The sequence below is a fragment of the Patiria miniata genome, unplaced genomic scaffold, assembly GCF_015706575.1.
Source record: "Patiria miniata isolate m_02_andy unplaced genomic scaffold, ASM1570657v1 HiC_scaffold_20, whole genome shotgun sequence".
Taxonomy (NCBI): domain Eukaryota; kingdom Metazoa; phylum Echinodermata; class Asteroidea; order Valvatida; family Asterinidae; genus Patiria; species Patiria miniata.
The window spans coordinates 39879284-39930191 of NW_024037059.1; the positions used below are offsets into that span (position 1 = coordinate 39879284).

A 50908-nucleotide genomic window follows, 5' to 3' on the forward strand; every position below is an offset into this window, starting at 1 on the left:
ATATGTTTTGCCCCCCTCTAGAAAAAATCCTGGCGACGCCCATGAACCAAAGCAGTGGTTACACAATAATTATCATGTTTCCGTCAGCTACTACTATATTACACACGTATAACCACAATTTCATCAGAATGAAAATAAATTTTGTTCGTAATTTCAGTTCAGAAGTATGGATGATGTCATGCACACGTACGTACGCAAAGAAGCTCACTGAAACCGCGGGTAACTCACGTAGTAAACTGTCAAAGTCTAGTCATGTGCCAACACATGCAGTCACCGCGTGCTTCCCCTACATCCTTCAGACATGCAGCGCATGCATGACAGCAGCCACCTGATTGGTCAAGCCCCCAATTTGCCGCGCTGCCATTGGTCCATCCCATGACCCGCCTCTGCCCGAACTCCACATGGCTGCCTGTTGTTGTTTTCATTATGACTGCACGCACACACACCCTTCGTGATCAGGGAGCTGGCCGAGAAATAAATTACACGACTCGGGAAGACTGCGATGTTTTGTAATTCTCAAAGCTTTTTATGCCGAGAAAAGTCACAGAACAACCGACGAATTGACTCCAGTGGAAGACCTACGATCAGGAATGTCAGCCCTCCCTCCTTCGCCACCCTCTACCCCTCCCGCGAAATTCCCCATGGTAAGATTTCGGACTTTCTGTCAAGAAATTGTCAAGCAATGAAGCATATTGTATTCTAATTTTATGTGAATCATAGTTTGTTTTTCTTGTTTACAATATGTAATGTTTTCATGGTTTTGCACAACATTGTATGCTATACTAGCATGACTGATTGAAAGAACTTGGATCATTTTGAGTCGTGGATATTATTATCTGACTGAGTTTTTTTTATGTCGATGTATCCTTGTTTAATATTGGCTAGGCCTAACATAGGCCTACATTCTTGTGAGGGTTACCCTTGTGAGCAGGTGAGTATATAATAATTTTAGTTTCAAATGACAATGTTTTCAGTGGTTTTTTTCTTTAGTCTTTGGTAAATCTGTTTCTTAACTTTAGCAAACTTCCCAGCCCTGACTAAGCTCTTCTTTTTGCTGACATATGCCTATGAAGTATGATCTATGAAAGTATGATTTGGAAAAAATGTTGCAACCTGCCACTTTTTTTTCATACATCATCTCTATGAAAGTCAGTCATTGCAAAAGTTATGATAAGACATGAATCTGGGACTGAGAAACATTTTTCATTTTGTTAGAAATTACTTACAAAATTTTCTTGACTCTCCATTGAATTTGTACACAACCGCTGAAGTGGCATCAGGTTGCAACATTTTTTCCCAGTTGGGCAAAAAACTGCCAGAAATGGCAATAAAAATGACTTTTTATTAGTTGCAGTAGGATAGTAAAAAGTAGTATTTTATAAAATTGTTTGAGAATATTTGGCAAACACAACTTATATCATGTATATTAGCACTTTATATTCCTATTACTAAAAAAACTCAGTGTTTCCAAACAATAGGCCTACCAAAACATCCCTCTCCCCCAAATAAAAAAAAACACGAAATGCAAAAACAAGAGTTTGTGACAAATTTGTTGAGTTCATCTCTTTCACATTACTTATCAGTTTGACCAGCAAGATGACCTTTTTATTCATTTGTAAATTTATGACGTACGTACCTGGCTGTCGAGTGTATTTATGAATATGAGTGCCATCTAAATGTTTGTAAAGGGGCGTCAACAAAAACCACATGACTTTTCTACACAAAGGTACCTTGATCTGACTGATGCTAGAACCAAAAGTCAACTCCTAACAACATGTTGACAACATGTTGACACTTGTCGTGAATTCAGAAACGACATCAAAAGTATTAGTGAGCACTTAAAAAGTTGTCTCTGCCAGCTGTAATAATTATAGTTGTGGGCAAGATGTTACTGAGAAAAAAAAAATCTTTTTAATTAAAAAAAATATAGGGATGAAAAAAACATGCTGAATGGCACAAGTTTAGCACAACCAGTTTTTGCCATTGTCTCTGGTCACTGAACCTGCTCAGTTTTTCAGTTGCCATCAGCCCAACTAGTTTTTGGAAGCTGCACTGACCTAAATTCCACTCCCAAAGGATAACCACTTCCTACATTATGGATGCTTCGACTTGCACATACTGCAATGGGAGACTTGTGGGGGGGGGGGGGGGGGGGACAAATTTGTGATTCATGATGTATTTTTAGTTAGGAAGTGAAGTGATCTGTTTAGTGTCTGCAACATGTTGATAATGATATGAGCCTTCATACTTGACAAAATGACGTCAATGTTCAAACAGGAAATATGTAAATTTGACCTTTTTCGGGGAACCACACTAATGTTAATCCGCAGCCATTAACCTTTTCCCGTGTCTCTGCACTCCACCCAAAGCATTAGTCAGTTATTAAAGAGAGATTATAATGCCGATTTGCACAGAAATTGAAAATAAAATAATCTTCAAAACAAATGTTTCCACTGCCTCTTTGAAACAGCTGTCTCACTTTTATTCAATTGAGGTATTTTGAAATATTTAATCCCATAATTTGCATATACAACATAGAAATACCAATTAAACTGATATAATAATGAGACAGGAAACGAACTTTCATGCTCGACCAATTACACTCTTTTAAAATGTATATCTTATGCAACGTCATGTCATTGTCAGGTTGTTCCATAGTTAAATCATGGAGCTATGGTTAAATCATGCTTATGAATGATTTCCTCAGTGGAAATTATAAAAGTGCACCCCTGCCCTGAAGCTGTGATGATGATGGAATTTTGTTAATAAACAGATAAATTTTCCATGTGGCAAAGGGCCCCACAGGAAATGCAGGAAAAGGCCTTGACGTCTATACATGGAGAAATAATGGTCTATACATGCGTGCCTAGTACAAAGAATCTAAAAACTTCCCCATGTCAGTAGTAGTACAGTCACGAACCTCATTTAAATATTCAGCAAGCTATGATTCATGCTATGAATGGAATGAGTAATGTCATCCTCAGTCACCCAATGGGCAGACAACAGAGTGCCGGACAGCAGGTCTTCTCATGAATATTCAGTGTTGTGCTGGCCAATGGCGGGAGGCCAGCATTGTGCAATTGATCACTCGCCCGGGGAGTGATCAGGGTGCAATGTGCAAATTGTATTGGCAAGTAATTTACTATCACTCTGGTTTGTTTATTTTTGTGTGTGATGGAAGGATAACAAAGTTTGCTTAACTCTTCAAAGAGTTCATGCTGCAAGATTGTGTAAGATAATTGTGTTCAATATTTCAGGATTTTTTTCTAATGGAAAATTTAATACATGTACAGTATGTCCCACTCCCAGGATTGTTAAAAATCAAGAGGTTCTGTGTATTTCTTTTAGTAGAGATGTTATGCAGTTTGTGATCACAACATTTTGGTTCTCATTATTTTAAAAATCAAGATCGCACTAAGTTAAAAATCAGGATCGAAGCTGTATCATGAAGATGTATCTGTTGGACCATGGATGAATTTTTATTCCTCCATGATTGGACCTTCTACTCAAAACTGTTTTTCAGCCAGTTTTGTTTTTAAAAGAAATTCATCTTTAAATTCTGTCACAGGAAACTCATCACCGCAAGAGGCAACGAACCCAGAGCTCCACCATGGAGCGGTCGGACTACGACGCAGTGCAGACCCTTCTCCTGATGAGACACTGCCCGCCTGCTGCCAAGACGGACACTGCCTCCCTGCCTCCTTCTACTAACAGCGTCCCCCCGGATCATGCTCCCCTCTCCCCAGCTTCTTCTCTTGATGAACCTGCGGAGGTCACCGAGATGGAGTACACATTACCACACAGAAAAACAATTGTAAGTTAAGTAATTAATACTAGTCAAATTAACATTAGAAGAGTGTAGCTAATATTTACTGTTCTATGTTAGAATGACCATTTTCTTTTGTTGAAATTTTATGAAAAACACTCCTAGAAAACAACTTTTGATATTGATAAACTTTTGATATTGATAAACGCTTCAACAGAATTGAATGAGCTAATAAAATGTAATTCTTAAAAGAAAAACAAATCCCTAAGAGAATAAACACTTTTGTGATCCTGTGCAAAGATCACACTGGAGTAGTTAGTTTTGAGGTAAAGTTTGCCTAATTTTGCTTTGCCTAATTTCTGCAGGGCCATATCGAAACGCCTCCTCTGACACCACCACCAGGGCAGGCCCTCACCAGATTCCACATCCCAGTCATGACGGGATTGGCCACCAGAGTGACCCCAGTGTTCCCGACCAGTCACACGGCCCCTTCCTCCATCCCCAACAGCCCGTTTCTGATGACGCACCGCCTGGACAGCTGCAGTGTGGTCAACGCAACGCCCAGCGTCATGTCCAGCCAGGAGAGGCCTAGCATGTGGGTAAAAGATGTCACCCTGGCCCAAACCCCAAACCCTGTCGCCCAATCCCAAACCCCTGTCGCCCAAATCCCAACCTCCGTCACCGGAACCAGTGCGGCGAACAATCGGGTGACTCTGACCCTGCCACCGCCTTGCACACAGAGTGTCGCCCAGCCGGTCAGTCAGTCGGCGAGAATTCTCCCCACGAACACTGTCAGCGCAGTGCCTGGTAACATCTTTAAAATCCCTGTGATGAACCCGGGAAGCGTGTGCCGATTTGTACCTGCTGTTGCCTCAGTTTCAAGTGCAATCTCTTCCATAGCTCCCTCTGTGGTCGCGCCGACACCTGCAGTGTTGAACAGTAACGTCTCGACAGTCGCAGTGTCTACGGTCCCAGCACCTTCAAAAGTGGACAGTCCCAAGCCCGTGCCAAGCTCTACCCAGTACAAACTCATTGTGATGGCCGTGCCAGCAGACATGATGCAGGCCGTCGGTACCGTGTCCAGGGGTGACCAGATTGTGACTGCCGGGACCAAGTACTGCCCTCTTGCCCCCGCACCGGTGTCAAACACAAACTCTGTTAATGCCAACAAGGCCAGCATGCAGCCTGCAGTAATGGAATTCTTGAGGCGGCGGAACCATGTGTGTACGCACGAGAACTGTGGGAAGACATACTTCAAGAGCTCACACTTGAAAGCACACCTCAGGACGCATACAGGTGAGATCCAGTTTCACTATTTCTTCATTTCAGTTTGATATTTGCATCTGTTACCTTTGGTCTACTTCAATTTCCACACCAGCTCAGGTTCACAAAATTTAAAAGATCAGCATGAAAACTCGTAGTATTAAGTTTATTGCATGATCCTTTCCCACTTGTTGGATGAGATTCAAAATTTTGTTAGCATTACGACAGGCGTTTGAATTTTTTTTTAAAATCAGTTAAAAACCTAAGCTTTAATTTTGTGCTTATCTGAATATTGTATTCTTTGTTGTTGCCCACAGGTGAGAAACCATTCGTCTGCTCGTGGGAAAACTGCGACAAGCGCTTTGCGCGCTCGGACGAGCTCTCCCGCCACAAGCGCACCCACACCGGGGAGAAGAAGTTCACCTGCCCGATGTGCGATCGCCGCTTCATGCGCAGCGATCACCTGACCAAGCACGCCCGGCGACACATGTCGGCCAAGAAGATCCCCAACTGGCAGCTTGAGGTGACCAAGTTGACGGACATGGCGTCGAATGAGAAACAGACTGGTGTGGTACAGGGCGTCATCCTGAACGCTGTGCAGTAAAGCCAGCTGAACATCAGCGGTTTTGAGACCTGGCAAGCAGAATGTTTGAAAAGCTTCTTTTTCTTGATATTTATTAAAACACATGTATAACTTTTCAATGCTGTTTTGTATACTTACTGTTTATGTAATATATATGACGTGGTATATCAAAATCCAAGCAGAATTTGGCAGAGCTAAGTATGGAGAAACAGTTGCAAAATGAAAAGGGGGGGGGGATTTTCAGCAAACTAAAGGCTAGTTTCTATGCTTCTGTATGCCCATTTCTTAACTTAGTTAATATTGTCGTCTTATGATGACGCCTTTTCTGGATAACTTTTTATCACTCAAGTCAAACTTTAAAGGCCTATTTCTCATTTTGGTCATTTCAGACAGTCTTTTTTCAAAATTTAATAACTTCGCTTTGGAATATCCAATAAAAAAAAATTGGGTTTTTAAAGAACATGGTCTATGTTTTACTATTATTGCAATAACTCAAAAATGTAATTCTTGCCCGAATGTGCCTGATTTTGTCATACCATGTCACACAAGTTATATGCTGCAAGTTCATTTTTTTTCAAGACTCTACATTACCTTTGTTTTAATATTGTCGTTACAAGTGCAAAACCTGCAGGTTATATAAGTAACATTTACAAGAAGTTGAACTGATTTAGAAGACCACCTGTCAGCATCCTGGACTCGTACATCAAAGAGTTTCTTGAAAGTTTCTCTTTAAATTGTAAGACTGATATTGGGGTCAGTTTCAGGGCACTCCTTCAGATTTTGATGTGTGTAGTACAAATACCTGTACTTTGTGATATGATTCTCGTATATGACGAAAATTCGTCCCACACATTTACTGGCATGTGCATTGATAGAGCAAACTTGTTTACGTCAAATGGGGACAAATTTGTACAAATTGTGTTGATCAGCTCATATCTGCTGAATCATAAAAAGAAAAAAAACATTGAATAGTTGCGAAACACATTTACCGTACAATGTATGCATTACTCAGAAATGTTTTTGTTATCACATTTTTCTTACATATTGACATACATCGAATTTACATTTTTTTTATGGACTTTTTGTACATTCAACAGCTCCTTGTGAGATTTACAACTTGGATGTCAGTAATTTCCTCTTAATTAAATGGGAATTGGAACTTTAATACAAGTCGTTAAATACTTTGTGTATGGGCTCTGGAATAAGAAATGCATGGGCTCTGGAATAAGAAATGCATGTACATTGCTCTTATGTGAAATGCTACAGATACCATTTGGTATATTTGATACTTGTATATCACATCTTTATAACTGGGCATTTTCCAAATGCGAAAATTGATTCTGGTTTTAAGAACAATCTACTGTTTGGTATAAATGGTATTTTCACCATGGATTCACTTCAAGTCAGAGCTGAAATGTGATCAGATCTCACGTACAAAATATGTCTGTGATACGATAGTCAACGCTGGTAGAGTTTTCGGACCTAACGTTGTTAAATATAAAGTGAAATGAATTATTTGGTGGAAGTTTTATCCTTGCAATTTACAACCAGTTGCATTGTGGACCTATTCCAAAGAATTTCAAATAATTACAAGTGTTCTTGATGTACATGTACTTAAAAAATCGAAGGGAAAAAGAGATGAATGAAATAGTTTTGAGACTTAATTTTTTTGAGATCTGGTCACATGTCAAGCACACTAAATTTAAGTAACTTTTTGCAGAAACTCACTCAAGTTGAGAATGGTTTGAAAAAGTGGGCGAAGGACTTCGTCAAGACAAGATTTAGAAATCGTCAATTCTTGTGGCCTTTACTTTGATATAAAATTATTTTGTGTAATGTTTATAATACATGTACAAAAGAAATAAATATCTCAGGGACAAAAATGCGAAAGGCGAGGAAAGTTTAAAAAAGTATATGTTGTGAAGATGAAATATCTTTCATCAGTCGGCAACGTTGCAAAAGGAATCACTTTTGTCAACTTTCAGAACATGGTCCTTCTGTAACTGTGTAATGCCGCAACTTACAAAATTTGTGCATATTATCAAACCGTTTGATAAAGGTAGACAAAACGTTCATTAAGCTATAAGAATGATAAGAAATTAACATCGATAATTGGGGAAAATGAATATTAATAAGATAAAGTTTATGGTAGCACCATGTAACAAATCTTTGTTGTGAGTTAATGAGGTTGTGAAAAGAAAAAAAGAGTTGTTCCGTAAAAGGACCGTGCCAAAGATTGTTATAATTAAAAATAATTGGTTGTTTGAAAGGGAGCCTTTTAAAATCTCCAAAGAGGAATTTTTGAATGAGTATTTAAGTATGCCTTTAAGATGCTGCAGCATATCGAAGCGGACGTGTTTTTCTTCATGAAGAGGAAAAGTGAAAGTGCAATGCATTGTATAGTTTGAAAAGTGTCACATTAAGTTAAAGGATGGTTATTCAACATTTGTGTAAAATGTATATATCCATGTAAAGGGTTTTTGTATAATTTGTAGGTTGATGAGAATGTAGTCATGTTATTTACTATTTTAATCATTTGTACAACTTACAGAGTAAGAAAATTAATTGAAATTGTGGGGAAACAATTGTCAAGTATATATACATGTGCTTGTCAACTTCATGTCACTGTGGATACGATTAAAAAAAATTACATCCACGTTATAACCCGTCTCATTCCTTTTAATTTGTCTCTGCCGTAAAATAATATTTTTTATTTACCTTTTTGGCTGGTCCTTAGTGTCCCCGTTGCACCTATCTGTCACTTTTGAGTCGGGCAGTACTATCGTATAGCACTACTCTGTGATGCTAATGAATTGGCTTATTTCGGACAATTGTGCAGACCAGATGCATGAAAAGACTTCCAAGTTCCAGTGAATTGCCTTTATCAATTGGATAATATAATTTACGCACTCTTGGGGCCAGCTTTACTATGATCGCCAAGTTTTGTATTCCCAATTTTGAAATTTAATTTACATGGCACTATATTGGTTGCTGCTACTGCTACACAATCCGAATTATGTTTCAACTTTTTATGTGCAGTGATTAATTTTTTGTTCTGTTTTTGGATTAATTGTAAGGGGATAGCGCGAACGCAGTCCCCACTATCAGAAATTGTACTCCCGAGTTCCAAACATTAGATGGAATCGCATCAGTCAGCCCATCGTAGTGCAATGATAAGGCCTCGCAATGGGAGAACCGCCTGCTTGATCACGGTATCTCCTGAGCCAGGTAAGTATGAAATTTGATATGTTTAACATATGAAGTATATCAAGGAGTGCAACATGCTATCACAGCTTGCGCTCGCAGGCTTGGAAAGCTCAGTTTATCTGGTATATTGCGCATGTGTAGTAGTATTTCATATGCAAATACAATGCATAATAATGTGTGCACGCCTACCGGTACGGTACGGTACCGCCCGCCGTAAGAGTGCACAGATTTGCATCTACGTGCTATAGCATGCATGAGAGACTGTAAATCAAATCGAATTAAAATAAAATGACATAAAACTAAGTGGATTTACGTGTACATCGAAAAAGAGAAAAAAGCGCAAGATTTTAAGATCACTTAGCACACAAGAGGAAAGATGATAATTTACATTCTGATAAAAATATCGGGGATTTTCAGCGTCCCGCGCCGCCAAAATGTACTCGGCGGCCCGAACACGGAACACATGTTTTATTCCTCCATGGTAAAACTACTGATGTTTTTTTCTCTACCGACTGATATCCATCAATAACTTTTCAAAATTGATGTATAATCAAATCAAAGCAAATACGTGAAATGGTCTGATGAGGCCAACCCCCCGCCCCCCCCCCCCCCCCAAAAAAAACCAAGAGGTCAAAAAATAAATTAACACCCAACGAAATAAATTTAAAAAGAAGTGCTATGCTGACACTTATTTTAATAATTTTGCCTGTAAACCAAATTAACTAATACTGAAAATTCTTTTTTATGTGATTGTGTTAGCTTTAAAAGTCATAAAAGAAATATCCAATCAGATGAAGAGATTTATTTCCATCGTGCCTTATCCTGATATAAACCCATCTCTGATTGGTTTGAATTCTCGCGCCGCATATGCCGCCATTTTGGAAACGAATTCAACGTGGTGAACAGTGAAGATGTCGGACACCGAAAACAACGAAGTTGAGCAGGACGTTGGGGTAATTTTGCTGAATTGATAACAAGGATTTCTCACTAAAGCACAGTGGCTTTATTATTACCGAATCTGTGATTGGTTGTAATTTAAGGTTGTAAGTAAACATGGTAAAGGCAAACTCCACAAACTTTTGCGTTGAAAACTTGAACAATCCAACTCGCCCCAATTAATACTGCGTTAATTTCGCCAAGTTCGCCCCCAAATTTACCCACACCCACAAGTTTGCAATGGTGTTTTTGGAAAAAATGTTGCAACCTGACGCGGAAAAAAATAATGCAACCTGACGCCACTTTTTTCTTCATCATCATCTCATTGGTCATTCAATGATTCATCATGTTCATTGTGTTCATTGAAAAAAATGATAGACATACTAGGTCTAAATCTGGGACTGACGAGTGACATGGCCATGATGGCTGAGAAATATTTCCACCTTTTCGACATTCGCAATGCATCATTAGCTTGAGTAACTCCAGCTGACATGCTCCATTTTCATTCACATGTAATGCTGGAGGCATAACCTGTTCGTTAGAATGTGGTAGCAAGAGACCCTAAAAATGGCTCTCAAAAATTGTTCATTTTCACCTCTAAATATCCCACCCCAGAGTTCATTTACATACCTCATACATTCAGCAGTCATTTACAAAGCCTAATGATCGACATGAAACAGTCAAACAGACCACAAAAAAATGTGAAAAATCTTGACGATTTCCGTGGCTTGTCCGTAAAAAAACGCTAGTTCCAACGGCTGTCGTCCATTTTGTTTCGCTAATTATGTAAATGTATGCATCACGTGATGAAATCGAAAAAAATCTGCGCGGGCGATGTACGTGTGGGTACCACACTGGTACCACACCGCTTTTAGGCGCCGCAAGTGAGTTCAATTTTCGTCTGGTGCCTTGTCGCGGAAAGCAAGACAACGAGAATGCCGAAAAAAAAATTGCCGTAAAAAAATATCTACCTAAAAATAACCTACCCTATTTCCAAATGCCATGTAATCACAAGCAGAACTGTTTTTTGTTGGCTTAGTTGCATGTTATTATATGAATGTTTGTTTTTTGTTTCATGTACCAATTCTGATTTGTTATAAATACCTAAAACAGTTTACCAACATCGTGCAGCATGCACCACGCATGGGCCAATCTCTATTATGAAGAGTTGGTTACGACAACTCGGGAGCGGCACATACCATAACAAAGCTTGAGGGGTATTTAAAAAAAAACATGAAGTGAAATGGGTAAACAAAGTCGTAGGAAATTTATATAATGTTTGACTTGTTTGGAATTTTTGACCGAAAAGGTATTCATGATTGGGAATAAATATGTGCTGGGCGGGTATTACACAAGTCTGTTTAAGACTGGCTGTAGCCTGGTCGGCAATACCAGTAGTGTTCCTGTCTTCGGCTCGGACTATTATCAGCTTCCATTCCCTTAGGTCTTAAACGGACTTGTTTAAAACCAGCCAAGCACAAATTTATGCCCTAAATTAACCTAACCCCCTAGTACTTCCTCAGGACTACCCTGTCCAACCGGACTTTCCTGCTCAATCCACTGTGCCTCATTTTCATTTGTCTGCTGAATCCAACGGAGTCCAACATGGCGTTATAATGCAGTTCAGTTGCCTGCTGAATCCAACATTTTGCATGAGGATTGTACACAAGGGGTTTACTGCTCAATCCAACAGGCTCCATCGGATATATGACATTGGATCCTGTTGGATTCAGCAGGGTTAAAGCAAACTCATACCTACCTGTCGACCGTTGTAGGTTGGTTGACTCGTGTTTTAGCGGACCCTTTTTGAAATGCAGCATTCATCATTGCAATATTTTTAGGGAGACATGGAAGAAGAGAATCCAGTGGAGGAAGACAAACCACAGGACGAAGACCGGACAGACGCCGACCAGTCGATAGAATCAACAAGCTCCCCAGCATCATCGTCGACCAAGTCCCCGGCCAAGAGCACCTCCAGTCCCAAGAAAACACCCCAGAAGCGGAAAGCTGACCAGAACGGGGAGGGGGAGACGAAAGATGAGGAAGAGAGCGATGATGAAGACGAGTCTAGCGATGAAGAACTCGGTAGGTCAAGTCTGGTGTGTCACAAACATGAAGCTGTCTTTCCATATGCATATTTTCTTCAGGCATGCAACTTTTCCTCGGATCAGCTGATTTCCTCCTTTTTTAACTTCCCATGTGTGCCATTGAAAATAAAAACAACACTGTACAAAGTCTGGGAAAAATTTGAATTTCCTCTTTTTTGTGTGATTTCCCAGTTGTATGCCTGTTTCTTTCATAGTTAAGCCTACAGATTAAAATAAATACTTTGAACATTTTACACTCCAAGCTTGAGGTCTCAACCTGCATTACTTTTATTCACTGTTTACATAAATGAGTCCAGTAGATTTGGGATTTGAAGTAAAAGACTTGACAAGAATATTTTATACTTTTAATACCCTTCCAAAAAGACGAAGCATTCAACATTTAGCACTCCTATGCAAACACACATTCTGTGCCAAGTAGTCCTTTCAGTCAAAATCAATCGAGAGACTGTTTTCAACAGTTAAGAATTCCCAGCCTACATAAAGCACGATTGACTGGCTGTGACTGTTTATGTAACTCGATTACTCGATACAGCTTTGCCGTGAGTGTGGGTAATTGCTAAGCCAGCTGTGCCCACAACTTGCCTGCTTTGTCTGTTCATGGTCTGTTGACTGAGTTTGACTAGTCACAGTGCTTGCTTGACATTATGAGCTGACTGCTGGTGACTAGCGTGTGTTTTAGTATGGCAGGGGAAGTGGATGGAAATTTTGACTGTCTGTGACTTTTTAAATAGCAGGAGGGTTAAAGAGAATTGCATAGAAATGGATGTGTCTTGGGCTTTTTAGTGAGAGTTCTTGCTGTTGAAAAATCTGGGATTTTTGTGTCTGGAATCCACTATGCACTCTTCCCAATGCTTCTTGTCTTTTCCGTTCAGTGGGTTTGTTGGATGGTCCCGTCCAGCTGATGACTGGCAAGAGAGAGAGGAAGAAGACGGAACGGTTGACCTTTGACACCAAGAAGGAGGCCGTGGACACCAAGTTTGAAGTGGAGGAAGGCAGGGGGACGAGGCTTGGGGATATTCCAAACGGTGAGTAGAGGCAAAGATGCTTATGGTAAAGAATTCCGTATTAATTGATTTTTTGTTTCTAATGGTCCAACATTGTATTGTCATCTTAATTCGGCATGTACCGCCACGATGATTTTTAATAAACCTGTTTATCTATATATTACTAAACTCTACTCCGATATGGTGAACGTAAAAAAAAAAAATTCAAAATAAATTGTTTCCAAAAAGCTCGCCCTAGTGGTACTGCCAGTGAAATTTCTAGGGAAATGCAAGTATAAAAACAACGTACCCTGTATCCTCACGAAGGGATCTTCGGATGAATTAAATGACTCTTTCATTCACTTTTGTCCTTGTTTTTCGTTGTCAGTTGAGTACTACATATCCAGGACCAACTCTGAAAACTTCCGGGCAATCTACCGGTTCCTCTTAGGCAGAACGGGAAAGGTAGGTCACAAACACTTTGGCGATATCGTAAAAATCTAACCCCTTCATTTCAGATTTTCGGCAATAGCAAACATAAACAGTGTTTGACTTTAGCGGTAGCCCGCTAGCCAAATGCTAGTCAAAACATCGGCGGGCTAGTTAACCTATTCCATAGTCCTGAATCCTCCAATTTTAATATCATTTTGCACACCCCCTAGGGAGTTAGGGTTAGGTGGCCTGGCTGGCGAGTAAAACATTATTGGGCTACAGCAAAGATGAAAGGACAGGAAGAAATATATTATTAAATTCAGAAAGCAAACCTGTATCAATTTGAGTTTAATTTTATGAACTGTTAAGGGTTAAACTTTTAGATCTGTTTTTTAAACACACCAGATTGCCTCAGGATACACGTTTTACATGTATGCACATTGTTGCTTATGAGACATTCTATGAAAGAGAAACATGCGGGCTAGTGAAAATGCCTGGGGCGAGTTAAGAGTCTGTTACAGTAGCCCGGCTGGCTAGTGAAAATATAAGTTAAGGTCGAACCCTGAACATAAATCCCACTTATGATTTTTTTTTCTTTTGTTACAGGCTCACGAAATCAAGAAAAATATTCGTAAATTCTCTGGGTTCAACTTTGACAAAGACTCGCCGGAGTATACGAAGAAGGAAGCCACATTAGTCAGGTAATTTTTTTTTAAATTAAATGTTGAAATTTAAATTTCGTGAAATCGCTGCGTCACTGCAACAAGGTTTTATCTCCTAAAATTGCATGAATGCAAAGCGCGAGTTTTAGAATGTCAAACTGTCATATCTTGCTTAAAGTATTCCCGATGTACACGCAAAGTCAACGGACGTCGAGATACGACCTTGTTGCACTGACGCAACGAAATACAAGTTCAATAGTCTTGTTCCTTAACCAGTTCGCATCAGAGTTCGCGTCCCATATAGTGTTTATGAAATTGCATTGAGCGATTTACTCTCTTTGTATCAATCAGGTAGGGCGGGGCTAAGGTCTTCAACAGACACTTCCCGATTACATGTTCCTATTAACACTAAAACCACAGGTGACAAAGCATTCTCGATTGCTGGCCCCAGGGAGTGGAACAAGATCCCTCAACACATCCGACTTGCATCATCAGTCATCACATTCAAGAAATTCCTCAAAACACATCTGTTTCTTTAACTCGATTCGCCTCTTCTTTTACCTCATATTATCCGCTGTTTTTCTTGAGTTATTCTGAAGTTAGTTGTATTTTTGTACAGCGCTTTGATCATTGTTAAAAGCGCTTTATAAATGCTCTATTTATTATTATTATTTATTCATAAATACCTCAGACAGTTTAGCTATTCCTATTGGTCGAGAGCCCGTCACGTGGCCGGTCTTAAACGGATGATAAAGACATGGCTAGCTGGTCTTAAACACTTTTTCAGTGTCAAATAAAATGTGGACTCCTAAAAATCCAGTGCCTCTTACCGTTTTATTGGTTGAACGTTCACAATCCGTAGGCATGCGCAACACTACCAGCGAGTCAGAATCTTATAGTTCTAAATTCAAAATGCAACGCCCCAGGTGCGTTCTGCGCAACATCGCGCAGAACATGCTACGCGCGCGTCAATCTCCATAAAAGGGTTGTTTACATCTTACTCACCAGCTGAACACTCCATTATTTTGCTAGAGGGATGTTTAAAAAAGCATGAAGTGAACTTGTTGAACAAAATCGGGATATTTTGAACAAATTATTTGATATTTTTTTACCGAAAAGGTATTTATGAATGGAATAAATATGTGCTCGGTCGGTATTTATCACTCTGTTTAAGACCGCTTAGAGTCTGGGTGCTGATAATTACCCTCGCCTCCGGCTCGGGTAATTATCAGCACCCAGACTCTAAGCGGTCTTAAACAGAGTGATAAAAACCTCTCGAGCACACATTTTTTCCCTTAATATAAGGTCTATTGAAAAAAATATATTAATTTCTTGTTTCCTTTTTTTTTCTTTTTTTTTTGGCAGATACACGATGGAGGGACTGAAGGAGGTCTGCATGTGGCTAGACCTGGACAAGTCGGGAAACAAGGAAAAGATCCTGGAGAGAATCATGGATTTCTGCTTAAAACCCGAGCCCTCGGGAAGACCACATCCTCAGAAAAGTAAGTTAGAATTCCCTCCATTGAAACACCATTGTTTCAATGGTAAACCAGAAGGAAACAAGCTACCACCAATTCCTTTCAACGACTACGGTCAGTTGCAAGGTTGACAAGTTGCCTTGGTTGGAGCAGGTTGTCCTCGTCCCCTAGGAGGCCTAGAGATGTTGCAGATGAAAAGCCTGTGAAAAAAATATGCTCTTTATGTTTCACCGCATGGCAGAAAAAGTGCAGGATGACCGACCACAAAATATGAAGAACTTATTTGCAAAATTTACATCCATTTTTTTTTCAAAAATAAGTTTCAACCTGCAATAGTTAGTGTTTGACAAGGGCTTTTAGGTTAACCACTCAAATTTGTTCCAAAAGGGTTTTCATTCCACAGTAAAATCCGACTGGAAATTGCATTTGCCATGCAAAAGGATATAAATCCTAGGTACATTTTCCATTTTTCTCTGAATTCTTTGAATGGCTCATAAGCCCTTTTGCAAATAAGCTCTTCATATGTTGTTGTTGTTGTTGGTCGCCCTGCACTTTTCTGCCGCGTGATGAAACATAACGAGTGTATCTCTTCACAGGCTTTTCATCTGCAACAATTTAAAACCTTTAATACTGCAAATTGTAAAGGAGATTGCTCTACCAATTTGTCTGGATTTTATTAGTGCTGTAGTCAAGGCACTTATGATTACTCACAAGTTCATTTTTGCGTTTTTCTTAAGAAAGGTTGTTTTTTTTTTCACAGAGAGGAAGCCCAAAGTCGTGAAGAAGAAAGGAAAGAAGAGGAAAAGAAAGGAGGATGGCTCCGGCGACGCCAAGAAAGCCAAGAAGGCCAAGAAGTCGAAGAAATCATCGGAAGATGTTGACGCAGACGAAGAAAATGAAGAAGATGTTGAAGAGGAGGAAGAAGAGGAGGAGGAGGAGGGGGCGGAGTCAGCTGAGGGGGAGGATGGAGACGACGAAGATGAGACACAGGTGGGTTGGGGTGTTCACGTTCCACGGAGGTTTGCAAAACCAGCAACATCTCTAGCTTTGGCACCTGCAATCTGATTTTTTTCTGAAGCCAAAGCTGATGACGTAGCCATGGTTTGGGAACACCCCCTAACTTACTAAACATTTTAACCTTCTGTTCCAAATTGTCACAGGGTCAGATGTTGGAAGGTTGTATCAACAATCACTGTATCAAACAGTGCCCATTGACCAATTGGATCAAGCGTTTTTGGTCAGGTGACCCTGATAGTGGGCGGGGCCTAAGGGAAAATCGGGAGCAGTTCATTGTGAAGGTGGAAGTTGAGGAGCGGCTTGTGGAGAAAAAAAAGTAATCCACTTATAAATAACTGATTTCTCATGGATTTTTTCTCCATTCATTGTTTTATGTAGGAACCCAAGAAGAAGAAGGCCAAATTAGACAAGCCGTCACCTCAGAAGAAAGTGGAAAAGAAGAAACAGGAGAAGAAAAAACAGGCTCCCAAATCACCCAAGAAGTCTCCGAAAAAGACCCCAGCTAAAAAGACCACCCCCAAGAAGACAACACCCAAGAAAGCCTCGCCCAAAAAGAAGGCATCAATACAGATCACACCCAAGTCAAAGAGCAAGGCAAAACCGCTGAGTAAGGTTTTAAAATTCAGGAGATTTTTACAACATCCCGTTATTCATTAAAATCTGCAGCGATAGTCTGCCCAACAGTACAAAGTCAAAACCAAACTCCAATTGGCTTCACAACTCTTGCCGATAAAGTTTGAAACTTTTTCCTTTTTGTACCAGGGGTCCAGCACAGGAAATTGACTGACATATGATTTGTCCAAGAAACAAATATGCCATTAGGTTCCTGCAAAGAATTTACACAACTTTGTTCTTTTCTCTTTTTAGCGATAGAAGACTCCGACGATAGTTCCGATGACGAACCACTGATGAGGAAAGCTGAACCATCGGTGAGTCAGAAAAGACAAACATTTGATTTCAGTTCTTTTGACGTAAATTTGTATTGAGCTGATGCATTTAGCGTGACAGGAATTCAATGACCAGTAACTTTCCTTTTGTCTTTCTTACCCCTTCAGGAGGACCAGATCGAGCAAACCATCAAGACGTTCCTGGAGAAGGCCGACCTGGAGTTAGTCACCATGAAGATGGTCTGTAGGAAGGTCTACGAGACTTACCCAGACTTCAACTTGGCTCACAAGAAAGACTTCATCAAAGCCACCGTCCGATCGGTAAGTGCCAGGATGCAGCATATCTATGCGTGAACAAGCGAGGGCACTTTTTACCACTTTTGGCAGTCCAGTGAACAGGGCACACTGCGTGCGTATACTCTTTGTTGCGCATAAGTTGCGCGTAAGTACGCACGACTTACCTTATTTAGAATGTGCACAAAGCCATAACGTCTTCGCGTAAGCCTCAGGCGTCGTCGGCAGTCAGTTCAGGAATGTCTCCCAGTGGTCTCCCCCAACTCTCCCTCTCTTACCGTTGAGGGGGTACTTGTGCACGGTGCCCATAGGGAGGTTTTGCATGCGGAAGGATGCGCATATGCATATATTTAACCGTCCATCACGGTTATTTGGCCATTATGGTGTTTTCTTTGCAGATTAGACGGCTGATTTGCATCAGTTTCATCAATCCCAGGCACTTTTGGGGTTTAAGGGACCTTTTGATATTGTCTTCATTTTTGATACCATTCTTTTCTTTCTTTTCAGATAATTTCATGATAGGAGATCAAACTGCTTCCCCGACAGATGACATTCTTCATCCTTTCAAACCCAGTTGCAGCTACAACGGTCTTGCATGAACACGTTTTGCCAAAATCAGGAAATTTATAATTCGCCAAACTATCAAACGCAACTTTCTAAATTGCCAAAAAAAGCTTCACATTCCGGGAACAAAAGGAAAAGATAATTAAATGAAAGCTAGAAAAATGGTGGTGTTTTGGGGGCAGTTAAACACAAGTCTTTTCTCCATGACAGTACTTTCATGTTGAAATTGCGATGCGCCAGTAAAAAGAATAATTTTTGCGAGTTTTTCAATCTTGTTACGGGAATAAGAAATTGCGATTCGTTGTTGAATTCCACTCCAAGTTTCAAAGGCTTTTTGTAAAATAATCCTGCCTTAAATACTCCCCCTGTGAATCACTCCCTAATGTACATACACCACACAGGCCTATACCTTCCTCTGTTTTAATGTAGCTATGTAGTTTGTGAATTTGTTTATAATGTACATGTATATAGGACACTGTTAAATACACTCAAATCCATCTTTTTATTAGGCGTTCAGGATTTTACAAGCTCGCATAATTATTGTAGATGTTTCACTATTTTTTTTTCAAGTAAAAGGATGTTTCATCTTCAATACATCACAAGAGAACATTTCTTTTAACCGAAAGTTTGTTTCCATTTCCCTTGATATTTTTAATAAAGACCGGGTTTCCTATTTTTTCTTCTGAATTTTGATTTGGTTCATGATAAAACAGTATTGTGTTCCTCAATGTAAACAAAAAATGATGCTGAGGAGACATGAGTGTAGTCTGAAATAATTTAACAGTCATTCGAGGAATTGTTTTTAAATTCAAATGATTGCTATCTTTTATACATGTACATACTCGAAAAAAAAGGAACCTTTTAGTTTGATTTGTTTTTGTTTTTTAACTGGATTTATTTTTTCCAGGAAGGCATCAAGTCATGCGCATGTACATGTACTTAAATCGGGGAGATAAAGACCTAGTTTTACAAATTGTGCATGTGATTAAAAAGCTGTTTAATTTTGGGAGATGTGTGGATATTTTTATTTCAGAAACTCATACTTGTATTTTGTTCAGTGTTATGTAGGCATCACTTGTCGGTTTGGCAAAGTAAGCATTAACGTTCAGTTGTATGCTATGATTTAACTTCCAAAGCTTGAAGTATGCTCGGTACATTTTGTGTAAGGCCCGATTGATCTCCTTTTGAAATTGCATATTATTAGTAAATAAATGTGTTTTTATTTTATAAAATGGTGTTCTGTTACACGATTACAATATAGACCGTTTGCACTTCGGCCATGTTTGAGGTCTGTGCTTTTGTTCAACAGTGACACATAAGCAGACCTCTGATGCATGCATTGTTAATTAACATAAAACACACTGCTAAGATGGCGTCTGAATGCAATCAGTCTATAATGTTTATAAGCAAGGCTAAGGAAGTAGGCAGAACAAGTTTTGTTAAGAATCAAAAATAATTTCTGTCCTGGTGAATGTTTGGGGATTTTTTTTGGGGGGGGGCATAGTTTGAATTGTACAGTTTTGTAAATGAACAGAATACGGACATTTATTCTTGTCATTCACCTAATTCCTCCAGTTTTGCTGTCGTATTAACCAATTCCAAATTTTTGTTTGCGTTAGGTTTTTGTATTTTGTGTCTGTTTGAGTGGAATAATCTTGACAAAATAATACCATGAAGTAATTTACTGTATGAAAAGTTTTTGATTCTATTTTTTGTTGTCCCCGAGTAAATTAAATAACTTCTTAAAGACTGATTTCATGTTTCTTCAAGGCACTTTCAGGCTTCATATTTTCATATACTTGTATTTACTTTTGTATGGTTTTCACAATTGGATGCAAGATTAAGACCATTTCGTCTTATCAGTTTTAAAAGGGAAAAGAGTTAATCTAGTGAGTGAACATGAGCTAGAGCAGTAATAATTTGAATATTCCACTAAATGGCAAAATGGGAGTAAAATTATATCGATCTTGTTATGGGTTTGTATAATCCTAAAAAATATCCTTTTTTCATTAAAATTAAAATCAGTACTTTTACATTGTATTCGTTATGTTTCACTTTTTATTGATATGGATACGGCAAGGGTTAAATAACCACGGTACTAAGATGACAAAGAACTGATAAATGTCGACGCATTTTTTTTTTATTGGGGCGCCCTCACTTTTGAACCACAAAACCTTATCGGATCTTCTAACTGTGGCACTGGCTCTCGTGCAACGTACGTGTTGTTAAGCGAACATACACGATCCGAACAATTAACTGCACAAACGGATCGCAAAATTATACAGCTAGCTGTGTATGTCGTATGCGGATGTACATAAAAGGACCTGAGATTTTGACACGAATTTTCTTTCCCTGTTAGTGTTTTCAAACTAGTCTGATAAAGCCGGGAATTTGTACTATAAAGGTGAGCATTTATTGAACATTTTCTTTTTAATGAGGAAGGTTATTCTCCCGAGGAATTTTGTGAAAAAGAAATTGCCCAGTTTCCGGACGTCATGGCCGACCTTGGACGAGAATGCATGATGATGGTGAAAAGATGAACAAATATTTGACAAAGATTTGAGGGAAAGAATGTTGCATCCTGACGTCACTTTTTTTTAATCATAGATAGGGGGCCTATTGTCTCAATGAAATTGAAGGACTGTCAGTCATTGCAAAAATGTTGAAATTTTATGAACTGATGTGATGAAAAGACATGAATCTGGACAACTTGGCACAGACTTTATTTTTGCATGGGAGGGTTAATAAAAATAAGTGACAATTTAGATACTTTTTCTTCCCAGAATTTAGGAAAAAACTGTTGGAGACTGCAGATTAAGCGAGTATCATCAGCATACAACACCAGCTTGTGACATCATGGCTGACCGCAAAGACGGTGAAGACGATAAGATCTATGGTGGATGCGAGGGACCAGACGCCCTCTATGTCAAGCTGGTGTCGTCCGACGGCCACGAGTTCTACGTGAAACGAGACCTCGCCCTGACGTCTGGAACGATAAAGGCCATGCTGAGCGGACCAGGTTGGTGGTTGTGATGCTCATATTAAACCTAAACTCCAGAGAACTATTGCACAAAAAGTGCTCTACTTAGGCCAAAATTAAAAATATTCTGCTTCCGGTTACCCTACCTACCCTATTTTGACAGCCCCTACCCTAATTTTTTTTGGGGGGGGGGGGGGGGAGAAATGAGGTGAAAAAAAAAAGAAAACCATCAATTACTACCTTTTACCCTTGATTACACGCAGACACCTCCATATATGATTGTACAGCAACAAAAAAATTCCAACAAAAATTTTTCCCGACTTGGCCTATTTTCAAATGCCATGTAATTGGAAGTAGAAGTATTTTTTATCTTTTTTTTGGCCTTATCATTGATTTTGCAAAATTTTGTCTTGGTTTTATCAATGATTTCTACCCAGATTCTTATTCTTTGGTCTTTCCAGGTACATTTGCGGAGCATGAAGCCAATGAAGTCTGCTTCAGGGAAATCCCGTAAGTTCCTAATCCTTTGCAAATTTATAAAATAAGAATGCTCAGAAACTTTACTTCTGTAGCTCATACGACTTAAGTGGAGCGCCGTGGCCTGTGGAGCGCGTGGCCTCGTGGTCTGGAGCATTGAATTCGTGGTCAGCGGGTAATTCTGCAGGTTGTGGGTTCGAGTCCAGCCTGGGGTTATGGTGCATGTGCCCTTGGGCTAGGCACTTTGTCACTCATTGCTTCTCTCCACCCAGGAGTAAATGGGTACCTGTGAGGGCAGAGGTGGTTGATTTAATCTTTGCACCGAAATGGCAGCATCAAGCTGTATACTCTCCAGGGAGCTGAGATGGTGTACAGTTGACTCTCGTTAGTACAAACTCTGTTAATACAACATTCCGGTTATAACAAACATAAAGCCTTGGTCCCGACTGTGCATTTATATGCACAATGAATGGGACTGATGTTCCTCTTAATACAAAATTCTGATATAACAAACAGTTTAGCTAAGTCTGAACGAGTTTGTTATAACGAGACTCGACTGTATTTGGAATGTTTCATTTGCCCAATGAGCAGGGTAATAATGATGTAACATCTTGAGCACCAATAATGGTTGATACGTACACTTTATTATACACATTATTATTATTGTTGTTATCCCTTTTTTTGTAGCTCACACGTGCTCTGCAAAGTCTGCATGTACTTCACTTACAAAGTGCGCTACACGAACAGCTCCACGGAGATTCCCGAGTTTCCCATTGCGCCGGAAATTGCCCTGGAGCTCCTCATGGCAGCCAACTTCCTGGACTGCTGATGGGAAGAGCTTCCCGAAGTTGGCTGCCGTTTTCCTCCCATAATATAGGAAAACATTAAGCCCATTATTCTGCTTATGTCCATTGCTCCCCCAATTTATTTCCCACAGTACAAACTTTATGGTAATTTTAAGACCTTGAATGTTTTGCGGATTTCTTGTTTTTGGAATTACAAGTCCGTGAGTCAGTAGTCACTCTTGAGGATACATTTGTATTGTGGAGTAGCATCTCGCCCTCTTGGAACCAGACCAAGATGTCTGCCACACAGTTGAGGTCTTCTGCTTATTGTTGCACTCATACATGCCCAGTGTCAGCAATGTATTTAGTCTAAAAGAATTGTAGCCTGTAAAGATATAATATTGCTGTTGCTTTGTTAGTTTATTGATTTAAAATATGTAATTTAAAATGGGGCAACTAAAAAACAGGTCATGCATGTATTTCTGGGACATTCTGCCGTTCTTTATTACTGCAGAAGGCAAGCAAAATGTTTGTGTGTGACGACTTGAATTAAAACAATACTTTAATTAACTAGCTAGCATGCTTAATTAAAAACTACCTGTATCCTGAGGGTTAAATAAGTTAAGGCATGAAGAATTGTAACCATTTCTTACTTTATATTCTGTCAAAGCATGTCACGTTTTGCAGATTTTTTTCCCCTCCATTTATCAATTTGTATCTATGTATAGCTTATTTTGATGTTGAACAGTTATTCTAGTGTGTAGCTTAACTTGTTTTTTAATTTGATTTGACACATTTATGGGGTATTTTGAAACATTAACCTTAATATCTTAAAGACATTTTTCTCCTTCCGAATCCATCTGCTCGTCAAGTTTCGAATGTGAAATTCGTTTACGCATGCTAAATGCACTAGTTTGAATCTTACAGCAAATCTCACGCATCGAGGTGTCCGAGTTTGATGTGCACTTTTTTGATGTGCACTTTTATAAAGTGTATGTGGTGGGCAGCTGTGTTAAGCAGGCACAACTAGAAGTATACATGTGTGTAGCATTTTAAAGAGTAAACTAAACGCACAAAAAGTTGCATAAGCATCTGATGTAGCTTCATGCAACTTTTTTGCTTTAGTTTGTCATTAAAAGTGCTACATACGAATAATTCTGTGCTTTTTGGCAGTTTTTTTCCCATCTTGCATTTAGTTAATAAACAAACATTAAGATAGCAAAATATTCCTGCTTTTTATTTTAATCTCCAAGTTACAAAAGATAGTTTTTGCTTTAAACATCACATTTCTCTGTATGTATGCCTTAATACACCAGATTTTTTTTTAAAGCGAGTTTGATTTTCTTGATATGCAATAAAATGTGTACAAAAAGTGCAATTTGTGTTTAGAAATCATGTTAGTATACTTGTTAGCCCCCCCCCCCCGAGTTTTCAATATCTCTAACTATCCTCAGAATGGAAACTCAAGCTGGATAAAGTTTCAACCCCTGAAAAGATAAAATCTTAATCCATGTTGATGATTGCATTGTGTTTTGTTTTATTTTATCGACAGACTTTTGTTCCTTTTTAACCTTAAGTCAAAACCTTCTTACAAACATTGAATCTTTCAACAAAATAAATACTATGTGTCGGCTTTTTATATTTATAAACGATTTATAGATAAACGAACGTTAAGTTTACATAGCAAAGAAAACTTAAGTGGAAATGATAGTCCTATGGCTTCGGACTAAAGTTCAAGTCTAGCAAACTGAACAACAGACATCTTATGTGGAATAAACACACTCATGCTTTTGGCCCATGCTTGTTGCACTAACAGAAATATTAATTCCTATAGGCAAATTTAGTAAATAAAGTAACAATCGTCACTAGAGGGCTCTTTACAATAATAATGTGACCTTCAACTTGTAGGCCTTAGCCTTCATATCTTCAGAGAGGCGGCATTCTTGCTCCAGCTCTTGCCAGTGAGTCTGCTTCTTCGTTGCCTTTGATGTTGGCATGACCAGGCACGTATTTCTGACAGAAGACAAAAATAGAGAGAACTTACAAATCCTGTCAAGCCGTAAGTCCCTGTAATGCCCCCAAATGCCCTGCATGTTTCCCTTAAAGCTATAGTCCATCATTTGCAGCCATCCGAAAAAGTAACTGGCGTATTATTGTTGAAAAACATACTTGGTTGAAAGATAGTAAGTGGACTAAACTCCCTGTGAAATTAATCTTTCTGGCAAGCTATCATTTTGAAGTAATCAACGAAAGAAGGCCTTTCCAACGTTGCGTCTTAAGACGCACCGTAGGAAAATTTAAATTAGTAGTTCGTTTTGTTATTCGGCGCAGTGCGCGCAAGCATTGGCACGACACACAGGCGCGCGCGGTTGCTATAATTCGTCGGATCAGTGCGCGACATCGCGTACAGCTGCAATTCAAAACAATTCAAAACATGATTCAGCAACTTTTGATTTGAAATTGAGATCCTAGAATGCTGTTTTTCTCGGAATATACTGCTGAAGCTGAGCTGAAACTTCATCAGGTTAGTTGTCCAGCATCCTTCATTAGATGTTGAACACTTTTGTTGCTTCAAACGAACAAAATGCACAAATTACAAATGATGGACTATATCTTTAAAATAGCCCAAGCCTGCCCCAGCACTGCTTTGTTTCTGGATTTTATAGGGAATGTAATACAATGTAACACAATGTAACACAATGTAATACAATGTATATACATGTATGTACATGTGATAATGGGTTTAACACCACTCACCCAATCTACATTCACTTCCTGGCAAAGACCGTCTAAGGTTTGAAGTTCCTGTTTGTTCAAGACGTCCTTCTTGCCAGCTGTCTTCCAACCATTGACTTTCCAGCGATGGATCCAGTCATTCATGGCTATCAGCCAAAAAGCAAAACGACAAGTTTCAATAGAGTAAAGTAAGTAGAATAAAGTCCGTCGCGAGCCAATGTGGCCCATCAGGCCAGCGTTTATCTCCGGCTTCAGTAGCATGAAACGACTGAGAATATTTCTTTTTCCCCTGGACGGGATGCTAATCCATCGTAGGTTACTCCCCAGCTAATGCCGATACCCATTTACACTCCTGGGTGGAGAGAGGCAAGTAGGGATGAAGTGGCATGCTCAAGGACACAACATATCACCAGCAGTTGGATTCGAACCCCTGACCGCGAAGCCACGAACCCCAACCACTAGGCCACACTCCGCCTATAGAGCAGGCACATAAAGTCGATAACCTTAAAAGAGCTTTCATTCACAAAAATGGTTTTGTAACTTTTTATATTTAAAGTAGATTAAGTTGCCAGGAAAAATATCTGTAATACTACTCACAATTCATTGTGTACTTGCTGTCGGTGTACAATGTGAGTTCCTTGATATTCCTTGATTTCGCTGTTTCCACAGCACGAATGGCAGCCTGAAAAAATATGAGAAATCATGCTTATTTGCTCAATTTGTGAAAGTCACTTAATAACCACAATAATTTAGAATCTGTGTACCCACTTCTAATAATAATAACAATAATAACGGCAAATTACAACGCGCCGGTATCCGCCATTAATGGCATAATACGATTAGAACAAATGGCAAGAAGAATTGTGAACATGTTCTCATCAGAATTTGAATAAATTTTTCAATCTGTGACTGGTGTTATTATGAGTTAATGTCCCCGATGAAAACTGGACAAAAAATTACCGCGATTTCAGCTCGCTGGTTGGTCTGTCTGCCGTCAAGTCTCTCACTGGTGTTGTATGGGTTATTGTCCCCCCAATACACGCCCACACCGGCCCGGGCACCCCTGCGACCATTGCTTTCACAGGACCCATCGGTGTACACAACTGCTCGACCTGGTCAATATAAAATAATTTCATACTACGTTACTATTTTACATTAAAGTGATTGAGATTTGCCATTTGTATCAAAACTGAATAACTGGTACCTTCTCCAGAAAAAAGGACAATCTAACTAAAATCCACGGCCAAAGGTCAAAATATCATCCTGGAAACTCTTACCACTTCCAGCTGAGTTTCCAGATGATGACGATGGTGATGGTGATGATGATGTCGATGATGATACCGATGAGCTGTAAGATGAAGCAGAGCCAGTTCTGTAATTTCTTGCTTTCTTGTAAGAGTTGCTGTAACTTTCTTCAGCTGGTGGTTCGTGCTTTCTTTTGTTTGAGTAACTCATCGGATGTGTGTACTCGGGTGTAAAAACTGGCGCCGGCTCTGGTGTAAAGGAATAGTCTGAAAAGAGAAAGAAAACATTTGAATAAATATTTGAAATTTTCTGAACAACAAAAAAGACTTCCACACACAAATCTTCAAGCCTGTTTAAAAAAAAGATGGGAAAAGACATACATTTCAAATCTTTTATGGTTAGGAAATATGAATTTTAAGGGTAAAGTAGTTTTTGTGTAAAACTATTCAAATTTGGGTAAATCTGAAATCGTGCCATAATCAATGCTGTGTTTTGGCTTAAATGTTATTTGTACAAATTTATGGTTACAGCATTAAACAAAAACTCTAAAAAGCTGCAATGGAGTCTTTAGACACTGTTCTCTTGTATTCTGCTTTACCCTAGTCCAAGAAAATGTGGGATTCTCAATACTTTGTACGAGAGTCACAAAAGTTTATAGTGAAAATATGCAACACAAGAAAATAGACTGGCATACAAAACAGTCCCAACACCCCTTTAGTACTGCATCAATCAACTGTGTCAAAAGAAATACTGGTATCGGTCTCTATTTGGACACATCTCTCTATAGTCTGCCACCAGACTACTGAAGAGGTCAGTCTTTTCAAACAGTTGGACATGTACCAGTCTAGTCTTAGGCTTCAAATTGAAACCACTTGGCTTCACTCTCAGGTGCAAACTATTGAAGAAAAGTCTCCTTTAGAAATTGAATTGAGACTTCAAACTTGGCTGGTGAAATACCGAGGACCTTGTCTTTGCCTCACGACAATTTTGGAGAATTCTGTCTGCTAAAGAGTGAGTAAAATTGGTCTGAATCTGTTTTGCATGTTTTTCTGCTCTCAAGGTTCCAGTCTGGCTTTACCTGAGCCCAATGAGGCTGCTGCATAGCTCGTTGATGCGGGTGCTCGCTTAGTCTTATAACCATACGATGGATATGAACAGCCCTTGTTATACTGTCTCGCTGGCTGACTGGACTGACTGAAATGAGGGTTGGGATCTCTCTCCGCATTCACAAAGTCCCAGGCTTCTTGTGCCGTGCCGAACTTCTTGTAGCGGGCACCTCCGTAGCCATTGACTTGGGTGCTGCATTCATCCCTTTTTTTTCAAAATAAAAAAATAAAATAAAAATTATAAGATAAACAGGACATGAGGTTTTGCTAAGCATGAATTTTTTTTAGCCAGATTGACACATTTTTCATTTTTTTTGGATAAATATTATGGCTCAATTTTATAAATTCCCTAAAATAACTTCTCCAACCACTCTTTTTCGTATGCTTTTAGAATAGTAGAGAACTAGGCTACCGCTTTCGTCTCCATTTAAGTGCAATAAAAAAAGTCAACACTTTAAACATGATAGAGATTCATCATGACTCTGTGGCTATTTTGGATTTTTTTTCACATTTTAAAACACTTTTAAAATAAACATAAGGCCAAGTAAAACAAAAAGTTTGATCGTCCCCACCGCATTTTTTTTTAAAGCTGCATCCTTTTTTTTTCACCTCAAAAAGCTAACTTTTTCTTGTATTTCACTTTAATAAAATAATAAAATACATAGAACATGTTTAACCATGTTAACGTGAATATTTTGACTCTACTTACTACTATTATTGAGTATTAGGATAGCTAATTAAAAGCTGGCGGTCATTTTGAACCGAAGTTGGCGGCCATTCTGAATTGAAATACTTGGCGGCCATCTTGGAAATTTTTTTTAAAAAGGCCCTCAGCCTCATCATGCTCATGCTCCTCTTTTTTAAAAAACCTGGATGATCAACTGGATTTTTTTTTTACTTGACCTAAACTAACTAAAGCATTATGGAACATGCAAAGATCAGTGATGATCAAAAGCCGGTCCACATAAGGTTAAAAATATCTTCTCAAATGTTCTCTTCCCCCCCCCCGTCCGCCCCGCCCCCCAAAAAAATGACGTCATCACAAATCCATTTGCCATTTGCCATCAATCATCATCATGATCATCAAGCAGAATGCAAATGCTTGCCGTACCATGAATTAAAGACTCCTACACTTCGTCCACTCCTGACGGCGTAGTGAAATTTGGGCATGGTCTGTAGGCATAAACCTAAGGACCGGCAGAAACGAGAGATGCTCATTCACCTCCGACACTTGCACAGCTCAAGTAAGTTTTGCCGAAGATTTATGTTTTGAACACGAACCATGTGCGACAATATTTTAGTCTGGTTCTAGGTGCTCTTTAATTGATTTTGTACATGACAATGTCGTAACTAGACCATGATTAAACAGGTCAAAGGTTATATCTATGCCACGTTCAACATATTTTTTTTTGATGGACAAATAAACTTCGAAAGGTTTCTCCCATATTTAATTCTTATATACACATAATATAAAAAGTAAATCAAGTATTTTTTTGTAGTCAAATTAAGAAATATAGTGATAAATATTGATAATTCAAAAACAAAAAGAATATTATCACATAGTAAAAAATCTCGCGGATTTTCGCTTGGCTACGAGAAAAATTCGAGAACTTCGACCTTTTCGGCCGTAGTTCTAATGTGAGTTGAGAAACGGATTTGCAGACCACCGTTTGTAAATTCGTATATACGATAATTAAAATCAAATAATAAAGAAATAGTAGATTCATGTTAAAGAGTATGAGTATGTCTTCCCCACACCTTAATATTTTTAAGTAAATGGCCCAGGATGAACATGATGGCAATGGATGGAAAATGACGAACTATTAATATACACAATTAGCGTTCGTATAATGGCGGTGGCGGAAAGACAGTCACACATTGACTCACTAGGCATGCTAGGCCTACCCATTTGAATTTGTTTTGTTAATATTACAAGGAATTAATACATGTACTTTTTTATACACAAATCATACGTCTTTTAAATTAACAATACCCATCAACTTCAGCTCAGTTTTATGTTTTAAAATGAGAGAGGGGGCACATTATTTATGGCAATTTTTTGCGTGCAAATTTTTTTCGAAGTGGCTATCGTTACGGCACTCGTTGTTTAGCGCCCTCTACGATATTTTTTTGATACGCACGCAGGTATATAATTATTTGTTTCCCCACGTTTTATCGAGCAGTGCGCCAGCTCAGCCGATAGAGGGTAGGATTTTGCACCGCGAGGTTGCGGGTTCGAACCTCAGTTTTGCACTCGAATTTTTTTCCTTTTCTAACCTGAGGCTTTGGAGGATTTTTTTTAAAAGGGAAAAAAAGTCCGAATTTCATAAAGTTCAAATTCACTTTTTTCCTTCTAATTTTATATTTTCTTGTCATGTTTTTTTATAAAAGTTGCCAGGTTGCAGTCTACCGTAACGATAGAAAATGGGAAATGCGTTACGGCTGCCGTAACAATAGCCACTGCGAATTTTTGTTTATGTCTGTTGACTGATTGACTAAAGATAATGGATATTTTGCCGGAGGTAATGACGGCAAACTAACGTTTACTGAAGGTTTGCCGGCGGCAATCCATATCAACAGAGGGCGCTGTACTCTTTAAGATAGGGCTGAATTATAAGATGTATTAAATTCCCGCCGAAAGTTGTGTAGCACGTTTGGTGTAGTGGTTAAGCAAAGACTCTAGTGGGTAGTGACAGGATGACTCGGGTTCGATCCCGATCCCTGCCACATTTTTAAGTTTTTTTTTCCATCCCCAAATAAATAAGAATATGCTTCTTTTATTATTTTAACATGTCTCAAACATTTTATTGCAGAGTATTACATTTCTTTTTCAGATTTGTGGCTCTGGAGGATTTTTTTTAAAGGGAAATAAAGTCCGAAATTATAAAATGGTCTGAATCCCATCTTGTGAATAAGAGGTTACAACGATAATATTGGCATGGAGCCTGACTAAAATTTGTACAAAAAACCAGTAACTGCGCATGTTCAGTGCATATCTGGCAAACTAACGTTTACTAAAGGTTTGCCGTCTACGGCAAAATATCCACTGCCTTGACTAAACTGGTTCTCAGTCCTTTCTTTATTGATGCTGATTGGCGGGGGGGGGGGGGGGGGGGGGGGGGGATTCTGACCTGCAAGAACTGAAGTAGTGTTGGGCTTCAATTAATTTGTAAAATAGTTGTATCAAAACGTGGGCTGATTTTTTTGGGGGGCATTTCGACTTGTCTCATTCAATAGGCCTAACTTTTGTTTTGCTAGAAAAAAAAGCCATTTAAAAAATCTCTGGTGACACTGACAGAAGTGGCATCGGGTCAACTGCATTCTACCCAATATTCAGATATTAGGCCTGTGAAAAGTGATTTCTCGTCACGAGTCGGGATGATAGATCCTGGTATACAATTTCTCAAGTGTGACTCCAGAATCGTTTCCTTTTCAGCACTGGTCCAAGATGGCGGTGTTTAGCGCAGGAGCCAAGATCATCAAGCCATCAGGCGAGAAAGCCGATGAATTTGAACTCTCCATCTCACAGGTAAAAAAAACCGACTGACTACTGCAACTAATTTAGCAATAACTTTTCATCTATTTTACCCAAAGTAACCCCCAATCCTCCAAACTAAGTCCTCCAGGAGGATTTTGGAGGATTGTGGATGAATGCAACACACAATGTGAAGGATTGTCGAGGATTGAGGGCACATGGATGTTCAAAATCAGTTGATTTTGGAGGATTGAGGATGGTTCCTATCAAAAAGGGCCTGTTAAGGTTAATGTTATTTAAATATTTGAAACATATTTTACTTGTCTTTGTAATCGCTCTTATTTTTACAGGCCCTTCTGGAACTAGAGATCAACTCCGAGCTCAAGAGTCAACTGAGGGAGCTCTTCATCACAGGAGCAAAGGTCAGTAGTTCAAAGGTCATGACCTAGTAGTTCAAAGGTCGAACACACGTACTGTCCATTTACTAATTCTCGGAAGCTGTGAAACCCAACAGATCTTGAGATTCGCTGATGGACTACATAAAAGATGCATTCGTCTGCATTGTTCACTTGATGTTCTTCAGAGAGATCTTGTGACAAGCTGACAGATGCAAACAGTTTTGTTTAAGTCGCTTCGTAAACACCAAAATTGAGAATGTACAGAATTTTAAGAAGTTTATTTTCTACTGTGGTTAGGGGGAGGGGGGTTTAAAAACACTGTTTTACATCTTTCCTGTAAATCTATCACGTTTCTCGTAAAGACACACTTTGTTTCTGTTCATGAATTCCTTGTGTTATAGATACAAAATAGTAAAAGAAAGGTTATTATTTATGTTATTTTTATTTTAAATTTGCTTTCAGGATATTGACGTCGGTGGGAACAAGAAGGCCATTGTCATCTTTGTGCCCGTTCCCCAGCTCAGGGCCTTCCAGAAAGTCCAGAGCAGACTGGTCCGAGAACTGGAGAAGAAGTTCAGCGGCAAGCATGTCGTCTTTGTTGCTCAGGTAACGATAAACTCATCAGGTCAAATCAGGAAAGGGGAGTTCTTTATAAAGAAAAAGATGCGTAGCATTTTGACCTTGGATCATGTGGAGGAGTGTTCTTTCGGAAACGGGACAGAATGTTAAGGATGTGCCTTTGGGGTACTTCAGTGTCTTGGATTTGGCAGATGCAGGAATAATTCCAGTGCAATCACTGACCATAACAGTCTTGAATCCTCCAATTTTCATACGATTTGTTTTCATACTCTGTAGGGAGTTTACGGTCACAGGGCCCTTGCTGAGAACAGTGTCTCATCAACCTTGCCAATCTCTTGAATCCACGAAAATTTGTGTCCGGCGGTAATTGAACTAGGATGAATAGTGCCACCTACTGACCCTTTGTGTCCTTGATCGTCTACTTTGAACAGTGCCCCCTATCAGAAGATGGTGTCCAGCACCCCCCCCCCCCCCCCCCCCTTTCCACTTTTCAATTTTGTAGAGGCCGCCCTTGTACCTTAAGAGCATGGATGGTCTGTCGGCAAATTTGTTACCACAACCCCAATTCAACGTGGTCTAGTGATGTTTCTGACAGTAGAGTAGCCCTAACTTTCCCAGATTCTTGAAATACATGTACTAGGAGGTTAAGGGGTTCCCAGCTGCTTTTCTACAAATTCGGGGAGTGTGTGGCCTAGTGGTTAGGGTTCGTGACTCATGATCAGAGGGTCCGGGGTTCGAATCCAGCCGCTGGCCATATATTGTGTCCTTGGGCAAGGCACTTCACCCCCACTTGCCCCTCTCCACCCAGGAGTATAAGTGGGTACCGGCATTAGCTGGGGAGTAACCTGCAATGGACTAGCATCCCATCCAGGGGGAGTAGAAATATTCTCAGTCGTTTCATGCTACTGAAACCGGAGATAAACGCCGGCCTGATGAGCCACATTGGCTCGGGACAGACTTTACTTACTTTTTTTCTACAAATTCAAAGAATATGTCATTGCCTGCATAGTAGTTCAAGTTTTTAGTGCAAAACCCTTGGTAATTTCGGTTGACGTTATGTTGCTTTAAATTTTTCCCATGTGCAGAGACGCATCCTCCCCAAACCCACGCGCAAGTCCAGAACGAAGAACAAGCAGAAGCGTCCCCGCAGCAGGACACTGACCGCCGTCCACGACGCCATCCTGGAGGACCTGGTCTTCCCCTCGGAGATCGTCGGCAAGAGGATCCGGGTCAAGCTGGACGGAACCAGAATCATCAAGGTGCACCTCGACAAGAGCCAACAGATCCAGGTGGACTACAAGGTAAGGGACCCGATTGGTTGCTTTCAAAAATGTTACCATGGCAACATTGCAGGGAGAAAAGATACTGCCAATCCTTGGTTGCCTTGTAATCATTGGAATAAGGCTGTGGTTTTGTTTTTAGCTGCGGATAGCAGCTCTACTTGTGCTTGCTCTACTTGTGTCTCTCCGTTAGTCCGTAGGTTAGTTAGTTAGTTAGTAACAAACGTTGGAATGCGCACCTGTGCACTGTAACTCACCTTAGCCATCTCCCGCTTGAGGCCCTGTGTCAGTTGTATGGCCCTCGAGGGAGGGCAGACAGATTTGCATCATCGAGGTCAAGTTTGCATTGTGACGTTCAGCAAATGGGAAATTCTTTATTTCAATGCCACAGACATGTACAGTCGACTCTCGTTATAACAGACTCGTTCGGACCTAGCCAAATTGTTTGTTATATCAGAATCTTGTATTAAGAGGAACATCAGTCCCATTCATTGTGCACATACATGCACAGTCGGGACCAAGGCTTTGTGTTTGTTATAACCAGAATTTTGTATTAACAGAGTTTGTACTAACGAGAGTCGACTGTACATGCAAGAGCCCCATCTGTATCTCACACAGCGGTACACATGTACGAACACATTATTGGCCCCCATCTTCTGAGATCATTTAGAGCTTGTTGGCGCAGGGATACCGTGAACATTTTGGTATGCTAAAAAATAAAAGCGTTACAATTCTATTTTTCTTCCTTTTTCCCAGACGGACACCTTCAGCGCAGTCTACAAGAAGCTGACTGGCAAAGATGTCCTCTTTGAGTTCCCTGACTGGAATCTGTAAAGACCTAGTGGTGCAATGTTTAACGGAACATGGATACACTGTGGGAGAGGAGACAATCTACAAAAGCGCACCGGCCAGATACAGGACCCGATAAAGAGTCAAGAAAGCGGCCTAAATATTTCTTCACATTAGCTTAAATGCTGACTGGAAAGGTCTAATTAAAGTTGTATAGACAAAGTTGTCTCTGGAGACGATATTTAATTTGTGTCTTGCTTCATTTATTCACTGGTGTCCTTTGGTGTATGTCCGAAATCCATTTTGTTTGGAATTTCTTTGAAATTTGCCATTTTATGTCTATGTTTTCTCATCAAAAACAATAAATGCAATTAAACAGAAACAGTTATTATGATTCAAAAATTTAGCTGGATCCCAACTTAATCAGCTGCCCTTGTTTCCACTGAAGTGGCACTTTGGTGCATATTTCATTCAATTGCCAATTCCACACTATGAGCCACTGTAAGCATCTGGAAATGTTTATTGTCCTATGGTACTGTGTGGTCTGTTGCTATATTAGAAGATCCCAAAAACCGTAGGTTTCCACAGCTTCTGTAAAATTATTTGTTCATGATCATCTGCCATAACTCTTATGGCCCACTGTTGCATGCTTAAAAACCATCATGACTTTCTCCGATCCAAAACCAAATAAGTCAATGCCGGCTCCCTTTAGTATAGTTTGTCTTCTTTGGGTGTGGTCCTCTCATTCCAGAAGTTCTTTAATTTCATCTCCCTCCGGCCACATGCCGAATAAGAAACTGAACTCCCATCAAATTTTATAAGTGATTTCGGGCGTGGTCGTATCTTGTCCAGAAGGTCTTGTAATCGCATCCCCAGCCATGCACGTCCTGTCAGATATTGCCAACTTCTATCAAATATTCCCTTTGGGCGTGGTCTTCCATCTTGTCTTTACTCCTCAAGCCATGCCTGCCGGTCACTTTCGGACGCCGTCAAATGTAATGACCACCTTCCCTTGGGTGTGCCCCTCTTCCACGTGTTTGAAGGCCTTACCGGCTTCATCTGATCTGTAGATCTGGTCTATGATCGGTTTTATCTGAAAAAGAGGAGGAGTTTGCAAAAAATAATTCGAAGTTGAGTGTCCAAAAAAAACCACCCAAAAAACTAAAGTCGGTTCCCCTTTTAATTGCTTTAATATCAGTGAGTGCAGAATCCTATGTAGGATCGATGATGATGGTTGCCGTGAGTGATTATCCTGGAACGGGAATTTGAATAACGTATCCTACCTTTTTAGCCTCCACATATTTTGTTACTCGGTCCAGAATCTTTCCCTCTGGTAGATTGAAAGACCAGCTGAAGTTTGTGCCGCTCTGCCATGCCTACAAGAAAATGAACGGATCGGTTATTATGGGTTGAAACAAGGATGATAATAATATCCTCTAAATCGTTGGTTTGTTTATATTAAGAGTCGGGGACATTCGGGCATCATCATGTTCCGTCATTTATATAGTTGGCCTTTCTGAAAGTTTTAGATTTTCCCCTTGAAATGTTCGATATTGCTTTTCTATCTCCTGATATATAAAGTCCTGTTTTGGCCTGCTTTCTCACTCCAAAGCTGCACTCACTACAACTCAAAGTTAATCCACCGTGCCCTTCTAATTGTGTCATTATTCCATGTACATGTACATGTAGCCCTATTTTGTACCTACCGACACCCACATCCTGTTTCAAACACCCATATTGCATGCACTCCCGCACCCCATTCCATCTTGGATATATTCGTCAAGACATAATAAGCAGCCGATCACCAGCATTTCCGCCCAGTAACCCACAAACCATGTTTTCCAACCCACACTACACCCCACCAACCCAAACTGAACCCCTTTTCAACCCATACCAGCTTCATCTTGGATACATTCGACACGAAGGAGCCGATCATCATCCCATATTTCTCGGCATCGTCCATCACCGGCGTCACGAAGCTAACGTAATAACCGCCTTTGGCACAGAGTTTGAAACAGACTTTCCTCACGGACGGACCTACGGTGTCAATGATGACATCAAACCTGCCGAGATTGAAAAGTTGGTCGGAATATGCTGATCTTGATATTAGTGTCATGGTTATCAGTGTCGTGATTTCTGTCAGTGGTACAGCAACTGTTGTCATGTCAGATCACTGCCGCTGTAAAATCAATGACAACGGCACAGTTGAATCATTACGAAACTTTAATCACGGCGTCTTTAAGATCTCACCACAATCACTTATATCACCCGTTATCATCGGCCCATGGTCATTGTCACAGTCAGTTTGATCATTTTCATCATGATCATTTTTCATCATTTCATCATGATCACTTTTCATTTCATCATCATCTTCGTCACCAATAAGTATATAACTACCACAATCGTCAGCATCGCCATTGCCTGGCCCTTTGTCATACTTAAACTTTTCAATTTTAACAGCAAACCGTGACACTATTGGTGTGTCTCTTGACACATCTCAAAAGATTCTCTATCCAGGATTAACCTCCTTCGATCTTTGGCAAATTAATTCAGTCAGTCACCATCACTCACTTCGGCTTGTCAACCAGCGCGCTCTCCAAGTCGATCTCGGAGACATTCACGACTTCGTCCACTCGGAGACTCTTCAGCATCCGCGCCCCGTAACCGTCTCGGCAAGACGCCGTCACGTGGCCACCCCACGCCTTAATCAGCTGGATGGCGAAGGTTCCTATACCACCCGTGCCCCGGTGATTAGAACCCTTTTGGGAAGCAAAACAAAACTTATGTCACCTTGCTCAAAATATTGAATGACGAGTCCTGCTAACTCTCAACGATCTGAAGTAGGCTGCTAGAGATAACGGTTACTGTTTTTAAATAAAGCCTTTTTTAAGCCGAAGTGACAGGACGGTGTCATGAGTTGTATATTTCCCAGGGAGTTGAGATGGTCTGAGGTAATTATGTTTATTAGCCCAGTGAACAGGGGTATAGTAGAGAAATATATGACCGTCCAAGTCCAGAATTATACCTCTGTTCTTTCGTTCTCTTGGAGCCGATGACCGCAGTTCTCACCAGCGAGCACCACACGGTGCAAGCCACGGAGGGGAAGGCGGCTGCTTCCTGATGGCTGACGCCTTGGGGTTTCTTGGCGATGTCTGCCTCAGTGACAACGACGTACTCTGCCATACCGCCTCCTCGATGAAAGAAAGGAATGGCCGCCCACACCTTCGGAATTATAGACCACATGTGTGTCATTGACGTTCGGTAGAACAAGAAAATATTGACCGCAGTGGATTCGAACCTGCGACCTCCGTGATAAAATACCATAAGGAAGAACGAATCATGCTAAAAAGTTTTGGAAGAGAAATTCAGCCACGCACTGCGGAATGCTTATTGAATACCGGTACTTCATAGTGAAAACGTTTATACCGTGTAGGTCTATACCTACCTCATCGCCAACTTTCACCTTCGTGACTTTTGACCCAACTCTCTCGACGACGCCGGAAAAGTCTCGGCCCAAAATGATGGGGAATTCATTCCCTCCCCCGGCAGGCATCTGAAGAAAATGGGGTCCGTAAAGGTTATCTTTTGAGGGAGGTTCAGAAAATTTCTCAAAATTTAAACCTCGAGGTGTGTTAATATTGGGGTTGAGGAACTACACTCATGTTTAGCTAAAATGATGACAGAGAAGATGGATTGCTTTTTGTTGAGGTATACACGCTAATAGATCAGAGTCCATCAAAGATTTATCTGGACTTGAGAAGAAATTGATATATTCAGAGGTAACTTACCCCTCGCATGGACCTCATGCTATTGCACAGCTCTTGACCTCTCCCGTGACTTATTTGAATATCCACCGGGTTGACGGAGGCCGCACGAACTCGCACCAACACCTCATCGACGTACGTGAGTTCTGGCCGAGGCGCTAAGTCACTCACCGTTACGGTATCCTCACCGTAGCGTTCTATGATGACACCTCTCATTGTCTTCGTGTGAGGTCTGAGGTTCGTGCGAGTCGGACTAGGTGTCGCAGGCGTATCCGTTTCACGCGTTCGGTTACCTTTGCGGCTCTCGATGAAATCTCGGATGAAGGTGACGATGGATAGGATGGTGAAAAGTATCGACAGGCTCGTTTTGTTTACTTGGAGGAAGAATGAAAAAAAAAATTAAAATTCATTTGAGAATTATCACTGAGTAGCCTAATGAACACGAAAATTGTTCAAGACTTCTATGGAAAAATTGCGTTTCCATTTGAGCCAGCATCTCGAACCAAAATACTTGTTTTGGCTGAAAAATAAAACCCCAGTTTGTATGTAAAATGGAAACATATCAACTCGGCCGAATATGTTTTGGATTGCTGCGGATATTTTTGGCAATTAATTTTTGGGTCTGTGCAATTCGTGTTTTATTTCGGTGCAAACCTTTCGCCTTAAAATAATTTTAAAAACGCGAGCGATTTCGGTACTTTTTAATCGATCTCCCGTCTGACTCAATTTCAGTCGCTGATTCATGTCAAAGAACCTCTACCTACCTGGAAGTTCGCTGAGTTGAAACACCGTTTCATTCGGCAGGAAAATGTAAGAGGTCACGGCGCACCCGAGAAAGATCAGCGGTACTGTCCACATGTTGAAAACTAATGAAAGCTCGACTCCTCCGTAGTAAGTTTAGAGATCCTTTTTCGAATGCACTCTTCACCTGGAACAGAAATGTTGGTTCATGCGGTTGCAAAGCGGGCAATTAATTACTCTCTAAATTCCAAAGAGTGAAAATTCACTCCTACGGTCGGAAACTACTGTAGGGACTAGACGTTTTAGAGTGAAATTTGTTCAATCGTAATCGAGTTTTCGTTCGAGCTTCGACTGAAGTTCATTCTAGTAACGTCTAGTCCCTAATTTCACTCTTTGGAATTTGGAGAGTATCCATTTTTAAAAAAGCTACTTTTTAAAATTTACATTGAAGGTGCACGTGCCAATATCAATCATCATCATCACCAATGATGCTGGGTCTATAACCATAGAGCAAGGAACAAAGTGGCGCAGTGGACATAAGGCAAGTACATGCTCTATGATGTAGTATACAGCATATTATTGTCCTCGTGAATGTACAGTCAGTAATGGCTATAGTATAGGGCATTTAATATGGCAGGTGATGGCATGATCCGACCACGTGGAATCTTGCTATAGCTTCCGAGAAACACAGCATGGGCACACATGACTCGTGACACTGTACATGTACATTGCTTTATGTTGAGGTTGATGCTTACCTGGTTCAACCATGGGTTCTATTATGACATGGTTCTATCCCACGGTGCAAGAAACCTCGTATACAGCAAGATATATATACTGCTGTTAACCTTGAATATTTCAACCAGTTTCAGTCCGGCACTGCATGCAATGTCACGGTGACTGCATCAAGGCTGTGCACAATGCTGCGATGGCATTGTTTGTAATGGTTCACTACTACAGGGTAACCTTTGTACCCTAGATAGAGCACTCGGTTGTGCTAGTATCTTTTTTATGAGGCCAAACGCGTAGGAGAACCATGGGCCACGTACGTGCGCCTATAACATAATCGTTTAATTCGAGACGGAATGATAATCTGCTCGTAATATGCTCGTATAAACAGCCCATCTCCTTGATAGCCCGTTTTTATTATTTCGAATGAAACAATGATACACACAAATGTCGCGGGAGAAGTCTTTGAACATCAGTTGGGCCCGTTTGAAAGACCGTATCTCTTCATGCAACTTTCGGAGTTTGTTTCTCTTTATGATCCAACTGTGTGCCTAGTAAAAATAGTTTGGATATGTTCAGTATTTTTCGTTAAACTTGGAAAAATAGGCTTGGGTAGATGTCCATTTTTCAAAACTGTAACACGTACCGTACGTGGTGTTTGCAATATTCTGTCAATCTTTTCAAGCCTCACGAATATTAATAAGGTTCCTATCCATGATATAGGTGTGCCGAGTAAACATCTGTCAACGATCGCCTTCACGAGTTATTAATTAATAAATATCCATTTGGCCGGCTTCCATTGGTCGATAGGTGACCCGTGCGAAGTCACGCTAACCCGCTTGTCATGTTAATTTTTGCCGCAAGTGCCGGTGTGGAAGGTAATTCTGTTCCCCGGTAAAACTGTCCAGGGGGACAGAATTACCCAGGTAAAAGTGTCCTCCCCGGCCCGTTAATTCTAGCCCCCTCCAGGTAATTCTGCCCCCCAGTTTTTTTCCGGCAGTCGGGCTGCCAAGGGTTATTTTGTGAGAACTGTGAGATGGCGCTCCGCAAAGTTTTTTTTTCGCAAATTAAGTAAAACAATTTGGAGGGGATTTTAAAAACTTAGTGTATTATGGGAGGAATAAGGTTCCTTGATTCAAGATTTCTTGAAAATTTGTACACCTACAATTTTGTCCCTCCCCCCCCCCCCCCGGTTTTCCGGACCGCTCATCTTTCGGGCGGGGGACCCGTACCGTACCCCAATCAACATCAGTCGCATGAGGGCGCTCTTTATTCAGCTCGGCGCGAGCGCGAGCGGAAGCTCTTTACAATTACATAACCAAACCGGATTTCCTGACAAAACCAGACACTTCCCTGACCTGAGGTGATTGTGGACATAGACCTGAGATTGTAAACTGTGATTTGCGTTTCAAATAAATACCTCAGGTTTGCATTTAAAAAAAAAATATACTAGGGCCTAGGCCTACATTATTAGGCCCGCCCGCGCCCTAGCTGGGCCGGGCACTCCAGTCGAAAACTGATCCAGCATGCAGCGCAGCACGGGGGCGTGGTCAGGGGAGGGGAGGGGGGGGGGCATATGCATGAATATGGAAATTGGAAATACACAATGTAGAATGTCCTGATTTTACATTAATATGCCCCCTTTGTTGTTTCGTTGTTATCCTAATCCCACCATTAGACTTGCCCCAAGTTATTCAACTAAGTTCAAGATGGTAGTGGTTGACGGAAACGAAGACACCAAGAAGATCGAAGGGCTGTGTCTTTTCCACTTTGGCCCATCAAATGCCTCGCAAAAGGTCAGTGAAGTCTACTTTTGGGTCTGACAAGGAGTTAAACATGACAAGACCTGCTTTCTAGTTAATAATAAACCCGTAAACAGGTGTCGTTGATATGTCTGGACATTCCCAATCCGGATGAAGGCTGTAGGAGCCCTCCGAGGTACTCGTTCCCTCCATCCAGCCCATGCCCTACGATTCGGCGGGTGCACAGTCTCCATCTGAGCTTTCCGATGTCCAGACATGGCAACGACACGTGGTCTACTTTCTAGTCAAAGCACCAAGTTGAACATTTAACTTTCCACCTTGTCATCCTCGTAGGTTCGTGCCTGCCTAGAGGCCAAAAAGCTGAAATGGCAAAGCCGAGTTACATGTATGACGTCAGAAGAAATGGAGTCGGACTGGTACTTCACCATCCATCCCCAAGGACTGGTACCCGCACTGGTCCACGATGGCGTCACTCACATTGAATCGTCAGATATCATGGTGTATCTGGACGAGGCCTTTCCAGAAATACCCCTCCGACCAAATACAGTGTAAGGGTGTGGGTTCGAGTCCCCATATAATAGATTTTCTTTTCCTATTGTGAAAGGAAAGGCCTGCTAAGTGCTAGCTATGTCTTTCATGTAGGGTACAAATTAGAAGCCACTTAGGCCACACAAAAAAAGTCTCCGGTTTCTGGTATGGAGCTTGCCAAAAAAGTGGTGCGGCGACGCTGCTTTTTTTTTTTTTTTACCTGATTTTTTTGCTTCAAATGTCGGCTGATGACTGCAAATGGTGCCCGACTAAACTTAGTGCAAATATATGGGAGTCCAGAGAGGACACATAAAGCTTATTCTCGACCATAACCCAATCTAAAAACACGTTAAAATTGTGCAGCAGCAGGATTCCAGTCAAACCAGTGAGTTTGGCGGTTTTGAGACATCATCTTTCATTGAAAAAAACTTTTTCATTTTGCCGACGCGCATGGCTACGGCGACGCGCGCGCATACCAGAAACCGGAGACTTTTTTTTTTGGCCTTAAGTAACCCTTACTCCCTAGGCATTTTTGCCAGGATGCCAGCATAAACATCACATGGTCCAGCCTAAGACCTTGACACAGTGCATCTCCCAAAGTCAGTGGCACATTTTTGCCATATAGCCTCAATCCAGCAAAATCTTCCATTTTGCAAAGAGGATTTTGGAAGATTTACAAAGGTTAGGGTTAATACTTTACAAAAATCAAGGTATTGCAACAATTAAGCCAAAATGCTAGTTGGTAGGACATCAGTCCAGTAACATCTTGTGATAACGGGTTCGAATCCTGCTGTAGTCAATTGTCTCGTCTCTAGAGGTACGTGGGCAGCAACATTTGTTCAATAACTTGATTCAATCATTTGAAGTCAGATAATTAATACATGCGGAAAAAAATGTTGCAATCTGACGCCACTTTTTTCTTCATATATCATCTCATTGAAGGTCATTTATTATAAAAATTATGATAAGACATGAATTTGGGACTGAGAAACATTTTGTTAGGAAACACTTTTCTTGACTTATCGTAGACTTTGCACACAATCGCCGAAGTGGCATCAGGTTGCAACATTTCTTTCAAATACATGCCAACAAAAAATCCACCGATCACTTGTAAGCCACTGAGGATGCAACGTGCTAGGACATCAGTGTTGCAAAAGTGTGGTCTTTGGTTCAACGCCCACTCTAGTCAATTTTGGTTTCTTTTGTTCATTCGTTTTAGGGACGGCAGGCAAGCTGTGCAGTCCTGGCTGGACCTGGAACGCACCATCCAGAAACCCATGAAATACATGACCTTCCGCTTTTACATTGGTAACTTCGCCAAGCTCATTGAAACAGACAAGCGTCTCGCTCGCCTGAAAGAGAAAAACCCGGAGGGCTACGCGTTCCACAAGATGGTTCGAGAGGGTTCGTGGAATGATGAAGATCTGAGAGGGGCCATCGAGGAAATACATGAGTAAGTCCAGACAAGTGGGGATAAAATTTGAACTCTCATAAATAGGCCACAAATGGCTTTCTAAAGTTTACACATATATTAAAAACACATTAAATTTTTGGTTTCAATTTCCTCCAATTTCCCTGAAGTGCCCTGCAAATTCTTGAAGGGCATCTTGCGAATCACGAATGGCTCGTCGGCGACCAGATCTCATTGGCCGATTACTGCTGGGGTACCAACGTCTACCGTTACGTCGAGAGCTACATGTACCGGTTCCCGATGGGCCGGTACCCGGCAGTACGGGCGTGGTACAAGCGACTGTTGACAGATGAGGCTTTCCAGAAGGCAGTTGTTGCCTATGGCGGTGGTCCACCCAAACCACTTTTGGCTATCAAGAACTGTAAGGCTACAAAATATGAATAATTTCCTGAAAAAAAAATTGGCCTTGGTTGAAAAGGTTTGTCACAATGATCATGGAAAGTTTTTTCTTTTATATTTTATCAGCCATTCAGGAGTTCCTTGGCAACAGCATCAGCTGTTTTGAGAGAGACGTCAAACCCAATTGGGCGCGTTTTGTCCTGATGACTGTCGCTGTTCCACTGTGTTTTGCCTTTCTGCCGTACGCATCAACAACAGCCGCTACAGGACGTAAGTTCAATTTAAAAATCTGAGTATTATTTATAACCCATGCATGCAATTGAAATTGCAACTATTTTCTTAAGACTGTCCACATTGCTCCGTATTCCTTTGCAGTGTCGTCCACCGTGATAAACACCGGCCTAGCTGCGCTGTGGGCCAGCGTGCTCTACTCGTGCTACAAGAAGGCCCACGCAGCCACGAAAACCGTCTACTTCTCCAGCGTCCACCGCATGAGGGCGCTCTTGACGAAGGCGTACGGGAGCGAGACGCCAGTGGTGTGCGAGGAACACCCTCGGCCCAAGGTGGTCTTACCAGACGACATTCTCGTGAGAGTCCACGCGGCGTCCATCAACCCAATCGACGTAAAGATCAGGGAGGGGTACGGAAAGAGGGGGCTGAATTTTATGCGTGGAAAATCCCAGGTATTTTAATAATTGACAGTTTCCATTGTTTCTTATATAAAATGTTCTAATTGACTATCAAAATTGATTTCTTCAATTGTCTAAAATTATTTCGTATTCATTTATTGGACATGAGGCTCTCCTGCTTTGCTGGATAGGTGGCTTCGCATCTCGCTCACTTTGCAGGGGAACGCCTGTTTAATAAAACTATTACTGCTGAACATATTTAGAGGGTACCATTTTGAGCTGATATTATTATTATTAATTATTATTATCCTTATTATTAATCATTTCTGGTAATGAAACCAAGGATTCCTCAAAAGCGCCCTAGGCACTGTAGCTCGCAAGCCTGAAGAAACCTGTGGAGAGAAGACAATGAGAAGAAATTACAGTTTTAGCGGTGGGAGGAAAAGCCCAGAAGAATATTCTGGGGGAAACCCACGGAATCAGGTTGGGACTGAAAACCAAATCCACATATTGGCCCAGGCGGGATTCGAACCCGGGTCACAGCGGTGGAAGGCGAGGAAAGCACCGCTACGCCAACCTGACTCCCTAATATGTCGGCTGGTCATATGTAACGAGTTGAGTGAGTACACGATTGTTTTATAAATACAGATGCCTGCTGGCGACGGAAAGGAGTTGCCACTGATCCAAGGCAGGGATTGCTCGGGGGTCGTGGAGGCTGTCGGAGAAGCCGTGTCAAAAGTCAAAGTTGGAGATGAGGTATGGACAAGTTTTTGTTTTGAATACAACATTTAGATTTATAAACGATCATTTGAGGGGAGTTGCAGGTGATCTAGGAATTACTATACTCCTGCTGGTCAGGGGTAACAGAATACAAGAATATATTGCATGAGCTTTGACTCGTGCAATAATGTCTAAGAGAGTGCAATATTGTCTTGTATTCCCCGAAAAAAATCTATCCAATATTATTATTATTTATATTGAGCTGACTAGCTTGATCCGGCGCAACAAATAAACTTCAGGACAAAATTTCGTCAAATTATTCTTCGTTTACTGAAGCAAATTTCTCGCTGTTTGAAAGTGCCGTTGTGGCTTTTGACAACAGTGCGTGTGTACCCTGCTAGTGCTGCACGCTGCGTCTGCCTGCCGCACGCTACGCTTTGTTGACTTTGACTTTCTACGCACTAGATTGTGTGGGAACCTGCGAAAATGCCCGGACGACCGCAATATCAAAATTAATATTGTAGTCATCCAGGTACTTTTTACAAAAGCATACAATACGCTGATGTATTTTTACCTCTAGAAGCCTGATATGAATAATAATATCAGTTGGAATTCTTTCATCTTCAATTGTTTCTTTCATCTGCCATTGTGACTTTTTATATAAATCAAAGAAAATGTGTTGATCAAGTAATTATTGGTTTGTGATAGGTGTGGGCATCCCTGTCAGTTGCTCCCATACCTGGGACCTATGCGGAGTATGTTCTCTTGAAGGAAGGGCTGGTATCCCAGAAGCCCTCCTCGCTCACTCACGTCCAATCAGCAGCCTTGGGTTACGTTGCCATGACAACTTGGGGAGCGCTTGTGAAAACGGCCGTGCTGGGCCCCGACAAAACTGCCGGCAAACGGTAAGCTTCACCTGATGTTTTGCTACTACCGCCCTGAATCCTCCAAAATCCTTTTTGCAAATTGGAGGAATTTGCAGGATCAAGGTCTTGGGCCGGACCTTGTGTTGTTTATGCTCAGCCGTGCATAAATTTAGTCCTTGATTATACTTGACGTCCTCCGCACTGCTCCAGGATGTCACTGCCTCTGCCTCAGCCTATTGACAGTCATAGCCGGAGGATTTTGCAGGATTCAGGCAGTGGTCACCCCTCCATGGGCCATATTCAAGAAACAACGGAGGAATTTGCAGGATTGAGGCTATATGCTATTTTTCCATGAGGCTAATTGGAGGATTTTGCAGGATTGAGGCTACATCCTAGCAAAAAGGCCTAGGGAGTTAGGGTTAAGGGGGGAGCTCAGTCTCAAAAGTAAAAAAAAAATGAATCCCTCACAAAATATTGAGGTATATTTTGTGCGACATGTTGACATTTCCACTGAAAATGTGATGATTTTTACTGATTCGATCCGACTTCAGCGTTCTTATTTTGGCTGGTACTGGTGGCATCGGTTCCTTTGCCATCCAGCTTGTCAAGGCATGGGGAGGTCATGTGACCACCAGCTGTAGCACCAGCGGCATAGAGATGGTTGAGAAGCTGGGAGCGGATGAGGTGGTGGACTACAGAAAGACGGACTTGGAGAGCGCCCTCAAGGACAAGCCACGGTAATAGACGTGTCCATTTACAGCCTTATGGTTGCGAAGGCTTTGTGTCGTGCATTGATAAACAAAGTTAATCCGATTATGTACTTGGGTGCCACAGACATATCAGTGAACTGATTGCACCAACTTAAAGGGAATATACAACATTTGCAAACGTCGAAAAATAAAACTACCACGTTTTTATGAAATACTATACTAGGATGTTGGTAAGGGACAGTCTAAAGCATCCTGTAAAATTATGGCACCTGGTGTGAAGTCATTTTCAAGAAAATGGTATTTTTGTATACATTTCCAACGGTGGTCGGCCGACCACCGTTGGAAAAACCTAACTATTTTTCAACTACTGCTCCAAATTTACCATTTTTTTTCAGTCCCAATTTTGTTTGCTATTGGTTACATGTTCATGAACGGGTGCAGGCCAGCTAGACTGGTTCCCTTACCTTACAATTTTCCGGCATCTATAAATTGATCCATTTTATCTTCAGTGGAGTCAGGGAACCAGACTACTTGAACATTTTTGTTTCTCTTGGTTTTTCCGGCATTTTTGAACACAAAACTTCAAACATGTCAGTGTAACAATATTTGATCTATCATACTAACCCCTCAAATAGTTCATTTCTGAAAATTACAGCAAAAGCCAATGATGTACATTCCCTTTAAACTATGGGACTGGAAACTAACTTTCATGCTCCATTCTTTGATCTAGGTTTGATGTTGTGCTTGACACCCTCGGACCGGCTTACTACCAGACCTGTCTCAATCTGACCAAGCGAGGGGGCTGTGTCGTCACCCTAGACTCCCCGGCCCTAAAAACTTTGGACCAGTATGGCTTTTTGCTTGGCTTGCCTAAGGCTCTCTATGATCTGTTCCGGATCAGCATTCCGCAGGTGAGTTCGGGACAAAAACTTTTTTTTTTTTTTTTACAAAATTTTTGTTTTCATGAAAAATGCAGTATGAAGATTAAATTTGGGCGATGTGCAGTGTATTTTGAATTTAGGACTATGAAAGTCTGACCTACAGGTAGTATTGCACATGCCTAACGTTAAACCAATAAAATAGTAAAAGGAACTGGATTTCATGTCCTAATTTCATGTGACACTGGAAAAGTGTTTAAGACCAGCCAGCCGGTCTTTACCAACCGTTTAAGACCGGCCAAGTGACGGGCTCTGGACCAATAGGAATGGGTAAACTATCTGAGGTATTTATGAATTTCAAATCATCATTCATGTGGTCACGTACATTTGATCATTGAAACAAAATTGGTGATTATATTTTATTTTCTCTGAAACAGAAGTTGTTCTACGGAAGAAGTTTCAAATACGGGTTTGTTGCTGCCAGTGCAGATGCTTTGGATGTTGTTGCAAGTCTTGTGGAACAGAAGAAGGTAAAATTTAAAGTAAATTTGAAATAAAAATGTCCATTAGTAAATTTGAAATAAAAATTTCCATTAGTAAATTTGAAATAAAAATTTCCATTAGTAAATTTGAAATAAAAATTTCCATTAGTAGATTTGAAATAAAAATTTCCATTTAAATTTTTTTTTTTTTACGAGTAGTTTTCTTTCTTTTTCCAAGATGACCGTGACAATAATTCATATTTTCCAGATTCAACCAATCGTGGAGAAGGTTTACAGCTTGGAGGATGGCAACGAGGCCCTGGGACATGTACAAAAAGGACACGCCAGGGGTAAGACTGTACTGCTTATGAAGCCTGAATAATATAGTACTCAAATGAGAAATTGAGGGGTCATGGGCCATGGGCCATGGGCCCTGGAACATGTACAGAATACCTCATCCAGTATACTGGATATGAAATCTGATAGATAATTTATTCGTATGAAAAATTCAGGGGCCATGACACTGCAACATTTACGATAATACCAAGGTATGATAGTCTGTACTAGTTATGAAAATCTGATAAATAATGAGGTGCTTATATGCAAAGTGGCCCTGGAACATGTACAAGGGTGCCAGTGACACGAGCACAGGCTAGGTGTGCTGCTTAAAAAAGTGCCAATATGATATACATTCCTAATTATTTTTTTAATATGCAAAATTCAAGGGCCATAGGCCCTGGAGCATGTACTAAACATAGTTTAAGATTTTTCACACAGTGACTTAGCCTATAATGTAGTATCACGTTTTGTAAAACTTCTGAAATATTATTTCGCATTTTAATAATCACTGCCAAAAAAAACGTGTTTTAAAATGCACATAAATCTGGTAATGATGCTTGCATGATTTTTGGCTTTTCCGCATTGTTGCGGAAAAGCCTTTCTTTTTGTTCTGATTTTTGGCTTTTCCGCAAACTTGCGGAAAAGCCTTTGTTTTTGTTCTCATTTTTTTTTTTTTTTTTTTTTGGCTTCTTCTTTTTGTCGCCTTAATCCCATAGACTTTGTGCACGTTTTTTCTCAACGCCACTTTTGGCATTAATCTTTGTCATACATCATTCAAAGTTAGCATAAGCATAGTCCCTATAGCAAAGATGTGTCCCGAAGATTGACGTCATGGTGACGTCATCGACTAATTTATTATAGATTTTTGAATATTTAATTTTTCCCATAGACTTTGTACACAGAAATTTTAAAAAAATTGTCGATTTGCAAAGGGCATTTTTGACTCTTTGCCAGTAATTCATTTACACCAATCTTTGTCTAAGCAAAGACCCTAATTTAAACAACATTGTGTAATGATGACGTCATGATGACGTCATCAGGTGTGTATTTATAGGCAATTAAATTGTGACACTTTTAATATTCAAAAATGCATAAGAAATCAACCGTAGGCGTCCGCAGCATTTTGTTGCCGGCAAGTGGTAGAATAGGTTGAGGTCTTTATTTCATTCAGTGTGCGTGAAATCACGTGACCCTTGCTTCCGGTCGAAAAAGGCCCAAACCGGAAGTGGCTTATCATTTGAAAGTGGTAATAGATATAAACTTGCTTTTAACGGTGTTAGTCTCTTGGCCAATAGTATTCTTCAAATCATCTACCGATGACGTCATGCAATCTTCGAGCGCCCTCTAGCGAGAGGTTGAAAATTAGCAAAAATGTATTTTGAATAGATGTCTGTGGCGAAGTTTGTCGTAATCGCCTAAATATTGGTGTATATGATGACCTTGACCCACTTAAGACGTGTGCGAAGTTTTAGGCAAATGACGTCATCAGACTGGAAGTTACAATAAAAAGACCCTTTTTCATTCGAAAATTCCTGAAAAATCAACCATGGCAGTTTTTATATTTGTTTTTACTTTAATTGTCAATTGAAGGGTAGGTCTAAAACATTTCTAAAGTTTCGAGGCGATAAGCAAACTCGAACATACCCTGCGCACGCTTAAAACTTCACGTTGACAATACCTCTGCTTCAAAACATGCACAGGACAGGACGTCCACAATGTACATGTACATGTACATGCACGTACGTTGTACATAGGCACGTACATCGTATGTCAGTCAGCCTGCAGCGTACGTGTTGCTGAGGTTAAATCCTGTCCACAGTGACCGTTTTAGCCGATTTTCGGCTAACTTTGACAGATTTTATGTTCATGCATGCGCATAGACAGGGACGTATTATAGCACTCTTGGCATTAATCTTTTTCAGATATCATTGAAAGTTGCCATAAGCATAGTCCCCATAGCCAAGACGTGTCCCGAAGAGTGACATCATGGTGACGTCATCAAGTGATTTATTATGGATTTATGAATAATTATGTTTTCTCATAGACTTTGTACACAGCTTTCTCCACAAGTCTTTCCCTATACAACACTGATATATCTTACTGAGTAGTTCTGAACTTCGGCCGAGAATTATTATGAGAAGGAAAAAGAAATCGTATTTTTTTACGCCTTTCATTTGATTGAAAATATTCCCAAGAGTTAGAATAGCAAGTAATATTTTATAAAAATGTTTCAGTTTTAAGGAAAATCACGCATTTAAAGGTGCAGTTTTTCTGCTGTGGGATTTTTAACCTATTGACTTTGTACACGTTTTCAAGCCACCATTTTCGTATTTTGGCGATCTGGAATCGTCATCAAAGTTACAGCCAAGGAAGACCCTCACACAAAAATTATGCCAAGACTATGACATCATGATGACGTCATCATCAAGTGATTTATTATGGATTCATGAATAATTAATTTTTCTCATAGACTTTGTACACAGCTTTTTCCACAAGTCTTTTCCTATACAACACTGATATATCTTACTGAGTAGTTCTGAACTTCGGCCGAAAATTACTATGAGAAGGAAAAAGAAATCGTATTTTTTTACGTTTGCCATTGGATTGAAAATATTCCCAAGAGTCAGAATATCAAGTAATATTTATAAAAATGTTTCAGTTTAAAGGCAAATCACGTATTTAAAGGTACAGTTTTTCTGCTGTGGGATTTTTAACCCATTGACTTTGTATACGTTTTCAAGCCACCATTTTTATAACTTGGTGATCTGGAATCGTCATCAAAGTTACAGCCAAGGAAGACCCTCATACAAAAATTATGCCAAGACTATGACGTCACGATGACGTCATTACCTAATTTGTTTATTGATTTTTGAAAATTTACGTACATATTGTGAAGTCTTATATCTACAGAAATGTAAGTCC

The 50908-nt window shown here is 40.4% G+C and overlaps 6 protein-coding genes, 1 non-coding gene and 1 pseudogene across 10 annotated transcripts; 5 read left to right on the plus strand and 3 right to left on the minus strand.

Annotated features, from left to right (window-relative positions):
- The first annotated feature begins 352 nt into the window (after window positions 1–352).
- On the plus strand, window positions 353–8273 carry LOC119729148 (Krueppel-like factor 10). Of its 2 annotated transcripts, none has more exons than XM_038201675.1 (4): window positions 353–644; window positions 3569–3814; window positions 4132–5062; window positions 5347–8273. In XM_038201675.1, exons 1-4 carry the CDS (start codon window positions 591–593, stop codon window positions 5631–5633), a joined length of 1518 nt encoding a protein of 505 aa, XP_038057603.1. In that variant the 5' UTR covers window positions 353–590; the 3' UTR covers window positions 5634–8273. The 2 variants fall into 2 exon arrangements, with proteins under 2 accessions (XP_038057603.1, XP_038057604.1); XM_038201676.1 differs by lacking the exon at window positions 353–644 and adding an exon at window positions 2163–3230.
- A 414-nt stretch (window positions 8274–8687) lies between these two features.
- LOC119729394 lies at window positions 8688–8848 on the minus strand. The gene has a single exon (XR_005271240.1). It is a non-coding gene; the product is annotated as a U1 spliceosomal RNA (small nuclear RNA).
- Window positions 8849–9637: 789 nt separating this feature from the next.
- On the plus strand, window positions 9638–19417 carry LOC119729149 (protein DEK-like). Its single transcript, XM_038201677.1, has 11 exons — window positions 9638–9772; window positions 11597–11840; window positions 12736–12888; window positions 13235–13311; window positions 13885–13979; window positions 15306–15442; window positions 16179–16408; window positions 16814–17042; window positions 17303–17364; window positions 17491–17643; window positions 18124–19417. Exons 1-11 carry the CDS (start codon window positions 9731–9733, stop codon window positions 18133–18135), a joined length of 1434 nt encoding a protein of 477 aa, XP_038057605.1. The 5' UTR covers window positions 9638–9730; the 3' UTR covers window positions 18136–19417.
- Window positions 19418–20374: 957 nt separating this feature from the next.
- LOC119729154 (elongin-C) lies at window positions 20375–23800 on the plus strand. Of its 2 annotated transcripts, none has more exons than XM_038201680.1 (4): window positions 20375–20584; window positions 20964–21199; window positions 21622–21670; window positions 22325–23800. In XM_038201680.1, the coding sequence occupies exons 2-4, from the start codon at window positions 21037–21039 to the stop codon at window positions 22464–22466; spliced, it is 354 nt and encodes a 117-aa protein (XP_038057608.1). In that variant the 5' UTR covers window positions 20375–20584; window positions 20964–21036; the 3' UTR covers window positions 22467–23800. The 2 variants fall into 2 exon arrangements, with proteins under 2 accessions (XP_038057608.1, XP_038057609.1); XM_038201681.1 differs by having other exon boundaries at window positions 20401–20584; window positions 20971–21199.
- LOC119729152 (ribonuclease H1-like) lies at window positions 23647–28794 on the minus strand. The gene is made up of 7 exons (XM_038201678.1): window positions 28621–28794; window positions 27482–27714; window positions 26436–26669; window positions 26119–26270; window positions 25756–25840; window positions 25180–25304; window positions 23647–24435 (listed from the first exon to the last, which is right to left on the minus strand). Exons 1-7 carry the CDS (start codon window positions 28725–28727, stop codon window positions 24349–24351), a joined length of 1023 nt encoding a protein of 340 aa, XP_038057606.1. The 5' UTR covers window positions 28728–28794; the 3' UTR covers window positions 23647–24348.
- Window positions 28795–29069: 275 nt separating this feature from the next.
- LOC119729153 (40S ribosomal protein S7-like) lies at window positions 29070–34271 on the plus strand. The gene is made up of 6 exons (XM_038201679.1): window positions 29070–29147; window positions 30946–31038; window positions 31335–31406; window positions 31845–31988; window positions 33047–33262; window positions 33998–34271. Exons 2-6 carry the CDS (start codon window positions 30958–30960, stop codon window positions 34073–34075), a joined length of 591 nt encoding a protein of 196 aa, XP_038057607.1. The 5' UTR covers window positions 29070–29147; window positions 30946–30957; the 3' UTR covers window positions 34076–34271.
- On the minus strand, window positions 34188–39497 carry LOC119729151 (annotated as a pseudogene).
- A 995-nt stretch (window positions 39498–40492) lies between these two features.
- On the plus strand, window positions 40493–48550 carry LOC119729155. Of its 2 annotated transcripts, none has more exons than XM_038201682.1 (13): window positions 40493–40624; window positions 40940–41057; window positions 41358–41572; window positions 42772–43005; window positions 43134–43384; window positions 43489–43632; window positions 43738–44045; window positions 44640–44747; window positions 45420–45616; window positions 46129–46314; window positions 47018–47198; window positions 47603–47695; window positions 47916–48550. In XM_038201682.1, exons 1-13 carry the CDS (start codon window positions 40518–40520, stop codon window positions 48027–48029), a joined length of 2256 nt encoding a protein of 751 aa, XP_038057610.1. In that variant the 5' UTR covers window positions 40493–40517; the 3' UTR covers window positions 48030–48550. The 2 variants fall into 2 exon arrangements, with proteins under 2 accessions (XP_038057610.1, XP_038057611.1); XM_038201683.1 differs by having other exon boundaries at window positions 40551–40686.
- The last annotated feature ends 2358 nt before the right edge of the window (window positions 48551–50908 follow it).

What these genes read in the sequence shown, in the direction of transcription:
- LOC119729148 (XM_038201675.1), top strand. Translation starts at nt 591, where the DNA reads ATGTCAGCCCTCCCTCCTTCGCCACCCTCTACCCCTCCCGCGAAATTC. An exon ending in CTCCCGCGAAATTCCCCATG is followed by an intron (nt 645 to 3,568) that starts GTAAGATTTCGG and finishes ATTCTGTCACAG; the next exon opens with GAAACTCATCACCGCAAGAG. An exon ending in ACACCTCAGGACGCATACAG is followed by an intron (nt 5,063 to 5,346) that starts GTGAGATCCAGT and finishes TGTTGCCCACAG; the next exon opens with GTGAGAAACCATTCGTCTGC.
- LOC119729149 (XM_038201677.1), top strand. Translation starts at nt 9,731, where the DNA reads ATGTCGGACACCGAAAACAACGAAGTTGAGCAGGACGTTGGG. An exon ending in AAGTTGAGCAGGACGTTGGG is followed by an intron (nt 9,773 to 11,596) that starts GTAATTTTGCTG and finishes CAATATTTTTAG; the next exon opens with GGAGACATGGAAGAAGAGAA. An exon ending in GCTTGGGGATATTCCAAACG is followed by an intron (nt 12,889 to 13,234) that starts GTGAGTAGAGGC and finishes TTTCGTTGTCAG; the next exon opens with TTGAGTACTACATATCCAGG.
- LOC119729154 (XM_038201680.1), top strand. Translation starts at nt 21,037, where the DNA reads ATGGCTGACCGCAAAGACGGTGAAGACGATAAGATCTATGGTGGATGC. An exon ending in GGCCATGCTGAGCGGACCAG is followed by an intron (nt 21,200 to 21,621) that starts GTTGGTGGTTGT and finishes TGGTCTTTCCAG; the next exon opens with GTACATTTGCGGAGCATGAA. An exon ending in GTCTGCTTCAGGGAAATCCC is followed by an intron (nt 21,671 to 22,324) that starts GTAAGTTCCTAA and finishes CTTTTTTTGTAG; the next exon opens with CTCACACGTGCTCTGCAAAG.
- LOC119729152 (XM_038201678.1), bottom strand. Translation starts at nt 28,727, where the DNA reads ATGAGCATCTCTCGTTTCTGCCGGTCCTTAGGTTTATGCCTACAGACC. An exon ending in GTAGGAGTCTTTAATTCATG is followed by an intron (nt 27,715 to 28,620) that starts GTACGGCAAGCA and finishes TTGAAAAAAAAG; the next exon opens with GGATGAATGCAGCACCCAAG. An exon ending in AGGAAGTGAATGTAGATTGG is followed by an intron (nt 24,436 to 25,179) that starts GTGAGTGGTGTT and finishes GTCTTCTGTCAG; the next exon opens with AAATACGTGCCTGGTCATGC.
- LOC119729153 (XM_038201679.1), top strand. Translation starts at nt 30,958, where the DNA reads ATGGCGGTGTTTAGCGCAGGAGCCAAGATCATCAAGCCATCAGGCGAG. An exon ending in TCTTCATCACAGGAGCAAAG is followed by an intron (nt 31,407 to 31,844) that starts GTCAGTAGTTCA and finishes ATTTGCTTTCAG; the next exon opens with GATATTGACGTCGGTGGGAA. An exon ending in ATGTCGTCTTTGTTGCTCAG is followed by an intron (nt 31,989 to 33,046) that starts GTAACGATAAAC and finishes TCCCATGTGCAG; the next exon opens with AGACGCATCCTCCCCAAACC.
- LOC119729155 (XM_038201682.1), top strand. Translation starts at nt 40,518, where the DNA reads ATGAGGGCGCTCTTTATTCAGCTCGGCGCGAGCGCGAGCGGAAGCTCT. An exon ending in AAGTCAAAGTTGGAGATGAG is followed by an intron (nt 44,748 to 45,419) that starts GTATGGACAAGT and finishes GGTTTGTGATAG; the next exon opens with GTGTGGGCATCCCTGTCAGT. An exon ending in GTCTTGTGGAACAGAAGAAG is followed by an intron (nt 47,696 to 47,915) that starts GTAAAATTTAAA and finishes CATATTTTCCAG; the next exon opens with ATTCAACCAATCGTGGAGAA.